The sequence below is a fragment of the Hyla sarda genome, chromosome 6 (genome assembly GCF_029499605.1).
Source record: "Hyla sarda isolate aHylSar1 chromosome 6, aHylSar1.hap1, whole genome shotgun sequence".
Lineage (NCBI taxonomy): Eukaryota > Metazoa > Chordata > Amphibia > Anura > Hylidae > Hyla > Hyla sarda.
Window position 1 is genome coordinate 303571015 of NC_079194.1, and position 51786 is coordinate 303622800.

The 51786-nt window shown below is 45.8% G+C and overlaps 1 protein-coding gene and 1 non-coding gene across 2 annotated transcripts; both read right to left on the reverse strand.

The window, feature by feature from the left end:
- Positions 1 to 1243: 1243 nt before the first annotated feature.
- Positions 1244 to 24614, reverse strand: EIF4G2 (eukaryotic translation initiation factor 4 gamma 2). The gene is made up of 20 exons (XM_056527949.1): positions 24552 to 24614; positions 22127 to 22365; positions 16795 to 16956; positions 15735 to 15837; positions 14357 to 14488; positions 13920 to 13986; positions 13677 to 13828; positions 12569 to 12679; positions 12278 to 12361; positions 12011 to 12109; positions 11750 to 11891; positions 10875 to 11038; positions 9899 to 10003; positions 9395 to 9610; positions 7900 to 8115; positions 7470 to 7728; positions 6806 to 7010; positions 4409 to 4617; positions 4199 to 4320; positions 1244 to 2190 (listed from the first exon to the last, which is right to left on the reverse strand). The coding sequence occupies exons 2-20, from the start codon at positions 22204 to 22206 to the stop codon at positions 2125 to 2127; spliced, it is 2694 nt and encodes an 897-aa protein (XP_056383924.1). The 5' UTR covers positions 22207 to 22365; positions 24552 to 24614; the 3' UTR covers positions 1244 to 2124.
- On the reverse strand, positions 9684 to 9865 carry LOC130277847 (small nucleolar RNA SNORD97). The gene has a single exon (XR_008845609.1). It is a non-coding gene; the product is annotated as a small nucleolar RNA SNORD97 (small nucleolar RNA).
- Positions 24615 to 51786: the final 27172 nt, after the last annotated feature.

Here is a 51786-nt window from a genome sequence, read left to right on the forward strand (position 1 = left end):
ACATTACATGAGGGGTGTAGTTTCCAAAATGGGGTCACATGTGGGGGGGGGTCCATTGTTCTGGCACTATGGGGGCTTTGTAAAAACACACGTGGCCTTCAATACCGGACACATTTTCTCTTCAAAATCCCAAGGACGCCCCTTCTTTCTGAGCATTGTAGTTCACCTGCAGAGCACTTTACATACACATATGGGGCATTTATATACTCAGAAGAAATGGGGGTTTCAAATTTTGGGGGGCTTTTTCCCCTATTTTCCCTTGTGAAAATAAATTTAGGGTAACATTTTAGTTTTCCCATCCAACTTTAATGAAAATTCGTCAAACACTTGTAGGGTGTTAAGGCTCACTATACCCCTTGTTAAGTTCCTTGAGGGGTGTAGTTTCCAAAATGGGGTCACATGGGGGTTTTTGAGTTTATGTCAGAACCGCTGTAACAATCAGCCACCCCTGTGCAAATCACCAGTATAGGCCTCAGATGTACATGGTGCACTCTCACTCCTGAGCCTTGTTGTGCACCCGCAGAGCATGTTACGCCCACATATGGGATATTTCCGTACTCAGGAGAAATTGTTACAATTTTTTTTTTCTTTTCATTTTAGCTCTTGTGAAAATAAAGTATGGGGCAACACCAGCATGTTGCTGTAAAAGATGTTTCTTATTTACACTAACAGGCTGGTTTAGACCACCTTTTTTTTCCCCAATACAATTTCTCCCGAGTATGGAAATACCCCATATGAGTCTCTAAACTGTTTCACTTCAGAGCCCTGTCTTATTTCAAGGAGAGTGCCATGCGCATTTGGGGACTAAAATTAGGGATTGAATAGGGGTGGACATTGGGAATCACTGGCATAGACTACCCCTAACAGGGTGCCTCCAGCTGTTGCTAAACTCCCAGCCTGCCTGGACAGTCAGTGGCTTGGGGGGGGGGGGGGGGGGGGGTGACTTAGGAACCGTGTAAGGGGGTGTATATGTGGTGTTTTACCCTTTATTATGTGTTAGTGTAGTGTTTTTAGGGTACACGGTGAGTTTCCTGCTAGGAGTTTTACGGCCATGATTAGCTATAAAATTTATATTTTTAATTTAATACATTACATTTTTACAGTTAAATATACAAGTTATAATATATATTTAGATCTCATTTACAAGGGGCATTTTCCCATTAACCCTATTGGTAGGGCACTAAAACGTCAGGGGGTCGGCCGCTCACCCCTCTCTCAGCATTCAGATACACTCAGGCACATCAAGTATCACAATGTTTATTGATAGATACAAGTATATAAAATCAGGGCATGAACAGGACTTGATAAATTATTAGACTTAATTTCAACACTATGAGGACCAATTCATATTTCTCAACGTTGTAAAGCGTTTCGCCCTCCCGCACAATGTCACTTTTGAGGGCAGCGATAGATCTCTCAAAAATGGAGCAAAATTTGTGCAAGTAAACCAGGTAAAATTCATATAGTTTTTTTACTTCCACTTTGTTTTTTTTGTTTTTTCTATTTTTTTTTTGTTTTTAAAGACTTGTGCACTTGCCCAGGCTCAAAGATATTAAAATCGAACAAAAAAAAAAAAAAACGCCCGTTATACTAGAGGTAGAAATACAGGCAATATATACTATTACGGCAACAACCATCGATTACGGTTAAAGATTCTCTGTAACAACCAAATATTGCAACGACTCAAGTATTACACTGAGCAAAGTGCATCTCTACAGTATTCAGTGTTGCTAAATCGGTTTCTCCTCGCGGCGGCAGAGTCCTCGCCATTGACCAACTTTTTCGTAATTTTCTTTTTTTTATACATAGGATGTAATTATTGCATGCTGCTAATACACGGATCTAAACATTTACAGATACTCTAAAAATATTTGCATGGCTGACTATGATTAAGACGTTTACACTTAAAAACTTTCTTCTCTCGGGCAGAAGGATCCTAGTCGACATGCCTTCTCTGCATTAGGTTTTGCGAAAAAAAAAAAAAAATTATATAAAGAAAAAAACAAAAAGTTACAGCGGAATGGTGTTTTCGCAGTGGTTAGGTCAAAAAAGAAACGCAGTTTTACATCATAGCAACAGTATGTCTGCACAACGTTTAAGGCTTTTTTTTTTTGGCTGGTTCTGTTAGTCGGCCTCTTCCTCGGATTCCTCTTCTTCTGCCGTCTCCAGCCAGGTCAGCCACTGGTTCACCTAAAATTGAGGATTATAAAAGAAAAAAGTTACCGTAGTGAAAAACCATTATGGCAGAGGGGTGCAATACTACAACTCCCAGCATGGCCGGACCGACAATGGCTGTCCGGGCATGCTGGGAGTAGTAGTTTTGCAACAGCTGGCAGTCCAGTTTGCCGACCTAGGCACTATAGCAGCGTTTCCCCCCAACTAGGGTGCCTCCAGCTGTTACAAAACCACAACTCCAAGGCATGCTGGGAGTTGTAGTTTTGCCACAGCTGAAGGTCTAGTTTGCAGACCTAGGTTGTTTCCACTAAAAGGGGTAACTCCAGTTGAGACAAAACTACAACCCAGGGCATGCTGGGAGTTGTAGTTTTGCAAAAGATTAAGGCACCCTGGTTGAGAAACAATGCACTAGTATAACTTAGCAGAAAGGCAGTCACTGACTGGAACGTTAAAGTGTAATAGATAAATAGAATATACAGTGATCCCTCAACATACGATGGCAATTCGTTCCAAATGAACCATCGTTACTTGAAGCCATCGTATGTTGAGGGATCCGTGCAATAATATAGAAATTTCTACTCGTGTCCCCACTGCCCTGGATAGTCTCCCGATCGCAGTCATGTGACGAAACAAAGGAGAGCGACGGCCATGTAGCAGAGCCTGAAGAGGACAGTCCAGAACGTCGGGGGGACAGGCGAGTGACATGCACCAGAGCACATTAAATGGCTATCTGGCTGCCGTTTATGCAATGTCCCCGACATATAAAAGAATTGTATGTTTAAACTATATGTCGGGGGGAATCACTGTATAGCATAAAGTTTTTCTAGAGTTAGCTTTATTTTTAATTTAGAGCCTAAATAAAAAATATAAAAAATTCCCTATCCAAAGAATGGGGGTGGGACAAGTTCTAAATCGTGGCACTGACCGAACGCTGGGACCCCAGCATTCTGAACAGGGCCCAGGCAGTCAGAAGCTGCTTTTCCAACACCCGCATGAAGCCGGGCGCGCGTTGGATGTAGCTCCATGCAGGGATTGGAACGTCCCCATGCAGGGAACCATTCAGGAGATCGCAGGGGTCCCAGGGGGTCAAATCCCCTGTGATCTACAACCTATCCCCTCTCCTGTGGATAAGGAATAAGTTATGTTTCCCTGCAACACTCCTTTAACGGCAGTGGCCTTGTACCCAAAGCTGTGCAAAAACTTCCCTGCTCCGCACCGATCGAGAGACCCAGCGTAAGGCTGGGTTCACACCACGTTTTGTTAAATAAGGTTCGCGTATACAGCTGGGGGGCGGGGCTTAATCTCGGCGCCCGCACTCAACCGTATTCGGGAACCGTATTTAATGTATGTCTATGAGCCGACCGGAGTGAACCGCAGCCTCCGGTTGGCTTAGTTTTCTGCCGTATGCGGTTTCCCCGACAGTAGGCAAAAACGCAGTTGGACCACGCTTTTGCCTGCGGTCGGGAAACTGCATACGGCCGAAAAGGAAGCCAACCGGAGGCTGCGGTTCACTCCGGTCGGCTCATAGACATGCATTAAATACGGTTCCCGAATACGGCTGAGTGCGGGCGCCGAGATTAAGGGCCCCCCCAGCTGTATACGGGAACCGTATTTAACAAAACGTGGTGTGAACCCAGCCTAACTATCTCTAGTGTGAGACCCAGTGCCATAGAATAGAGCAGGAAACTCCATTTCCTACACAGGAGCAGCAGGGACAATGGTGCCTACGTTTAAGGATTTTCGGGGCCAAATATCTTGCAGTGCCAAATACAGTGAATAAGTCATAGGTACACAAAAAAGGCACACCTAAAATGTAGCAGATATGCATTGCCAAGTCGCTACTCTGTATCCGTGTTTCCCAACCAGGGTGCCTCCAGCTGCTGCAAAACTACAACTCCCAGCATGCCCGGACAGCCTTTGGCAACAGCTGGAGGCACCCTGGTTGGTAAACCCCGTTCTATAAATAGGTTTGCTCTGCACTCTTATGACTCTGGATCAGCAGATTACATTAGTATTTACCCACCTGGAATAAAGCTTTTCCCTTCCCAGGAAACTCCTGTGTGATATCTTCCTTCCATGCCAAAAAGGCCTCTTCTTCTAAAATCTCCATGTCATAGAAATGGACAAAGAAGCGCAGTAACATGCCTGAAGACACAAGACCACACACGTGTTAGGGAGAATAAGTGGCATATGGAAGGGGGAGGAATCGGACGAGGTGGCGCGGCGGACGAACCTTTGGGGAAGTTTTTACTGTAGCAGTGCACCTGAAGGGCGTAGAGGGCACTGACTTGCAAGTCGACGTGGTCATGGAGGAACTTCTGCATCACCGGCTTAAAGGAGAGAAGAAGCTGCTTCTCCAGGTCCAGCTGCTCCTTCGATGGCGCCGCCGTCTGTTCAGCATCGTCCGTGGGGCAAACCTCGTGAGAAATATACTGCAAAAAGCTGGAGGGAGCGAGAAAAAGTCTAAATGATTCCTGAGAACTAGATGTATACGCCAAATCCTTATTATACTATTTTCTTCAGTGCCCATTTGACTAATTTAGATCTCTTTAAATAAAAATTTATAAACTAGTTACAATTTTTTATAATATAACATTTGTATAATCTATACATTTTCATAATACGCAAATTATTTCTAAAAATACACACAAGCTAATATCACACCCAAGGTAGACGCCAATCATGACAAGCCAAGAGAGGGTTACGATGGTCTCTTCCGCCTCTGTGGATTTAAAGGACATCTGCAGCGTCATTAACACTTATCCCCTATCCACAGCATAGGGGAAAAGTGTTTGATCGCGGGGGTCTGACTGCTGTGATCTCCTGTACGGGGCCGCGGCTGTCCCGTGCAGGGGGTGTACCAGCCGCAGCATGACGTTGCAGCCGGCACGCCTCCTCCATACATCTCTATGGGAGAGGTAGCGTTTGTGCCTCTCCGCCTGCCCCAATAGAACTGTATTGGGACGGGGGCGTCACCTTCGACCTCTATGTCGACGCTACGCGCCTTAGCGCTTATTATGAGTGCTAATGGCGGAGCCCTGTTAGAGAGATCGCAGGGGGGTCCCAGCGGTCGGACCCCCTGCACTTATCCCCTACCTTGTAGATCGGGGATAAGTGTATATTGCGCTGCAGTTGTCCTTTAAGTCTTAGACACAGGGAGAGAAGCATGCTGCTGCTAGCTTCACTCCCCGCTCATCTTCAAATGCTCAGACATGTCAGGAGTTTTAAATTCCAGGTACACTTCAGGAAACTTCTAGACTCTGCATTGGGCTTCAGTAACTTGAATACCAGCCTACGGACACATTTGACATACGTGTGAACTTTTCCTAAGAACGCGTGACAAAAGTGCACCATTTTCACAACCAGGTTGTAGTTGTATTTTTGCAACAGCTGGAGGCACTACGGTTTGGGAAAAAACTGCTGTAGAGGGACAGTTACAAGCAGAGGAAAGGGTTCACTGTATAGGCATGTGCTAGGACATGGTTTGGCTGTCTGGCCATGCTGAGAGTTGTAGTTCTGGAATAGCTAGAGGCACCCTGGTTGGAAAACACTGGCTTAAAGGGGTACTCTACTGGAAACATTTTTTCTAAATCAACTGGTGCCAGAAACAAAAGCAAATGACCAGGGAGACAGGAGTTTGTCTGGCGCAGAGAGGAACCATCAGACAGCCAAGTAAAATCAATGGATTTATTAGATGCAACGCGTTTTGCTGCGCATGCGCAGCTTCATCAGGCATGATGAAGCTGCGCATGCGCAGCGAAACGCGTTGCATCTAATAAATCCATTGATTTTACTTGGCTGTCTGATGGTTCCTCTCTGCGCCAGACAAACTCCTGTCTCCCTGGTCATTCGCTTTTGATTCTACTCTTACCCAGGAGGGCTGCAGTGGACCTTCTTCCATATCTCTTCTGCTCTTAACCTTGTTGTGTGTGGGCGCACAACCAACTTCGGTAAGCGGCTTGGGAATCACCTTCCCCTATCCCCACCTGCAAGATCTACTGATCCCGCACATGAGGCGCCTTCCCTTCCTTTCTCTAGAACTGGTGCCAGAAAGTGAAACAGATTTGTAAATTCCTTTCTATTTAAAAATCTTAATCCTTCCAGTACTAAGCTGCTGTTATGATCCACAGGAAGTTGTTTTTGAATTTCTCTCTTTATGACCACAGTGCTCTCTGCTGACACCTCTGTCCATTTTAGGAACTTTCCAGGACTAGAAGCAAATCCCATAAAAATCCTATCCTGCTCTGGACATTGCTCTCTGCTGACACCTCTGTCCATATCAAACTGTCCAGAGTAGGAGAGGTTTGTTATGTGGATTTGCTTCTACTCTGGAAAGTTCCTAAAATGGATAGAGATGTCAGCAGAGAGCACTGTGGTCAAATAAAAGGAAATGACTTCCAGTACTTATTAGCTGCTGTGATCCACAGGAAGGATTAAGACTTAAATAGAAGTAAATTTACATATCTGTAACTTTCTGAAACTAGTTGATTTTTTTTAAGAAGAAATGTTTTCCAGTGGAGTACCCCTTTAAGGTAAACATTGCCTAATGCAAGATCAGATGACTAATACTTGACCTCAAATCAACATGGAAAGGCCAAGACCCACTATTTCTCCTGCAGGGGGGACTTACCTGGTTATTAAAATATTCACAAATCCTTTATCTACATGAAGTTTAGGAGAGATGTTATCCTTGATCCACTTGTAGATGGTCTGTGGAGAAGGATCCATCTGGATTTGTTTCAGCAACTCCTTCTCCAGTTTCATCAGTGGAAACAGGAAGCTCAGACCCTTTCCTTCTAGGATCTCCAGCATTCGGTCCTTGTTCTGGTCGATTTCTAGGAGAGGAAGGAGGAACATTGGTTAATCTTCTAGAAAATGTGGGTTTGTTACACTTGCGGGCAGTTTGGCCATTGCGGCCAAACTAGGACTGTATCCACCTTTTCCAGCCCACCAGAGCACCTGAAAGATGAACTAATTTATGCAGGATAAGTCAGCGACCACCGAGCTGATAAGTTAGTGACGAATCGAATTTACTGCAAGTTTGCTCAGCTCTACTTAACAGCATTAAAAATAAATAAAAAAAATAAATGAAAAAGTGCATGTAGTTGTGAGTTGTAGTGTCCAGTGTATTCGCCCACATTGTAAGATGCTGTATCTTTGGTGTGGAGATTTAATATCAGATTTACTTTGGCTGAGACACTACTACATTCCATGAAATCCCTCTATGTAGTTGAGTGATTGGGCACGCTATAACTCCATTATACTACCATCCTAACACTAGTCACTTTTCTCACCTGGTAACATTTTCTGCATGTTCACTTTGCTCTGCTGGAACAGCTCCGTCAGCCATTCCCGATCTTTAAGCTTGGCCAGTTGCTGAAGGCAGAGGAGGAACAAAGGAAAATGGGTGCCATTTTCCATGGGCTGAGCCAGTTCTGAAATGCTCACTAGGTCAGCGATTATGGCACGAGCTGCAAATTGTGCCAGGTAAGATTTCACCAGGGGTATGTCCGCCTCCAGCTTTGGGCACTGGTCCAGAACATTTAGGAAAGCCTGTAGAGGGGGAGAAAAGTATAAAAAAAAAAAAACACTTTAGGGACAGGTTCAGACAATACGATCATATTTGAATCCATACGGAACTGAGCCCGACGGAAAGCAACATTGATCTCTGCGATTTCAGTCTGGGCAATAAGATCCACTGCCAGCAGATGGAGGACACTTTACCTGCATGAAGTTGTCACTGGTGGCCACCCCCTCCTGCCGCAAGACACCGATCAGAGAGCTGGCACGCTCCTTGTCTTCATCAGACCGATCTAGTGACTGGAGGACGATCCTACTGATCATTTCTGGGATGAAGTGTTTGGGAGCCCTCATTTCTTTCACACTGTTTATGGCATCAGCAGCATTTCCATTGTTCAAGTACTCGGTCACAAACGCTTCCTAAAATGAGAAACAGTCCATGAAGAGTTGTACCATTTCGACTTTTTTCCACCCCTAAATGGTATGCAACTTATGTTAAAAGAAGTTGTCCTATCAGTTTTGTTGCAAGCACTGCAGAGCCCCACTTTAAGACTCCCGCAGGTGTGTAAACGTAGCTTGGAAGGGATAAGACATTGGTACAATTAAAAAACCAAAGTTGATCAAAGTAAAAAAAAAAAAATAATAATAAATTGCGTTACTTTCTAACCACCTTTGGCAGCTGCAAAGAGGCCAGGAAACGGAGGTTAAAAGATGGGAACCACCATTTAATTAACATGAGGCTGCAAATGACACCTCATGAATAAGGCATTTAAAGGGTTAAGCCCAGAGAATTTAAACCAGGGTGCCTCCATCTGTTGCAAAACTCCCAGCATGCCCAGACAGCTTTTGGCTTCAGGTATGCTGGGCTTTGTAGTTTTGCAACAGCTAGAAGCATCCTGGTTGGTAAAAACTGGGTTAGGCGACCAAACAATTCATATTGGGATCGTGTTCAGATGCATCAGCGTTTGCTCTGAAGACGTAGTGCAGTTTATTCGCAGAGGAAAAATAAATAAACCAACACTGCAGGGATTTGCATCTAGTGCATGATTATTCTGCTGAACTTCTACTATGGATTTTGCTCACTTAAAATGTTTAAAATTAAAGCCTGCGGGGAAATATTTCACTGAGTATTTGCATCAAACCCATGGTTAGGAAAAATAAAATAAAATGTTATAGCTAAAGAAAATAAAAATGTATAATCTAATTCTATAAATAAAAATGTTTAATATAGTTATATATTCACAAATCATCTGAAACCGGTTGATAATTCCTGTCAAAGTTAATGGAAAAACCAGTGCGACACGATTCATCCAATCAAGACAACGCAATCCAACGGATCCTACTGTAAGTCAATAGGGGCCATAAGGCAATGTTTGGGTCACTAAATGGCTCTGGCACCGCTGTCATGTTTTATTGTGGTGTAAACAGAGCGTAAGGAGTTGTAGTTCCTACAGTCTTTTCCAAATACTGTCCCTCCAGCTGTTGCAAAAATACAACTCCCAGCATGCCCGGACAGCCAAAGGCTGTCCGGGCATGCTGGGAGTTGTTTTTTGCAACAGCTGGAGACAAACTTGGGAAAACCGTGCCCTATATGAGTTTTTATTAAATATATGAATTAATTTTTCAGCTATGTCATTTTGGACTTTGTATGAAGCTGAAGTTTCTGAACATGGCGACAGCCTTCACCCCGTACACTTACAGTAAGTTTTAGGAGCTCCTCTTTCGATGGTGGAGGCTTCTTTATGGTCTTCGCGGGCTTTTCTTGGATGGGCGGTGGATTTGTTTTCAGGCCGAGCTGAGGAGTCTGTCCCATGGGTGGCGTTTGCGTACGAGGGGGCATCATGCTCATCTGCGGCTGGAGCTTTGGCACTTGGTTCTTATTCATTAGGAAAGACTGAGCTGGTCTCAGGCTGATCTAAATAGTCAAAAGTTTGGGGAGATTTTATGACTATAGAAAGTGACAGAAGTATAAGAAAAAATGGTCAGGAATGCCCCTCATATCTCATAATCTTTCTCAAAGGACACTGGATACTCCAGAAGAAGGAGAAAGCGGTAAAGATTGGGGGAAGGGAGAGGAAGACAGGTAAAGGAGGAAGGAGGAGATGGGAGACAGGTGGAGGTGCCAGTTTCTGTCCTCGTAATAACGCGTCTTTTCTTAATCATTGGGCATTATCTCCAGTCCCATTTGTCGCTGGGTACAAACCTCATCTGCGTTAAGCTGCCCCTTTTTAATGAACCGGGGAGGCATATCCTTTGATTGGCCTTGTTGAGATAAGAGCCCCTGACTCTGGTACATCTGACCTTGGCCCTAGGAGGAAAAACAGTTTATATACATTAATTGTGAAGAGTTAAAGGGTTATTATAGGAAAAATATATATCAACTGGCTCCAGAAAGTTAAAAGATTTGTAAGTTACTTCTATTAAATCTTAATCCTTCCATTAATTATCAGCTGTTGAAGTAGAGTTCTTTTCTGTCTGGCAACAGTGCTCTCTGCTTGTCTCGGGAACTGCACAGAGTAGAAGAGGTTTGCTATGGGGATTTGCTTCTACTCTGGACAGTTCCCAAGAAAGGTATCAGAGATCACATAGACAGAAGAGAACAACTCAACCTTCAGCAGCTCATAAGTACTGAAAAGATTAAGATTTAATATAAGTAATTTACAAATCCATTTAACTTTCCTGAATAACCCATTGAAGGATAAAGCAACATATTGTTAATAGCCACGAAGCCATAAAGGGGTACTCCACTGGAAATGTATAAATTTTTTGTTTTTATCAACTGGTGCCAGAAAATTAACAGATTTGTGAATTTCTTCTATTTAAAAAATCTTAATCCTTCCAGTACTTAGCTGCTGTATGTTTCAGAGGAAGGTCTCTTTTTTGAATTTCCCTTCTGTCTGACCACAGTGCTCTCTGCTGAGAGCTCTGTTCATGTCAGGAACTGTCTGGAGTGGGAGCAAACCTCTCCTACTCCGGAAAGTTCCTAAAATGGACAGAGGTGAAAGCAGGGAGCACTGTGGTCAGACAAAGGAAATTCAAAGAGAAAAAAAGGGGAGTACCCCTTTAATCAAAATCCAATGTCCAAGTATACTTCTGGATGCACTGTATACTCTGTTACTGAGCAGCAGTAATTGTACAAATTATGGTCCCTATTTAACAATAAGATTGCAACACCTTACCTGGCTTTTCATGAACGGTTTGCCTCCGATTTCACCGAACTGGGACTGTACAGGAGGTATGATGTGCCCACCATGACCATTGAACAGCTGATTTGAGCGATGACGTCCCATGGTTGGCGAGAACCTGTCCTGTATAACCCCTGGACCAGTACCAATTCCACTGCCTGCAGGATGGACAAAGATGTCAGTAAGAATTAAGCAAGAGAAATTAGACATCACTTAAAGGGGTACTCTGCCCCTAGACATCTTATCCCCTATGCAAAGGATAGGGGATAAGATGTCTGATTACGGGGGTCCCGCCACTGCAGACGTTGCTCCGCATCAGATGACGGGCTCGTGACGTCATACCCTGCCCCTCAATACAAGTCTATGAGAGGGGGCGTTGCATAGAATTGCATTGTGGGGGTGGGGTGTAACCTCAAGAGGGGCAGGGCCGTGACATCACGAGCCTCCGGGCCCTGCATCACAAGTCAGACACGGAGCGAAGTTTGCCCCGGGCACCAGATGACATGGGTGCTGCAGGAGAGATCGCGGGGGTCCCCAGCACGATCAGACATCTTATCCCCTTATCCTTTGGATAGGGGAAAAGATGTCTAGGGGCGGAGTAACCCTTAAAACCTTATGAAAAGTCAATGACATGAGAAAAGTTTTTAATTGGCGTGCGTGTGGGGAGGGTTGTCTGGATGCTGAAAGCAGAGCTGTTTTTAGCAAGCGCTTTTTTTGCAGATTAATTGTCCATTCTGATCCTGCTAAATGGACACCTTCAAAATCAAGGTTGTTCATCCGGCAGAGTTTACTGGACTTGAACGGAGCCTCCTACACAGAAGTGAATGGGGCACCAGATTCTGTAGAACAAAATTTGAAAAGTTCCTCACCTGGCATCTGCCTAAACATGTCAGCAAGTCCTCCAAGAGGGTCCCTGTCAAGCTTCATTCTTGGTGGCATAAATGGTCCTTCCAAAAAGAAGTCAGTTCGCATCCCTTGACCCATAGGAGCAGGAATAAACACTCCTAGATCCTACAAAGAAATAAAGACACATTAAAGCTGATAAGAATCCACAAGATCCCAAAACCGTCTGCACATGATGGTCGCTGTCCAATCAAATGTTGTAGAAATAGATTGATAAGGCCACTTACTTTCACTGCATCTTGGCGGATTTGATTGATAGTCTTTGGTCCATTGTCAATGAAAGCTTTGCGAGGAACCCAACCGTTTTCTCGCAACTCCACAGTATCCTAGAGAGACAGGTATAAGGCTATAGCAGTGTTTCCCAAACAGATGTAGTAAAACTACAACTCCCAGCATGCCTGGACAGCCAGAGGCTGTCCAGGCATTCTGGGAGTTGTAGTTTTGCAAATTAATTTATTATTATTATTATTTTTTTTTAAACAAACAAAACTTACTTGCAGCAGGAAACGAATCCTTGCTGGCAAATCCTTACTACACTTCAAGGCGCACATCCGGGCAAAGTACTGATCCATTAAGGACTAGATGGGAAAGAAAATGGTAAATTAGGACTCCTAGACGTTTGATGGTAACCTTTATACACACAATGCTATTGTCGGACGTCCCATTGCAAGAGAATGGAACGGATGCCAAGCAGGCATAAATAAGACACCCCCCACACAAACATGGGTCAGAAAGGGACAATTTTATGAAGTTAATTTTCTTATGAAAAAAAGTCATGTACATACCTTGGCTTTTTCATGGTCTAATCTAGGCCCCACAGTCCTCATTATCTGACAGAGACACTCCAAATCCTCTCCCATGTCTTTAAGTTGGACCCTCTTTTTCTTTTCCAAAAGCTTAAGAAAAAAAATAAAAATGCAGGTGAACAGACTAGAACATATAAACAAATAATGTAATTTAGATTTCATCTGCATTTCTAACCTAACAGGATAAGAGTTGCCCATCACTTAAAATTCATTAAAGGTACAACGGGAACTAAACCCATAGCCCATCCTTTCCCTCTCCTTCACCCGTTTGTCTATCATTCATTAGCTATATAGAGCCGTTTCCCCTCTTTGGTTGTCACTTAATTGCATGAAGTGAGGGAATGAAATTCTCTCCACTGTCCAAATCCCTCCCTGAAAGCAGCCCCCACCCTCCCAAGAGACAGACCATGTGGTTTCCGCCCCAGAACGGATAAGGCAGGTGCTGAGAACTGGGAGGTATGTGCAGCCTTAGCCAATCAGTGCATCTTTCTGCTGCTCAGAGCAGGAGTGTGGGGGCTGCTCTCAGAGTGAGCAGGAATGATTACTGGGGGGATTTAGGCAAAGGGAAGGATGGAAGGCAAAAAACAGGGGCCTTAGGAGAAAAACTTAAAATATATATTTTCATTTGAGAAAGAGTGAAACATTTTATATAATATATATTTTTTTCTCATTACACAGTAACCCTTGGAAGACACGTTTTAGTGGGTACTAAGGGTCGCTAATGTGAAAGACACGAGCCGGCTACACACATTTCTGTAGGTCATGTTATCCTATAGACCATTGTTTCCCAACCAGGGTGCCTCCAGCTGTTGCATAACTACAACCCCCAGCATGCACGGACAGCCGTTGGCTGTCCGTGCATGCTGGGAGTTGTCGTTTTGCAACAGCTGGAGGCACCCTGGTTGGGTAAACACTACTATAGACTCCTACATTAAATTTAACTGCCCACATTATACAGCCGCAATAAGCACCAAGTGTCAAAACCTCGTGTGCTATTCTAATGGCTAAGTTGATCTAAAGACTAAACCGGAACTAACATTAGTTGACATACAACAGCTACAGACTTTGTAGTGCCCCCTGTACTTACTGTTTTGATGCACTTATGAAGGATAGATTCATGAATAAGGTCAAGCTTGCCAAGCTCCCCAATAAACTTGATGTTTCCCAGCATCTTAATCTTGGCAATAGCCCTTTGTTCCTCTTCCTCAGGGAGGAGGGGGCCGTCTCTTTTGTCATACACTGCGCAGAGAACACAAGAAGATTACATACGAGCAACATTTAAAAAAAACCAGGCCTCAGATCCACATGACAGTCCCCGCTGAACACTTACAGTCAACATTTTTCGATCTGTTCTCAAATTCATCTTGAAGTTTTGAAATTAGGAGGCGTCTAAACGTCTGAGGGGAGGAGAGAAGAAGAAGAAAAAAAAATACAAAGTTTAAAAAGAGTACCTTTGTATGGACAAACAACAATGGCTAAAAGGTTACAGCCTAAGGCATCGTTTCCCAGCCAGGGTGCCTCCAGCTGTTTCAAAACTACAACTCCCAGCATGCTGGGAGTTGTAGTTTTGAAACAGCTGGAGGCACCCTGGCTGGGAAACACTGGCCTAAGACCAGCATTTCTTGGTGTGCCTCCAGCTGTTGCAAAACTACATCTCCAGCATGCCAGGAGTTGGCTGCGTGGAAATGCTGGTAGATATAGTTTGGCAACAGCTGGAGGTACACCGGTTGGAAAACCCTGCCATTGATAACCATGTACAATACTCACTGTGCTTTGCTTCTGCCCTGGTGGACCCTCGTTTGGTAGGCCGTCAAAGTTTGGTGCATCTTCTGCTAATCGCAGACATAGCTGAGCGTAGAGTGAGCTGTACTTGGGCTCTTCGAGGGCTTTGTCTACAATCTGGAGGCGGCCAAGAAGAACTTACATTAATAAAGCAATTGGACCAAGTCACTTTAAATCAGTGGTCTCAAACTGTGGCCCTCCAGATGTTGCAAAACCAACTCCCAGCATTCCCGGACAGCCGTTGGCTAAAGCCAACGGCTGTCCGGGCATGCTGGGAGTTGATATACTATAGCGGATGTCAATTATAAGAAGTTGGAGCTGTACAGGGCCACAGCAAACAAATGGGTCAGAGGAAACTTCCACATGTTAGTTCTAAATCCAGGATCAAGACTTTAAGGGCCAGTCCACGTGTAAATATATCGATGTTGGAATTCCATTGTTTTCAATAGGATTTTGCTGCTCTACACTGCAGAATTGCCGCAGACTAATTCCATAGGTGGAATGGACGTCTGCCCATAGAATGAACATGTTCATTCTTCGGGCTGAATGCCACAGACTGCTTTGCAGTGTATGAGACAGCGCACAGTCCTTAAAGGGGTACTCCACTTTTTTTAATCAACTGGTGACAGAAAGGTAGACGGATTTGTAAGTTACTTCTATAAAAAAAAAAAAAAAATAATAATAATTAATCCTTCCATTACTTAGCTGCTGTATACTACAGAGGAAGTTCTTTTCTTTTTGAATTTCCTTTCTGTCTGACCACAGTGCCCTCTACTGACACCTCTGTCCAGAGCAGGAGAGGTTTGCTATGGGAATTTGCTCCTGCTCTGGACAGGTGTCAGTAGAGAGCACTGTGGTCAGACAAATGAAATTCAAAAAGAAAAGAACTTCCTCTGTGGTATACAGCAGCCAAGTACTGGAAGGATTAAGATTTTTTTTAATAGAAGTAATTTACAAATCTGTTTTAACATAACATTCAGGCACAAAAATAAAAAATAAAAAAAGTTTTCCAGCGGTGTACCCCTTTAAAGGACTATACAGTCAGCCGGCAGACGTTGTGTAGTGTTTACTAGTCCTTAGGATAAATTCACATGCAGATTTTGCAGAAATTTCTATGACATTAGTTAATTTTACGCATCCAGGGCTGTTTTTTTTTTTTTTTGCAGCCATATTTAGATCTATCGGAAAGTCTCCAAATTTTTTCGTCTTGTATAATAAACACTTACAGGACATATTGACATCTGTTTTCACATGTGACTTTTCCCATGATGTCTAAGTCAGGTAAAGGGTTTTAGTTCTTAGCAATGAAGTACAGGCAATGAAGTAGGGAAAAGGTATTAATGTGATTGCAGATAATACTTACAAGCAGTATGACTCCTTTGAGGATGAGTTTGGTATCTACACCCACATTAAGGAGCTCAAGGCATAGCTTGTCAAACTTCTCAGGAGCAAGCTTGTTTAAGATGCTGAGGAGAGAGATATTAAATTAGAGAGATGCAAATGTGTTAAAAATTAAAATATAACTAAAATTACTTCACATTACCAAGGCCCGGGCGACACTGCAACTTTTTGTAGCACTACTAACAAACATGCAGACTGCAGGTCACTCAGTCAAAATGAGAAGTAATGCAAAATGTCACCCTGGTCTAAGTCTGTAACCAACACAAATAAAAAAATAAATAAACTATTTAGGTTAAAGGGGAACTCTGCCCCTAGACATCTTATCCAAAATATAAATAGGGGATAAGGGGTCTGATCACGGGGGGGGGGGGGGGGGGGGGGGGGGTCCCGCTGCGATCTTGGCTGCAGCACCCCAGATATTTGGGGCACAGAGTCAAGCCCCCTCTCAGACTTTCATTGAGTGGGGTGACATCACGAGTATTTGGCGCTGCACCCGACACTAAACGATCGCCGGGTGCCGCGGGAGATCACAGGGGCACAAGAATTTTTGAATTCTTTTTTGTCTTGTCCACAGTGCTCTCTGCTGACACCTCTGTCTGTCAGGAACTGCCCAGAGCAGCATAGGTTTGCTAAGAGGATTGTCTCTTGCTCTGGACAGTTCCTGATATGGGCATCAGGTGTCAGCAGAGAGCACTGTGGAAGAGACGAAAAAGAAATTCGAAAAGAAATTTCCTCTGTAGCATACAGCTGCTAAAAAGTACTGGAATTATTTTTTTAAGAGAAGTAATTTACAAATCTATTTTAAATCAACTGGTGCCAGAAAATGTTATTTTTCCCCCCCTCTGAAGTACCCCTTAAAGTGATTACATCGCTTTAATGGATCTAACCTTTAAGATCCCGACATCTTGCAGTTTTATGCACAGTTCAGAAACATAGTAACCCCCCCCCCCCATGTCACTTTATATAAATAAGACCCCTTTAAAATTAAAGGGGTGACCTTTTTCCTGAGACCGGTGCCTTACCCTCTCACTTTCCTAAAGATTGCATCGTGCCGTTCTTTCTCACTTGCGGAGGTGTGCGCAGTGTTGTTGGCGGAGTTATTTGAGGAGTTAACATCTCGTCTAGTGCTTCGTGAAGGAATCCATCTTTGAACGCCAGGCCCTGGGGTTTTCCCCAGGTACTCGCTGAAATAAAGAAAAATTGCTAAGTCAGGATTCAGTCACCTAGAACAGCGCACAACACAAGGTCTCATTCAAAAGCTGCGAGAATCAATATGGAAGGAAACAAAACAATATATCCATTATAAGAGAAACTAGATTGATTTTTATCTTATAAAATACTATAGGAAATCCATGCACTATAAATGCACCAAATCTAAGGAAGTGATGACATCAGGAGGGGTTACAGAATTCTAAATTTCTATCAAACATTTCTGCTACAATTAAGACTTTTCATTGTGTTTAACCCCTGACATCACTGTTGGCTGTGAATTAGAATTGATGTTAAAGGGATACTCCAGAGGAACAGTTTTTTTTTTTTTTTTTTTTTAAATCAACTGGTGCCAGAAAGTTAACACAAATTAGTAAATTACTTCTATTAAAAATTCTTAATCCTTCCAGTACTTATTGTCAGCTGTATACTACAGAGGAAATTATTTTCTGTCATGACCACAGTGCTCTCTGATGACACCTCTGTCCATTTTAGGAACTATCTAGATTTGTAAACTGCTTCTATAAAAAAAAATAAAAAAATGTTTTATAATAATAATAATCCTTCCAGTACTTAGAGAACACTGGTCAGACAAAGCATATTCAAAAAAGAACTTCCTTTGGAGCATACAGCAGCTAAGTACTGGAAGGATTAAGATAGCTTCTTTATAGAAGTAATTTACACATCTGGATAGTTCCTAAAATGGACAGAGGTGTCAGCAGAGAGCACTGGTCAGAAAGGAAATTCAAAAGAGAACTTCCTATGGAGCATACAGCAGCTGACACCTCTGTCCATAGCAGTATAGGTTTGCTATGGGATTTTTCTCCTGCTTTTGACAGTTCCTAACATGGACAGAGGTGTCAGCAGAGAGCACTGATCAGACAAAGGAAATCTAAAAATAAAATAATTTCCTCTGTAGTATAGAGCCGCTAATAAGTACTGGAAGGATTAAGAATTTTTTTTTTTTTTTTTTATTAATAGAAGTAATTTACAAATCTAGTTAACTTTCTGGAACCAGTTGATTTAAAAAAAACCACACGTAAATTTCCCACCGGAGTAGCCCAGTTGTCACCCAATACTTCTCACAGTAGAGGGTTTGTGACAGAGTCTAAGCAATCCTGTGAGTAAAGGCATCAGTAGCAGAAGTCCCACTGGCCCTGATTTGGTACAATGTATTCGGGAATATTGAAAAAAAATTAATCTGCATCTGGTACACGACGTTTGCTACTGCTAAATTATGGAAATTCTCCCATATTCCTTGCAGACTGGGGACGCTGGGGGTAATTTTATGCCAAGTGAACAGGGTTTGATAAAAGGTCTAGTGGGCTGCACCTCTGTAGCGGATGTAAACGAGCCCTTGAAACAGCTGGAGACACGGTTTTAACTGCATTAAGACTACAACTCACAACATTCTAAGCAGCAGATATTGTCAGGGCCAGTGTTTCCCCCAACTAGGGTGCCTCCAGTTGTTACAAAACTACAACTTCCAGCATGCCCAGACAGCCTTTGGCTATCTGGGCATGATGGGAGTTGTAGCTTTGAAACAGCTGGAGGCACCCTAGTTGGGGAAACACTGGTCTGGGCAGTAGATTGGAAACCATCAGCAGTGCTCAGAGTAGTGTATTCCAAACAGTGTGCCATTAGCTGTTGCAAAACTACAACTCAAGGCTGTCTGCACAGCTGTTGGTCTCCCATCTACTGCCGAGACCATGATACCTGCTGCTTCGCATGCCAGGAGTTCTATTTTTGCAACAGCTGGAGACACTTGGACACTAGCCCTTTTATTCAATGTTTGTGTCTCCAGCTGTTGCAAAAATAGAACTCCTGGCATGCAAAGCAGGCATCATGGTCTCCCATCTACTGCCGAAACCAACAGCTGTGCTGACAGCCTAGAGTTTTAGGCTAGTTCCCATCTGCATTGGAGGCGCCCTTAAAAAGGGATACTCCGCTAGAATTAAAAAAAATTTAAAATCAACTGGTGCCAGAAAGTCAAACAGATTTGTAAATTACTTCTATTTAAAAATCTTAATCCTTCCAGTACTTAGCTGCTGTATGATCCACAGGAAGTTCATTTTGAATTTCCTTTCTGCTGACACCTCTGTCCATTTTAGGAACTGCCCAGATTAGGAGCAAATCCCCATAGAAAACCTATTCTGCTCCAGACAGTTCCTAAAATGGACAGAGGTGTCAGCAGAGAGCACTGGTCAGGCAGAAAGTAAATTCAAAAAGAAAAGAACTTCCTGTGGATCAGACAACATCTAAGTACTGAAAGGATTAAGATTTTTAATTAGAAATAGAAAGAAATTTACAAATCTAACTTTCTGGCACCAGTTGATTTAAGAAAAAAAAAAAAAAATAAATAAATTTGTGATCCTGAAGATGAAGGGGTTCATGCAGTACTGGGTCCATAGCAGAGGAGCCTCCCAGCATCATCTATAACCAAATCTCCTAAAAGGGGAATTCACAGGGTTAATAATCCTATATTAAAATTCCCATCCAGGCTCTCGCCCTTCTGGGACTAAATTCCCAAACTAGGGAACCCCAATTAATAAACTGCCCAAAAAAATAAAGTGAACACTAAGATAACACATCCTAGATATGAATGAACTAATCGTATGAAACACTTTCGTATGGAAATCATTAACCCCTGGAGGTCTGGATATGGAGTCACACTCAAAATCACAGTGGAAAACCCCACTACAGGCTGATCTTACTTTATGTAATGTCCTTAATACAAGTCCCAATGAGGCTCAGTAGTGTGTGTGGCCTCCACGTGCCCGTATGACCTCCCTACAACGCCTGGGCATGCTCCTGATGAGGTGGAGGATGGTCTCCCAGACAACAGGTGGACATTATAGGCAGTTAGCAAGACATCCCCAATAAAGGAGTGGTTCTGCAGGTGGTGACCACAGACCACTTAGTTCCCATGCTTCCTGGCTGTTTTGGTCACTTTTGAATGCTGGCGGTGCTTTCACTCTAGTGGTAGCATGAGACGGAGTCTACAACCCACACAAATGGCTCAGGTAGTGCAGCTCATCCAGGATGGCACATCAATGCGAGCTGTGACAAGAAGGTTTGCTGTGTCTGTCAGCGTAGTGTCCAGAGCATGGAGGCGCTACCAGGAGACAGGCCAGTACATCAGGAGACGTGGAGGAGGCCGTAGGAGGACAACAACCCAGCAGCAGGACCGCTACCTCCGCCTTTGTGCAAGGAGGAGCACTGCCAGAGCCCTGCAAAATGACCTCCAGCAGGCCACAAATGTGGATGTGTCCACTCAAACGGTCAGAAACAGACTCCATGAGGGTGGTATGAGGGCCCAACGTCCACAGGTGGGGGTTCTGCTTACAGCCCAACACCGTGCAGGACATTTGGCATTTGCCAGAGAACACCAAGATTGGCACATTCACCACTGGTGCCCTGTGCTCTTCACAGATGAAAGCAGGTTCACACCACTGAGCACATATGACAAGTCTGGAGACGCCGTGGAGAATGTTCTGCTGCCTGCAAGATCCTCCAGCATGACCAGTTTGGCGGTAGGTCAGTAATGGTGTGGGGTGGCATTTCTTTAGGGGGGGGGGGGGGGGGGCCCACACAGCCCTCCATGCGATTGCCAGTGGTAGCCTGACTGCCATTAGGTACCGAGATGAGACCCTCAGACCCCTTATGCTGGTGCGGTTGGCCCTGGGTTCCTCCTAATACAAGACAATGCTAGACCTCATGTGGCTGGAGTGTGTCAGCAGTTCCTGCAAGAGGAATGCATTGATGCTATGGACTGGCCGCTCGTTCCCCTGAATCCGATTGTGGTGGATGGAGCGAGACGTCCCAGATGTGCTCAGACTGTCCAGGAGTTGGCGGATGCTTTAGTCCAGGTCTGGGAGGACATCCCTCAGGAGAACATCCTCCACCTCATCAGGATCATGCCCAGGCGTTGTAGGGAGGTCATACGGGCATGTGGAGGACAGACACACACCTCATTGGGACTTGTATTAAGTACATTACATAAAGTTGGATCGGCCTGTAGTGGGGTTTTCCACTGTGATTTTGAGTGTGACTCCATATCCAGACCTCCATGGGTTGATACATTTGAATTCCCATTGATAATTTTTGTGTGATTTTGTTGTCAGCGCATTCAACTATGTAAAGACAAAAGTATTTCATATGATCACTTCATTCATATCTAGGACGTGTTATCTTAGTGTTCCACTTATTTTTTTTGAGCAATGTATATTATGTGTATTAAGAACACAGCATACGGATCAGTATGTTATGGAGTACATGCTCCTATTCATTGTTCAATTGGTCAATATTATAGCCCCCAGCCGGGATGCCGTTGCATATTTATCTCCTTCAGGGAGTTTTAGTTGTTCCAACTATTTAATACATTGATCCAGATATGCTGCTGAGCAAACAAAAAACACTGACACCCCCTTGACGTTTCGCCGGCCGTAACCAGCTTTATCAAGGGCTGAGGTGTTAACACCTCAGCCCTTGATAAAGCTGGTTAAAGCCGGCAAAACGTCAAGGGGGGTGTCAGTTTTGTTTAATAATTAATGAGAAGTTTTAATATTAATTGGGGTTCACTAGTTTGGGAATTTATAGTCCCAGAAGGGCAAATGCCTGTATGGGAATTTGTTAATATAGCCTCCCAGCATCATGGGCCCCACAGCCACCACCTTTCATAGTCAGGACCTACATAGGTCGGACCTCATTATAAGAGTAAAATCTTATCCTAGCAGACACCACAACAGTGTAGGATATGGACACCCCATTATTATCTTTACAGGCCTTCAACTTAATAAATGGAAGCAAAAGAATATTAGAACATTTCAGAAAACTTAATTTTTTACAAATGCAAAAGTAAAACCCTATAGTGTGCATGTCGTCTATAAGTTTAGGGATTGATGTTGTTTAACCCTTTTCTTACAAAAGGGTGAAGAAAGAAAAGGTAGTACAATATATATCATACAAATAGCTGTCAAAATGACAAATATAATGATCGCCAACTCTAGGGGCCAATGATCATTGAAGGGGCGCACTCTCTACCATGCGGCCCCCATTGAGTGTCTATAACAGAACATTGCACAGATGACAGCACTGAGAGGGGTGGGGGAAGTTAATCTCCACCGTATAGAAGTATATACACACCAGCGTTTCCGCGCGGCTGGGTCACTGTGCGTTATAGGCGCACAACCCGCGGAGTCCGCTCCAACTAACGCGCGCTGCATGCAAGTGCACGGCGCGCAGATGTATTTAAGAAATACACCAGTGGAGTTAGAGACTGGGGGAAGTGGGGGGAACTTTGGGCCTCTCGGATGATCTTCTCTCGGCGCGTAACGTAACCCAATCAAAATCCTGGCAAAACAACGCCGATCACAGCTGTCCACCTGCCAACGATCAAAACGTGGGACAAAGAGCCAAAATGAGGGACACATGGAAGAAAACAGCGAATGTGGATTACAAGACGATACAACACGACCCCACCACCACCACCACAACCCACCCACCAGTATTTCTATCGTAAGGTCGGAAACTTTAAGCAAAGTGTCCGGTAAAGCTGAGCTTAACTGAAAGGCTGGACCATTGTAACAAAATTGTATTACAGAAACAAATGTTATCGAGTACAATAAAGTGTATAGGGACATAACAGTGGCCTTTACCTGCAGATAACATGGCTGCACACAAGCTTTTGTATTATAGCCGCAATAGTCAGTGTCGTTCCAAACACCTTCCCTCCATGTGATAGGCTATATCAGTGCTTCCCAGCCTGGGAGCCTCCAGCTGTTGCAAAACTACAACTCCCAGCGTGCCCAGACAGCCAACGGCTGTCTGGGCACGCTGGGAGTTGTAGTTTTGCAACAGCTGGAGTCTTCCAGGTTGGGAAGCACTAGGCTATATGATTCCTAACATATTTGTAAGTTACTTCATTTACCAATAATGATTAGAATAGAAAAAGCTTTCCTAAAGTCTTGGCCACTAGGTGCCCCCCCTCCTTAAAGGTGTACTCCGGTGGAAATTTTTTAATTTTAATTTATTTATTTTAAATGAACTGTTGCTAGAAAGTTAAACAGATTTGTAAATGACTTCTATTAAAAAAATCTTTACCCTTCCAGTACTTTTTAGCAGCTGTATGCTACAGAGGAAATTCTCTCTCTTTTTTTATTTTTATTTCTTTTTTGTCTTGTCCACAGTGCTCTCTGCAGACACCTGATGCCCGTATCAGGAACTGTCTAGGGCAGGAGAAAATCCCCATCGCAAACCTATGCTGCTCAGGACAGTTCCTGATATGGACAGAGATGTCAGCAGAGAAAACTGTGGACAAGACAAAAAAGAAAATTCAAAAAAGAAAAGAATTTCCTTTGTAGCATACAGCTGCTAAAAAGTACTGGAAGGATGATTTTTTTAAATAGAAGTCATTTACAAATCTGTTTAACATATTTCTAGCATAAAAAAAAAATACATATATACACACACACACACACACTAAGTTTTCCACCGGAGTACCCCTTTAACAATCTGCTGTCCACTGCCTATTAGGAGATTTGTGTCCAGACCAGGAAGTGTGGGTGGGGCTTAAAGGGGTACTCCGCTGCCCTTCTTCCGGAGCTCCACTCCCCAGTGTCCGGAAGTTTATTGTTCCGAACGCTGTGTGCGGGCTTCCGTCTTCAGGGCTGCCCCTCGTGACGTCACGAGGGGCAGCCCCGAACACGAAAGCCCAAACACAGCCTTCGGAACAATAAGCTTTCGGACACTGGGGAGTGGAGCTCTGGAAGAAGGGCAGCAGAGTACCCCTTTAAGCCTTGATTTAAGAGTAAAGCAACACTCAAAGCTCTGACAGCTGAACCTTGTGTTAATACTGTTCAATGTGCAATGGTTGCAGTTTAATCTCCACCTCTTCAGTTTCGCAGTAGTTCAATGCTTAGTGTAACCTCTTCATTGCTGCTGCTGTTTCCTGCTCACCAAGAACCTTGCAAACCCAGCTGTAACCCCCTTCTGCATCCACGTACTATGCAAGTCATCCCTCATGGTATGTGTTGTGTTGACTATTGTTAAACAGCTCAGCCCCGGTCCCACCCCCTGAAATGGAGTATATGCAATAGCTGAGCAGCATGGAGGGGGCTCAATAACAGCAGTAAAGTCCTCGTCACCTAAGCAAATTAGGTTTTTGAAACGACAGCAAAACCACAAGAAATTCACGCTTTGGGACATAATACAGAAGCTGCAATACAGCCATAAAATCACCAGCAGTAAAGCAGGTAAAAGGTTTTTCCCCCAGACATAACGAATTTGCCATGTCCAATCTCACTTCCAGTACAATTATACATATTTATGGGAAAAACCCATTTACAGGCAGTTTCACCCAAGCACAATGTTGGTGCACAGGCCCAATGACCTGAAGTGACTGCATCAGGTGAAATGAGCCCAAGACAGGATGATGCAGATCAGCGCCTAACACTGGACGGTCTATTAGAGAGAAGCCAAGCAGATCGCAAATAGACCGTACAGAGCTACAGATTGACTTAGGTAGCAGACAGGCCATGTCCATAAGTTCCTTATCTAAAGAGACACCTACCTGTTGCCGACAGTTTTGGGATAGTGCTGAGAGGCACCCCTACCTCCTCCACCTGACGAAGCACTGCAATGAGAATAAAGAGAATTACACCACAAGGACTAAACATCACATACAAATATGGCTTCATGTACACCTGGAACATCTAACACCAAACACCATTACTTAAAGGGGTACTCTGCTGGAAATTCTCTCTCTTTTTTTAAATCAATCAACTGTTGCCAGAACATAAAACTGTTTTGTAAATTACAAAAAAAAAATCTTTATCCTTTCAGTACTACTTAGATGCTGTATACTACAGAGAAAGTTATTTTTGGATTTTCTCTCCACAGTGCTCTCTGCTGACATCTCTGTCCATGTCAGGAACTGTCCAGAGTAGGAGCAAATCCCCATAGCAAACCTATTCTGCTCTGGACAGTTCCTGATACAGACAGATGTGTCAGCAGAGAGCACTGTGGTCAGACTGAAAAATTTAATAAAATCCAAAAAGAAAAGAATTCTCTGGAGCACACAGTAGCTGATGAGTAATGGAAGGATAAAGATTTTTAAATCTAAGTAATTTACAAGTCTGTTTAACTTTCTGGCATCAGTTGATTTAAAAAAAAAAAAAAAAAAAAAAAAAAAGTATTCCACTGGAGTACCCCTTTTATTACATTTCCAAACTAGCGTGCCTCCATCTGTTGCAAAACTACAACTCCCAGCATGCCTGGACAGTCTTTTGCTCCCCAGGCATGCTGGGTGTTGTAGATTTGCAACACCTGGAGGCACCCTGGTTGGGAAACACTGGGACAGAGGATAAATGTCCGATTGCAGGGGGTCCGACTGGTGGGACCTCCCGCAATCTCCTTAACAGTAACCCGTGCTCTAAGAGGAGCATGTGCAGCAGACAGCATGCGCTCCATTCATTTCTATGAGAGCGTGCCAGAGTACAGGGTTTCTTCGGCGCTCGCATAGAGAATGCACCTGAGGACAACCGAGTCCTGCTCAGAAGATAGCTGGGGTACCAGCGGTCGGAGGTCCTACTAAACACTTAGAGATACTTCTCCCCCTCCCCCCCCCCCAAACCACGCATTTAAAAAAAGGAGATGCCCGGTGCGGACTATTCCTGTTCCATCACTTACCTTCCTACATTCCCCTGGAGCTCCGCAACAGCTGTTCGGCCAGGCTGTCTACTTCCTACAGCCCAGGACATCACACGGCGCTTCAGCCTATCACCGGCCACAGTGATGACCCTCCTAAGCTGGTGATAGATTGAAGCGTCATGTGACGTCCCAGGCTAAGGGAAGTAGTAAGCAGATAGCCCGACCGACCAGCTGTTGTGGAGCTCCGGGGGAACATAGGAAGGCAAGTGAAAGTTTGTTTTCTTTATTTGCAGCGCGGGCAGGATGGAATAGGAACAGTCTGCACCGGACATCTCCTTTAAGGACTTGCTCACATGGGTAAGGTCTGTGACGATTTTTATCAAGCTAAGAGTCAAGAAACACCTTGTGAACAAGTCCAAGTGGACCAAACTTCTTTCAAGATTCACAGGCAGCGCATTCTTTTTAGGGTGCGCTCCCAACTGGCGTATTTTGCTGCTGTGTATTTTATTTCCCATTGAAGTCAATGAGTAAGAAAATAAGCAGCAGCAAAATATGCCAGGTGGGTATGTACCCTTACAGGTAGATATTGTATATGTGCCATTTTTGGACCACCACATTAATTGGGTATCGTATATACGGAGATTTTTTCAGCACGATTTATCGTGCTGAAAACGCCCCCTCTGCTTATACTCGAGTGAAGTCTCCACCTGTCAATCCCTTCTCAGTGGTCTTCAACCTGCGGACCTCCAGAGGTTGCAAAACTACAACTCCTAGCAAGACCGGACAGCCAGGGACGCGCATGAACGTTCCTGTGCGGCTAGTCCAGGGCAGGCCCGGAGAAGATGATAACGCCCCCCCCCCCCCCCCCCCCGGTGAAAATGGACAGCCCGGAACGACTAACCCTCCCCACCGGACGGTCTCTGCAGCATAGATGGCGCGGACCAGCTCACCCTTCCTTCCCACCGAGTGGAGGCGAGTAGAAAATAAAAAAAGGGGGGTCTGGATGATGACAAAGGCTGCAGTGGTCTTCAACCTGCAGACCTCCAGAGGTTTCAAAACTACAACTCCCAGCATGCCCGGCTGTCCAGGCATTCTGGGAGTTGTAGTTTTGAAACCTCTGGAGGTCTGCAGGTTGAAGACCACTGATGAAGTTATTGACAGGCGGTGATGATGAGGGGGGGGGGTTTGGGAGAGGAGATGATGTATTTCCCACCCTAGGCTTATAGTCTAGTCAATAACTTTCCCTGGGTTTTTGGGGTGAAATTAGGGGCCTCGTCTTATACGAGAGTATATCTTAAAAGGAAAACTGTCCGCTTGCTCCCCCCACATTAACCAGTGGTACTGGCTGGAATTGCCGGAGATGCTGATCTTTTTGATGCTTACCGCACCCGGATCCACACGAAATCTTCTATTTTCTGTCTATGCTAATTAGGTGCTAACTGGCACAGGCGGGGTTACTGGCACTGATGTCAGCTCCACCCAGCTCATCAATATTCCTCCCCTCCCTTTGCCTCTTTGTGGAGGGAGGGGGGAGGAATATTGATGAGCTGGGCGGTGCTGCGGACGAGCGGCATTGACATCAGAGTGCCAGTAACGCCGCCTGTGCCAGTTAGCACCTAATGAGCATATACAGAAAATAGAAGAAGATTTCAGCCAAGCAGATCCGGGCACAAAGAATCAAACTGATCAGTGTCCCTCACACTGCCGGCCAGTACCGCTGGAGCAAGCTGACGGGGGGTGTCATCTCCAGCACAGGGACCAATTCCTCCCCGTAACAGTGCATCAAGAAAGTGAGATATGGGTCCCTGTTCTGGGGATCACGGGGCTCTCCGTAGTGGACCTAGAATATACAAGGCAGATTTACTGTTGGGATCTAAGGAAAATATACAATGTTATAATAAACGAGTCGGATGAGCAGCTTTCCCCAAAAGGACTAACAAGTATCCAGCAAAAGAAGAACTACAACGAACAGTGAAAATCATAACACCCCCCCCCCCCCCACACAATGAGGTTATAATTCATGACGTACCTGAAACGAGAAGCACCCCCTTCTGCAATCGCACTCTCCACTTTGGCGGCTTGATAACAAAGAATGTTCAAAAAAAAAAAGAATAAATACTCAGTGGGCAGGGCGGGGAGGGGGACACTCGCTGAAAGGCAAAAAACAAAAAGTTGGAGCGTGAGCAAAATCCAAGACTGCAAACATTAGCGCAAAACCTATTATATCTACATCACAAGATTGTATGTCTCCATAATAAAATAAAAGATATACACATATACATATCAGCCACGTATCCCAAGACATCAAGGGAAAGCAACCGATTTAGATCCACACAAGACAGAAGGTGTATCTGCAAATGTCTGATACAGTGTTTCCCTAACCAGTGTGCCTCCAGCTGTAGCAAAACTACAACTCCCAGCATGTTAGGAGTTGTAGTTTTGCTACAGCTGGAGGCACACTGGTTAGGGAAACACTGCCCTATAATGTTACTGGTGCCCATAGGCCAGTGTTACCCAGCCTGCCTCTCTCTGGACATGCTGGTAATATTAGTTTTGCATTAAATCTGTTTTTGAATTAGTGCCTGTATTTATTAACACAATGCATTCTGGAGGCTGCACAGAACAGACTACAACTCCCAACATGCCCTAAGTTTAAAGGGGTTCTCCACTATAAAGAAAATCTATCAACTGGTGCCAGAAAGTTAAACAGATTTGTCAGTTATATATATCTATATCTTTAAAAAAATTAATCCTTCCAGTAATTAGCTGCTGTATGATCCACAGGAAGTTCTTTTCTTTTTGAATTTCCTTTCCGCCTGACACCTCTGTCCATGTCAGGAACTGTCCAGATTAGGAGCAAATCCCCATAGAAAACATCTCCTGCTCTGGACAGTTCCTGACATGAACAGAGGTGTCAGCAGAGAGCACTGTGGTCAGACAGAAAGGACATTTAAGAAAATAACGTCCTCTGCAGCATACAGCAGCTGATAAGTACTGGAAGAGTTAAGATTTTTAAATAGAAGTACATTAACAAATCTGTAGCTTTCTGGAACCAGTTGATTAAAAAAATAAAATAAATTATTCCATTTGAGTACCCCTTTAAATCCATCTTCCCCATCCTGTGGTTCGGCAGCTGTAGCAAAACTACAATTCCCAGCATGCATAGAGTTTAATAGCAGCCGGAAAAGCACAGGATGGAGAAGACGGCCATAGACCATAGATCTGTTTTTTTTGCAGACAAAGGCTGCGGATCAATACTCGTCTCCTGATCAGCTGGTTACAACATGGCCGCCCTTGGTTGCATCACCCCCGGGAGGAGGATGGGGGTAGATGTGAAGCAATGAAGCTTTTGTCTCAGGCCTTGCAATAAACGCTGTGAATTTGAAGACTAAAAAAGGTTGGATTAACAACAAAGGAGCGCAGGTTCTGCTGCGGAGGAGGGGGCAGAGACCACAATGGCTGCGGAGGGAGGTGGTGCCGCCGGTGGACGGGAATCAGAGCTGCCGCCTCCTTTGTTCTCCAGGAAGAAGCGGAGATAAACCTCCTATGAGACACCGGGGCCTCCGCATCATCCCCATCTATAGGTGTTTTAGTCTGTGGGCGACCTGTACCCAGTTGGCACCGGGCGGTAGTGTGCGGCTGCCAGCTCATGTGACCCATATAAACCTCACCCAGCAGGGAGGGGGCCACAATCCTCATCTGCCCCCACAATACATTTGTGCAAGTCACCGTGTGTGCACACGTACGGGGCCCGATGTCCTATCTATACACGGGTGCGCCCAATATAAGGTGCCCCCCTCACCATCACCTCATAAACCTGTGCAGAGACTCCATGATTAGACTGGTTTCTCCAGATCAGTGTGCCTCCAGCTGTTGCAAAACTACAACTCCCAGCATGCCCGGACAGCCTTCGGCTGTCCGGGCATGCTGGGAGTTGTAGTTTTGCAACAGCTGGAGGCACCCTGCTTGGGGGAAACACGGATCTGTACAATGGTATCACCCACATGATGCCAGAACACAAGTGGGAGATTCATCAAAATCTGTGCCCAGGAAGAGAACCAGTTGCCCATAGCAACCAATCAGATCGCTGCTTTCATTTCTCTTTTCAAAAATGAAAGCAGCGATCTGATTGGTTGCTATGGGCAACTGGTGGACTTCATGAACCTCCTGAGCTGTCCAGACCGTTGCCCATCACACGGCCCCACCCCTCCGGTCTGTTCTTCCCATAATGCATCCTGGTGCCATCTCCTCCCCAGGTAAGTGACGCCCGGCCGCCCACATGGAGAACGTCACCAATTACACAGGATGCCTTCTACTGCCCATTGTAGAGACTATTGGGGTGGACAGGGGTCACATGGGCTCTGACCGGTCTGCGGGGCCCCATACACTGCTGTGATGTCCTGTGTGATCTGATCGATCTGCGGGGCCCCATACACAACTGTGATGTCCTGTGTGATCTGACTGCTCTGCAGGGCCCTATATACAGCAGTGATGTCCTATGTGATCTGACCGCTCTGCAGGGCACTATATACAGCTGTGATGTCCTATGTGATCTGACTGCTCTGCAGGGCCCTATATACAGCAGTGATGTCCTATGTGATCTGATCGCCCTGCAGGGCCCTATATACAGCAGTGATGTCCTATGTGATCTGACCGCCCTGCAGGGCACTATATACAGCTGTGATGTCCTGTGTGATCTGACCGCCATGCAGGGCACTATATACAGCTGTGATGTCCTGTGTGATCTGATCGATCTACGGGGCCCCATACACAGCTGTGATGTCCTGTGTGATCTGACTGCTCTGCAGGGCCCTATATACAGCAGTGATGTCCTATGTGATCTGATCGCCCTGCAGGGCCCTATATACAGCTGTGATGTCCTGTGTGATCTGACCGCCCTGCAGGGCCCTATATACAGCTGTGATGTCCTGTGTGATCTGACTGCTCTGCAGGGCACTATATACAGCTGTGATGTCCTATGTGATCTGACTGCTCTGCAGGGCCCTATATACAGCTGCGATGTCCTGTGTGATCTGACCGCCCTGCAGGGCACTATATACAGCTGTGATGTCCTGTGTGATCTGACCGCCCTGCAGGGCACTATATACAGCTGTGATGTCCTGTGTGATCTGACCGCCCTGCAGGGCACTATATACAGCTGTGATGTCCTGTGTGATCTGACCGGTCTGCAGGGCCCCATACAAAGCTGTGATGTCCTGTGTGATCTGATCGATCTACGGGGCACTATATACAGCTGTGATGTCCTATGTGATCTGACTGCTCTGCAGGGCCCTATATACAGCTGCGATGTCCTGTGTGATCTGACCGCCCTGCAGGGCACTATATACAGCTGTGATGTCCTGTGTGATCTGACCGCCCTGCAGGGCACTATATACAGCAGTGATGTCCTGTGTGATCTGACCGCCCTGCAGGGCCCTATATACAGCTGTGATGTCCTGTGTGATCTGACCGGTCTGCAGGGCCCCATACAAAGCTGTGATGTCCTGTGTGATCTGCGGGGCCCCATACACAGCTGTGATGTCCTGTGTGATCTGATCGATCTACGGGGCCCCATACACAGCTGTGATGTCCTATGTGATCTGACTGCTCTGCAGGGCCCTATATACAGCAGTGATGTCCTATGTGATCTGACCGCCCTGCAGGGCCCTATATACAGCTGTGATGTCCTGTGTGATCTGACCGCCCTGCAGGGCCCTATATACAGCTGTGATGTCCTGTGTGATCTGACCGCCCTGCAGGGCCCTATATACAGCTGTGATGTCCTGTGTGATCTGATCGATCTACGGGGCCCCATACACAGCTGTGATGTCCTATGTGATCTGACTGCTCTTCAGGGCCCCATACACAGCTGTGATGTCCTGTGGGGACCCATACACGTCCCCGTGTGATCTGACTACTATCATAGGCAGCAGGAAGTTTTTCAGCAATTTGCTTTATGGCAGCGCTCTTCTGAGGTATCAGATCCCTTGGACACTTTTGGTCGGTCCTTAACACCATGGACACCCAGCAGACCGGCCACTCCGGACATGATCTGACCTCAGAGCAGTGTTTCCCAACCAGTGTGCCTCCAGCTGTTGCAAAACCAACTCCCAGCAGTTGGCTGCCCGGGCATGCTGGAAGTTGTAGTTTTTCAACAGATGGAGGCCCACTGGTTGGGAAACTTCCTGCTGCCTATAATAGAAAGAAATCATGCTGTGAGTTGTAGTTTCACAACAGCTGGAGGCACCCTGGCTCACCCTACACATCCCTATTCGGCCCCAATCCTTCTGATCGCCCATTTCTTTTGCCATTCCACAGACCTGACCGGTCATTTTCTCCTAATACCACAGGGGGCACCACTGCTCTTTAGGAGGCGCCTGAACCTGTGGTCTTCATCATTACAAGACTACAACTCCCAACATTCCCTGACAGCTTTTTGTTGGGATGAGAATTAGATGTGATATAGATAGGGAGGAGGGTCTATGGGGACCCAGAGTATATAGGGGGATACAAGTAATAAATATATATATATATATATATATATATATATATATATATATATATATATGGAGATGGGTGGATTTAGTAACCTACACCTGTGTTTCCCCAAGCAGGATGCCTCCAGCTGTTGCAAAACTACAACTCCCAGCATGCCCGGACAGCCACTGGCTGTCCGGGCATGCTGGGAGTTGTAGTTTTGCAACAGCTGGAGGCACCCTGCTTGGGAAAACACTGACTTAGTGTCTATAATACATAACACCTACAGGTACCTGGTAACAAAGTGGCACCAGGGCAGAAGCAAGGGACCCCATCTATAACAATACCGGGAGGGCTGTGGCCCCTGCTTTCGTGAGCACTGTGGCCCCCACCTCTACAATAAGGGGGGGGGGGGAGGGGTGGCCCCTGCTATGGGCCCCATCTTAAACAATAAACAATAGCTGGGGCCCCTGACCGCTCCCCCCCGGATGTCTATAATTCGGCGGTATAGCAGAGCCGCATCCTCCCCGCACCCCCCGGCCACCATCCCCTCTCCAGCCGCCGCCATTTTCTCAGCGGCCGCCATTTTAGGCGGCGGTCCTCGGCGTCTCACCTCTCCGAGAGTCCCGGCAGTTTCCTGGTGCGGTGTGTCGCGTCTACCAGAGAGAAATATAACCGGGGGGCGGACAGGGATAGGGGGGGGGAATAGGGAGCGGTCGGGTCCTGTGTCCGGAGCAGCAGCACCGCGGGTCCCGACGCTTCCTCCTTCGCTCAACGACTCCCGGAGAAATACACTGGGCAAACTTTATCAGCGAACGCAGCCTAACCTGCTGGCTGACTGCGAGGGGCGGAGAAATAGCAACGGGCCGACCAGTGAGCGCGCGAGGAAGGGTGATTGACGCGGCCGCCGACGGGGAGGGCGGCCAATCAGGAGAGCCGTGGGCGTGTCCGAGCCGGTGGGTTGGGTTGAGGCGCAGCACAGCCGCAGTGCAGCAGCGCTATTCACGAAGACGGGTAGTGTGCGTAGATTGCGTAGGCAGAATGCGGGGGCTGGAGGGGTTATTGGGGGGGGCTGTGGTGAGTCTGGGGGGCTGCACAAGACATATGGGGGTCTGTGGGAGGGGCAGTGTGTTCACCGGACCGTATGGGGGCAGCTTCCTCCCATTTCCGGGCTCCTTTGTTTGCCGGTTCGCCCGTACACTGCGGGTGATTGTGTAACACACTGATTAGTCACTGACTAATGTCTGAATCACTGTCTCTGCTTATTCCTGGGGCATAACTGACTACCTGTCTGATACAAGATGGCGTCTGCCCTCCATAATCACGGATGCGGCGCAATTTCCATCGCTTCTCGCTATACTTACGTTTTCTTAATCCATTACACCCCTGACCCCCCCAAAAAAAACGAAATAAATTGTGGATAAAGTTGCAGTGTGTGAACCGGACCCGAAGAAAACACAATAAATAATCAGCACCGTGTCACGTATGGTGGCGGTACGACAAATTCGCCCCACCAGTTTATAATCTCTTATTTCTAGGCCCGAAGCCTAAGGCTGCACTACTGAGAGATTCTGATGACATCACGTCCCCCTTCAGTGTTGTCATGGCGACCGGTCCGATGTTGCTGACTCTGTTCGGTTCAGGTGGGATGTAGATGTGAATGGTGACCGGGATCAGCGCATGGTCACCATGACAACATGTCAGCAGATCAGCCTTATAGCGATACGTGATGATGTCATCCGGTGTACGAGCAGGAGACCCCTTTATATGTCCCTGTAATGTAGAGCTGTACATAGAAGTATGAGCTCCAAGTATACAGGATTAATGTTCCAAGAACATCGCTACGGCCCCTGAGTGTGATACACTAGGAAAATACCATGTGTATACTATAAGATGCCTGTACACTGACCAAAGCTGAGAGACAAATCTCTCATTTGTCGCTCATCTATTGGTTTATCCTCAATAGCACCAAAGGTATACCGTATTTTTCGCCACATAAGATGCTCCGGCATATAAGACGCACCCAATTTTAAAGGATGAAAATCTAGAAAAAAAAGATTCTGAACCTTCAACCTGCGGACCTCGAGATGTTGCAAAACTACAATTCCTAGCAAGCCCGGACAGCTGTTGGCTGTCCGGGCATGCCAGGAGTTGTAGTTTTGCAACATCTGGAGGTCCACATGTTCAAGACCACTGGTATAGGAGGTAATAATAACGTGTCCCCGCCACTTCGGACCCGTCACCGCTGCCCTGGATTTTGCCCTCCATCACTGTCGCTGCGTCCCCGGGGTGTCCCCGTCACTCCGGAATGTCTCTGCTGCCGGGTATCCACGCTCTCCGTCGCCGCCATCACGTCGCTACGACGTGATGACGATGAAGGAGAGCGCCGGCCATGCAGGGGATCCCGGCACGGAGCAGACACAGAGGAGGCAGGTAAGGTCCCTCCCGGTGTCCTGTAAGCTGTTCGGGACGCCGCGAGCAGCTGGTCCCGAACAGCCCGACTGAGCAGCCGGGTTAGTGTCACTTTTGCTTCAAACACGGCGGTCAGCTTTGATCGCCGCGTCTGAAGGGTTAATACAGGGCATCACCGCGATCGGTGATGTCCTGTATTAGCCGCGGGTCCCGGCCGTTGATGGCTGTAGGGACCATCACGATAGGACAGGTTTTAATGTGTATTTGCCGTATAAGACGCACCAACTTCCCCCCCCCCAGTTTTGGGGAAGAAAAAGTGCGTCTTATACCGCTGGATCCTGGGCTAGGCACGGAGGCAATAATGACTCTGACGCCAAGTTACGGACAACGGTAGCTTTACTGCTTGACAGATGGTAAAAGTCTATACAATATAACCGGGCCCAAGGAGGTGACAGTAACTTCAGAGACCTTGAGGGCTTGCTGGGACTTGCAGTGGTTTTGGACAGTTTAGTGCAGGCCACATTGACTAGACAATAGATGACAGTGACTTGACTGGAGACAGACTAAGCTGTGACTTACTTGTAGCTTGTGGCTGCAGACTTGACTTGAGGCTACTATGACCCCAGACTCTTAGGCTCGACTGCACCTCAGCAAAGACTCAGAAACTAAGAGAGAGAAGAGACTCCTCCCAGGGCTTTTATGGGGGAGACTCTGGTGGGGTCCCATTGACAACCCTTAAATCACTTGGTCACTGATACCTCCTGGGTGACAATCACATGACAACTCACATGACAACTGGTGATTGCATATTAACCTTTCTTAAAGATACAACATATACATAACATAGGGATAATATACAATTACAGTAGAACAGATGCAGGGGGGGGCAGGGGACAAGGCAGCAAGGGTACGGGGTAACAACTCTTGTACTGGGCCACTACAAACTCCCCCTCTTAAACACAGCCATCCTCGGCGCCCAGTCCTGGAGAGCGGACGACTGAAAGTGGCCACTGGGGCCTGGACTGACCGTTCCTGGGGCATTATTGTCGAATGTCCTTCACAGGTCTGAATAAAAAGAACTGAGACAAATCCATGTAGCATTTTTGTGAAAACGTCCATACATGTTCCTTTCAATAACTACCCTTATAACTACATCTTTATCACATTTAATATACTTGCCTTTGATCAGGCTGCCTGAAGCTCTCTACCTGATGCCTTAGCTACTGGGGCTCTCGGCACTAACCACTTCTCCCCAGAACTCTATACATGTTTTTATATCACATACCAATGTTACCTTTATATACAGCAACTCTGTCGCTCTACGTCCTTTATTTATATTTTCAGGGGAACCCTCTGGCCAGGAGAGTACCCTGTACACATGGACAGGAAAAATGTTAGACAGGTGAATTATGGACTGGAAATGTACATGTTAGATACTGTCCTAACTAGCGCATTTGACTAGCTTATAAAATACATTATGTAAGCTGACTGATTTAGACTATGTGTTATACTGAGAACTTTGTACACAGCACTATCATTATTCCTTATACCTAGCTGGTAGTTGTCCTTGCGTCGACCTTTGGGATCTGTGCAACACCACCTCTGGAGAGTCTGGAACTCCTGAGATTTCTGGAGCTCATGGGACTTCTGGATCTGTGGCAGGTTCTCCCTCAGCAACTCAGGAGCTGAGCTGGTCAGGAGCCTAGTTCAGGACTGGCTGGACTCAGAGTTGCTGGTAGATGTGCTGGAGAGGCTGGTGACAGGGTTGGCACTCTGGAGACTGGTGTATAGGCTGGAGCCAACTGTGACAAGACTGGGACTGGTGTGGAAACTAATGTGGGTTGAACCAGCCCCGGGGTTGGTGAGACACAGAAGATTGCAGGCTGATTTGGAAAAAACATGGGGAAATCCATAGATGGGTAGATTCCCCCGCCCGGGACATACTCTCTCGCAGGCCTGACAGCTGGAGGAGGAGGCGCTGTGAGCATTGGTAGATCGTCTTTGAGACATAACTTAATTTGATTCCGGTGAACGACTTGTGGCTCATACCCAGGGTTTTGCACTTTGTAGACATCAGACTCAGGATATGGTATGGCCGTCACGTGTACGGTTCTGTCTCCCAGATAGGATCTAGCTTCTTGGTCCTTGGAAACTTCCGTAGCCAGACTATCGCCTAATTGAAGTGGTTTAGCAGAGGCATGACGGTTATAGTCCTCTTGTTGTCTCTGTTGAGTCTCGCCCATCTTTTGGCTGACAATTTCTTTGGCTTCTTGGATCCTTCTCTGGGGGTCAGAGACCCATTCTAAAGAGGCTTGTGGAGAGTTGTTGAACGGGGCCTGGAGCCCAAATGTCCGGTCTTTAGGCAGCTGCCCATGTCGCCCCATCATCAAGTAGAAAGGGGTATACCCCGTAGAACAATGGACTGTGTTGTTATATATCTCAAGTAATTTGGGTATCAGTTGGGGGCCACTCTTCGTGTCTTGACACAGAGGCTGCTCGTAACATGTGCATAAAGACTTGATTGATGCGCTCAAAGAGCCCGTTCCCCTGGGAATGGTAAGCGGTAGTCCGAAGTTTCTTACAGGCATGGAATTAACATAACTCTTGGAAGAGTTGGGTCTCAAAGACCGTTCCTTGGTCCGTTAGGAAAGACTCCGGACACCCAGGGGTTTGCACCCAATTGGAGTAGAACGTCTGGGCCGCTGTCTTGGCTGTGCAATCTTTGACGGGTACAACAACAACCCATTTAGAGTAATGATCCATCATGGTGAGAGCATAAGTGTACCCGGACCGGTTAGGAGACAATTTGACGTGGTCTAGCGTGACCAACTGGTTGGGCCTTTCACTCTGGATGGAATGGAGGGGTGCTCTTGCGCACATTCTTGGTCACGTTATAGACTGCACATTCACTGCACCATTTCTCAATGTCACCACATTCGAATCCAATAGAATCTTCACCTGACAGTCGCTTCAGTCTTATGGACTCCAAAGTGTCCCGACTGGTCATCGTATGCGTTGAGGACCATCGCCGCGTCTCTTCGGGGAACCAGAATCTGATGAAGTCGATCACCAGAGACCGGATCCAAAGAAATTTGTGCACAAACAGCAGTTTCCTCTGTCACCACAGATGATTCAACTCGTAGTCACACTGGGCCCGGTGTAGACAGGTTGGCACCTTTTTCGCCAGAAGGTAGTGCAACAGATCTCCCATGACTCGACTTTTGTCTTGAAGAGCCTTCCAGGTGTATAGGTCTTTCTTAACCTTTTCGGACCTGGGTTCACTGTCCATGAGGGCGGTCACAACATTCTGGTTCACAAACCGCTGATAAAATGGGGGCATCTCCACATCTTCGACAGGTGGTTCTTCGCCGGGGGTCATCCGAGAAAGTACATCAGCAGTGAAATTTGACTTGCCGCCTCTGTACTTAATGATGAAACTGTTATAGGCTAGTCTTGAAGCCCATCGCTGTTCAATGGCACCCAACTTGGCAGTATTCAGGTGGGCCAATGGGGGTTATTGTCCGTGTAGACAGTAAATGGCATGGCAGCCAAATAGTCTTTGAATTTTTCAGTCACGGCCCACACCAGGGCGAGAAGTTCAAGCTGTAATTGGCATCGTTCTTCTTTGCTCCTCGCAGGTTGCGACTGGCATAGGCAATTACTCGCTCTTGTCCTTCCTGGACTTGGGACAAGACAGACCCTCGAAACTGCATCAGTATACAGGTGGAACGGCTGACTGTAGTCTGACATGGTGGACTTTATCTGTGATTCCCTCAGATTTGTATTAGAGCATAATGCTTTTAGGTTCGGAGAGCAATGGTACAGGCAGGTCAGTGGAACAGCGATGGGGACACCCGTCGCATGTTCCCTGGCCAACCTGTACCTTGCTATCTTCGAAAAGCGCTTCATTTTTTCGGAAAGGAACCCATTCACTCGATACATATCGTCCATATTGAGATATATTGAGCAACGGCGTCAGCTGACCGCGCACTGACATGATGTCATAACGGATGTGATGTAGTTGAGAGGGTCGCAATTGCATGACACTCCTACCCTGTTAGAATCCTGATTGGGGGGAACTATATAAGGGGAGGAGGGATAGTACGACAGCGAACCGGAGGAAGCACAGTTAGTGCGAAACGGACGTTGTTCGTGCGGTTTTGGGGTAGAGCACCTGCACTTCAAGTTTTGTAACCTGCACACGCTGGTCAATAAAGAAGCTTGCGTTGAATTCCTTGGTGAGCTGCCGGCTTTTTTCTTCTTCATTGTTTTGCGATAACGGTCACTTGAGCTTTGCACAGCCTGTGCACCACCAGTTTCTCAAGCGCCAGCAGGTGACTGTGCCTTCACGACTACGCTGGTCAGAGGAAGATTAAGGTGAGGGGTGTATCCGGGAAAGAAGCAGTGCCAGCTGACACTTCTACATTGTATACACTGTAGTCTGGATATGCCAAGATAGGTGGCTCTGTCAGCAGACGTTTAAGAGCTCGGAACACTGTCTCTTGCTCTTAGGCCCATTTATTGACTAGTCTTCCATTGTAGTTCTCCTTCGCCGTACCCCATAAGAGAGCTGTGAGGGGTACTGCAATCTGGGCAAAGTAGCTGGCAAATTCCAGGAAGCTCGTGACATCTTTCACCGTGCGCAGGGTTGGCCAGTTCTTGACAGCTTCCACCTTTTCAGGATTGGGCTGGATCCCTTCTGCACTGACAACATGACCCAAGTAATGGACCTGAGGCTTGAGCAGGTGACAGTTGGATGGTTTAATCTTTAATCCATGCTTGATTAAGACGTGGAAGATATCTGACAGATGACTGAGGTGTTCCTGGTAGGACTTGGAATACACAATGACATCGTCCAGGTACAATAGGACATTTTGAAAATGTGAAAATTCAGATGGCCCAGGCACCTTTCCATCAGAAGTAAGCAGCCGACCTGAGGGCCGTGAGTGACTCCTCGATCCTTGGCAAAGGATAAGCTTCTTTATGTGTGACATTGTTCAGTTTCCTGTAATCAACACAGAAGCGGATGGTTCTGTCTTTCTTCTTGACCAGGACAAGTGGCGCCGCCCAGGGGCTCTGACCTTCTTGAATCACGTCTGCCTCTTTCATGTCGGCCAGCATCTTCTTTACAGTCTGATACATGCATGGAGCAACCAGACGGTGTCTTTCCTTGATAGGTGGGCTATCTTGATAGGTGGGCAGGTAAAAACTAAACATCTTTAAGCAAATATAGTATCAGTTTAAATCCATGGATGAACGTTCTGTTCCTATACATCTAGTATCCATAAAGTATATTATCTCCAGTAATGTATTCAGGCCCCTCCTCCTGAACTCTGTTATTGTGCTCACATGATACTCCCTCTGGCAGAGAGTCTCACATAGTCTGACTGCTCTTACAGTAAAGAAACCTGTCTGTGCTGGCGTAGAAATCTTTTTTTTTTCCTAAACGTAGAGGATGCTCCCTTGTTATAGATTAGTGTTGAGCGGCATAGGCCATATTCGAATTCGCGAATATTCGCGAATATATGGACGAATATTCGTCATATATTCGCGAATATTCGCATATTCGTAATAGTCGCGATTTATTTTTGCATATGCGAAAATTAGCATATACATTAATTAACATATGCGACAATTCACACACCGGTCTCACACAGTAGTATTAGAGCCTTCTTTACACCACACAAGCTGGAAGCAGAAAGGGATGATCACTGTGATGTGTACTGTGAAAAAAAAAAAGAATATTCGTAATTACGAATATATAGTGCTATATTCGCGAATATTCGCGAATATGCGATATCCGCATTGCGAATATTCGCGAGCAACACTATTATAGATACAGTCCTGCGTACAAATAGGTCATGGGGGAGATCTCTGTACTGTCCCCTAATATATTTATACATAGTTATTAAGTTGGCCCTAAGATAGGACTGTACTGCTGACTCAGTATATACAGTCCCTACAACACAAGTTTTCCATGAAACACCATTGTGTCCATGTATCTATCATTGACCTAGATTCAATAAATTGTTTACATTCCATCCAACCAGGTTATTGGGTCATCATTATAAAGTTCCAACAGAAAAGAATAGAAGCTACACTGGTCCTTTCCAAGTGCTGATACAACATGAATGTCTCTAAAGCTTCAGGACAAGGACACCTTGATCCACGCCAGCCATTGCCAGAAGCTGCTGAAATGCACGGAAATATTAGTCTAAGTATCAGTGTCGGCTACTGTCTGGCCTTTTTACCCTAGGTTTGTGTATGGGTGGCTGTCCTAATCTGTTATTCAGAATACATGTGCAGTTGGCTAAAGCCGCCAATCATACCAACTGTTGGGTGTGCTCCATCCCACCCCCATAGTCAGAGCACTTCGGCCATGGTCGCCATCTATGCTGCATATAGTTTTGGGTTGTCCATGTGAAGTGGTGGGGATCTAACAATTGAACTCAACAGCACATTTCTGGAAGACAGAATGGGAAGGGGGGTCTATATAACTTCAGCCATGACCATAACTCATGCATAACCCTCAGCAAGGGTTTTCCGGAAGTCTGGGTGATCCACAGGTGTGTTTTTATTTCAGCTTTGGAGTCAATGACTTGGAAATGACAATGTGTAAGAATGGTGTTGTCAGCTTAGCAAAGCATTAGAGATTGGACCATTGGTGATTGGTTGAAGCGGGTTGGAGTATATATATTAAAACTATTCTTTTCTATCCTAATTTTATATGTACTTGCCGATGTTCCTGCGGCCTGATGGAGAGAATAGCAAGGATCAAGCAATGAACCACACCGCAATATCAAGACCAATCTACTATGATGATCAAGCCATCGTATTTCACGTTTGAAGCTGAAAGTTCCAAGCAGGAAGATCAACATCCTTTTAATTTGGACTATTTTATTACATTTTTTGGACATCCTGGTGGGAATTGCCTTTGGGTTGGCTTTCATTGGGGGAGCTGACTTGGCCTATCTAGTTCTTTTACCCTCTAGGTAATATACCACTAGGAAGGAATATGACAAAAAGGGGGGAACTGTCGTGGAAATATTAAGTTGTCAAATTGCCTTCATATTGTTTGATATGGCGTAGGTTCATGTGTTGTCGACTGGGCACTATAGCTGCAGATATGGTGATTTGTTGATGGCACATGGAGGTGTGTCATATCTTCTGTAGGCTGAATCACTTATAACCTAATGCTGACTGTATGTATGTGGGAAAGGCTTTGTAAACCCTCCCTTTTGTTAGGCATAAATAAACATAACCCACAGTAGCAGGGGGGCATTTCTCTCTAGGCTGGTGGGAGAAATCAGTTGTGGGATCACAGACTGACTCTGTCTGTGTTTTTCCAACTATTGCGAATTCGCTATCCCGGGTAGGCACCACTGACGCTGAATCTTATTACAAGTCTGGATTTTCTACAACAGACTGTGCAAGAGATGTCCTCACAATCTGAAGAGGACTGTGCACAGGAGATGTCCTCACAATCTGAAGAGGACTGTGCACAGGAGATGTCCTCACAATCTGAAGAGGACTGTACAGGAGATGTCCTCACAATCTGAAGAGGACTGTGTACAGAAGATGCCCTCACAATCTGAAGAGGACTGTGCACAGGTGATGATCTCAAAATCTGAAGAGGACTGTACAGGAGATGTCCTCACAATCTGAAGAGGACTGTACAGGAGATGTCCTCACAATCTGAAGAGGACTGTACAGGAGATGTCCTCACAATCTGAAGAGGACTGTGTACAGAAGATGCCCTCACAATCTGAAGAGGACTGTGCACAGGTGATGATCTCAAAATCTGAAGAGGACTGTACAGGAGATGTCCTCACAATCTGAAGAGGACTGTACAGGAGATGTCCTCACAATCTGAAGAGGACTGTACAGGAGATGTCCTCACAATCTGAAGAGGACTGTACAGGAGATGTCCTCACAATCTGAAGAGGACTGTGTACAGAAGATGTCCTCACAATCTGAAGAGGACTGTACAGGAAATGTCCTCACAATCTGAAGAGGACTGTGTACAGAAGATGTCCTCACAATCTGAAGAGGACTGTACAGGAGATGTCCTCACAATCTGAAGAGGACTGTGCACAGGAGATGTCCTCACAATCTGAAGAGGACTGTACAGGAGATGTCCTCACAATCTGAAGAGGACTGTGTACAGGAGATATCCTCACAATCTGAAGAGGACTGTGTACAGGAGATGTCCTCACAATCTGAAGAGGACTGTACAGGAAATGTTCTCACAATCTAAAGAGGACTGTACAGGAGATGTCCTCGCAATCTAAAGAGGACTGTACAGGAGATGTCCTCACAATCTGAAGAGGACTGTACAGGAGATGTCCTCACAATCTGAAGAGGACTGTGTACAGGAGATATCCTCACAATCTGAAGAGGACTGTGTACAGAAGATGTCCTCACAATCTGAAGAGGACTGTGTACAGGAAATGTTCTCACAATCTAAAGAGGACTGTACAGGAGATGTCCTCACAATCTGAAGAGGACTGTACAGGAGATGTCCTCACAATCTGAAGAGGACTGTGTACAGAAGATGTCCTCACAATCTGAAGAGGACTGTACAGGAGATGTCCTCACAATCTGAAGAGGACTGTGTACAGGAGATATCCTCACAATCTGAAGAGGACTGTGTACAGAAGATGTCCTCACAATCTGAAGAGGACTGTACAGGAGATGTCCTCACAATCTGAAGAGGACTGTACAGGAGATGTCCTCACAATCTGAAGAGGACTGTGCACAGGAGATGTCCTCACAATCTGAAGAGGACTGTACAGGAGATGTCCTCACAATCTGAAGAGGACTGTGTACAGGAGATATCCTCACAATCTGAAGAGGACTGTGTACAGAAGATGTCCTCACAATCTGAAGAGGACTGTGTACAGGAAATGTTCTCACAATCTAAAGAGGACTGTACAGGAGATGTCCTCACAATCTGAAGAGGACTGTACAGGAGATGTCCTCACAATCTGAAGAGGACTGTGTACAGAAGATGTCCTCACAATCTGAAGAGGACTGTACAGGAGATGTCCTCACAATCTGAAGAGGACTGTGCACAAGAGATGTCCTCACAATCTTGCCACATTAAATTGTGCCACGCTAAGGGTGTGCACACTTATGCAACCAGGTTAGGCTAAGTTGACATCTGCATTGTGCTCTGTCCTGTTTGGGGTCCGTTTATTTTTATTTTGCGCCAAACGGACCCTGAATGGGTTAGCACATTAATGTGTCCCATTGACTTTGAATGAGGTCTGTCAGGTTTCCACCAGGTGTCTGTTGTATCGCAGGAGTTTGCAGTACTGTTTGCAGTATTTTTTTCTCTGCTCAAGTTCCGTAGGTTTACCAGACTAAGCCAGTGGAGCTCATCTGATAGGAGCTCAATGCCAATGGTAACTCCGTCTTAAAGTGTTTGTTTTTTTCTTCCCCCCCCCCTCCACCAATCTGTCAGGCCACATTTTCTGATCAGCCAGGCCACGTTCACTGATCAGCCATTCTACTTCCACCAATCAGCCAGACCACCGACCAGCCAGGCCACCTCCACCAATCAGTCAGTCCACTGATCAGCCAGGCCACCTCCACTGTTCAGCCAGTGCACCGATCAGCCATTCCACCTCCACAGATCAGCCAGTGCACCTCCACCAATCAGCCAGTCCAGCTCCACAGATCAGCCAGTCCACTTCCGCCGATCAGCCAGTCCACCTCTGCCGATCAGTTAGTCCACCTCCGCTGATCAGTCTGTCCACCTCCACAGCCAGGCCACGTTCACTGATCAGTCAGTCCACCTCTGGTGATCAGCCAGTCCACCTCCGCCAATCAGCCAGTCCACCTCCGCCGATCAGCCAGTTCACCTCCACCAATCAGCCAGTCCACCTCCGCCGATCAGTCATTCCACTTCCGCTGATCAGACAGTCTACTTCCACCAATCTGCATTTATTTCTTAAACCGCCCAAATAAAATGAAACGGCAAAGGCGTGCATGACTCCTGAGCAACACAAGACAATTTGGAAGTGGTATTGGAAATTGGAGAATGAACGTGAAGTTACGAGATCGATGAGTTTGATTACAGTCACCATGTATTTGAGATAAGTTTAAAACCTTCGGCATCATGTGTAACGTGCACAAGATCCAAAAGTTCTGGTCGGTGGTCGACACCCGCTATCTGGCCAGCGAGCCAGGGTCCCGTACAGGAGATCGCGGGGGTCCCCAGTGGTCGGACCCCCCGCGACCTGAAACATCCCCTATCCTTAAGATAGGGGATAAGTTTTTCAGCACTGGACAACCCCTTTAATCCCTTGACATAATGCCCTTTGACTTCTATCTGTGAGGAACCATGTGTGATGTGCATAAGATCCAAAAGATCTGTGAGTCTTCGCATACAAACAGGTCCTGCTTCCTCAGGTTTGTGGTGGAAAAGTTTACAAGGGCAACCCCAAAAGTCAATCAAACTATTTTACTTACCTACAAGATGGCACACTAGAGGCAAAACTTATTGCCTCTGGGCCCCAATGCAGAATCTGCAACATGGCCCCTTGTTCCATTTATAATACTGGTCTCTTATGGGGCTGATTGGAGCCTTTGGGCCCCCTTAGGCACCAGAGGTAACTGCTAGATCTGCTCCCCCTATAGTTACGCGCCTGTCCGGGCATGCTGGGAGTTGTAGTTTTGCCACAGCTGGAGGCACCCTGGTTGGGAAGCACTGATTTATGTGTACAATGGCCTCTCGACTCTGTTGACTCTGGATGTCAGAGGAGAAAAGGGTCGGGCAAGTGCCCCCCTGCAGAATATATGTGCTATTGTATACGGGGATGGGGAGTGCATGCTGGGAGTCATAGTTTTGAAACAACTGGAGGGACCCTGGTTGGGAAACACTGATCTATGTGTACGTGATCTCTCGACTCTCTGTTGACACTGGATGTCAGAAGAGAGAAGGGTCGGGTAAGTGTCCCCCTGAAGAATACATGTATATAGTTGGGCAAGTGTCCCCATGTAACAGCGAGCAGAGATTATGGAAATAATGATACAACGATAAGGCTAGGTTTCCACTTCAATAAAAACGCCCATTCTGCCACATGGCGTTTTTTTCCCCGAAAAAACGCTGCGGACAGATGTTAGCTGCAAGTCAATAGGGAACTGCAAAATGCCATATCCACTTGGCGTTTTTCAGTTTGGTGTTTTTTTTAATCCTTTCAATGTTTTTGGGCTCCTTGGCAGTTTTTAAAAAACGTCCTCTTGTCGAGACTCTGGCGTTTTTTCGGGAAAATCTTGGTGTTTTCCTCCCATAGAAGTCTATGGGAGTGAAAAAACGCCATGTGGGTTTTAACTTTGGTGTTTTTTCAGGCAGTTCTTATTCTCTTTTGGACTTAAGCGATCCAAAAAAGGGATGGAAATACCTTTTTTTTTATTAAAATTTCGTAGGGTATCATTAAAAAATTATAGTAAAAAAGATACAGTAGCGATGGAAAAAATTATATTTAACGAAATTTATCTTTTTTATAACAAAATTTTAATAAATTTTTAAACAGGGATCAATTTATGTGGGCGGGTAGGGCACTAAAAATGTAGCCGACAATAATAAAAATGTAGTGTGTGTGTTTTACTTTTTTAAAAAACATTTTTTAGATAATACTACTACTCCCAGCATAGAACGCACTGTTCCATGATGGGAGTAGTAGTTACCTGTACTAATTGAAAGATCGCTGGGTCCCTTGCGATCCTCCTGTATAATGTATAGATGCGGCTCTTCTATGGTCCCCTGCACTGACGTATATATACAACTATTCATATTTCCCGCAGAGAGCTGTGATTGGCCAGATGGCTCCAGCCAATCCCAACTCTGTGGGAAATAGGAATAGGTATATATATACGTCATTGCAGGGGACCATAGAAGAGCGGACGATCGCTTTGGGTGTCAGAAGTTACACTCGCTGTGCAGAGTGTGCTCCATGTTGGGAGCAGTAGTACCTGCAGTAAGGGACAGATCACAGCGGATGTCACTTCTCCTGACACCCGCTGAGATCGTCCTGAAGAGACTGTGGGGATCAGCTGTTCTCAAGGCTACAGAATCGGGAGAACAGCTGATGCTAAGCAGTATATATACATTGTATATATACTGCCCAGCAAGAACTTACAGTGAGCCTGCAATGTGTATACAGTATACACATTGCTGACTCACTTAACCCCTTGCTGAGCTGTGTGCTAAACCAGCCCGGCAAGGAAAGAGTTAAGTTACACTGCTGGACAGTGTAGGTTAACCCTTTGGGCAGTATACAATATATACAGCTATCTATAGAAGTCCCGCGGGTTTGTGTAGCTCCGCCCCCTAGTGATGACGTCATTAGGGGGCGGAGCTACAGACGGGATCTAGGCTAGTAGCTCTGTTCACATTGTCCGTTTTGGATAATGGGAACAGACCCTTCTGCCAGTGTCTTCCCAGACAGAGAGACTCCAGCTGTTGCTAAACTACAACTCCCAGCATGCCCAGACAGCCAAAGGCTGTCTGGGCATGCTGGGAGTTGTAGTTTTTCACCAATTGGAGGCTTCCAGTTTAGGTAGACATTGCATTATGGGCGCTCTCCCCTGCAGAGAGCGCAAAAAATGTTCTAACCCAATAATTTTTCCAATGTGTTGTGTTTTTTTTAAATTAAATATTCAGGCTTAGTAATGGAAACTGTCTAATAGACGGAATCCATTACTAAGTCAGGGCTTAGCATTAGCCCCAAAAACAGCTGGCGCTAACCCCCAATTATTACCCCGGTATCACCGCCACAGGGGTGCCGGGAAGAGCTGGTACCAACAGGCCCAGAGCGTCAAAAATGGTGCTCCTGGGCCTAGGCGGTAACAGGCTGGCGTTATTTAGGATGGGGAGGGCCAGTAACATTGGTCATCGCCCACCCTGGTAACGTCAGGCTGTTGCTGCTTGGTTGGTATCTGGCTGATACTGAAAATAGGGGGAACCCTATGCGTTTTTTTTTATTTATGAAAAAAAAAAACGCATAGGGTTCCCTGTATATTCAGTAGATAAACACTTCTCTAGGGACATACTCCTCAGGGTATACCCTAAACTAGAGACTCAAACCCCCCCCCCCCCAAAAAAAAAAGAAAAAAAATCATTAAAACTTTTATTCACACTAATATTAAAATGTTATAGTGTGAATAAAAGCTAAGTTCTATTTCTTTTTTTATTTCTTGGGGGGGGGGGGGGGGGGGCGAGTCTCTAGTTTAGGGCGTTACCTGAGGGGTATATCCCTAAAGAAGTGTAGAGTTACATGTTTTTGCCCTGAGACTTGTAGGGGATTTTTTTTTGTGGGAAAATAAAAAAGTTCCAACATTTTTGCGCAAAAAATGTGGCTTTTTTAAAGGGGTACTCCCATGGAAAACTTTTTTTTTTTAAATCAACTGGTGCCAGAAAGTTAAACAGATTTGTAAATCACTTCTGTTAAAATTTTTTAATCCTTCCAGTACTTTTTCGGGGCTGTATACTAAAGAGAAATCCAAAAAAGAAATGCATTTCCTCTGATGTCATGACCACAGTGCTCTCTGCTGACCTCTGCTGTCCATTTTAGGAACTGTCCAGAACAGGAGAAAATCCCCAAACATATACTACTCTGGACAGTTCCTAAAATGGACAGCAGAGGTCAGCAGAGAGCACTGTGGTCATGACATCAGAGGAAATGCATTTCTTTTTTTGGGTTTCTCTTTAGTATACAGCCCCTAAAAAGTACTGGAAGGATTAAGATTTTTTTTAATAGAAGTGATTTACAAATCTGTTTAACTTTCTGGCACCAGTTGATTTAACCTCTTCAGGACATAGGGCGTATGGATATGCCCTGCATTCCGAGTCCTTAAGGACCGAGGGCGTATCCATACGCCCGTGGGAATTCCGGTCCCCACCACTAGCCGGTTGGGGACCGGAGCCGGATGCCTGCTGAAATCGTTCAGCAGGCATTACGGCATATCGCCCAGGGGGGTCATTATGCCCCCCCATGTCGGCAATCGCTGCAGATCGCTGGACAATTCAGTCCAGCGATCTGCGGCGATTCCGGGTCAATCGGGTCTCCAGTGACCCGGTATTACTGGCTGTCCGAACAGCCAGAGCCTGCAGGGGTGAGGTGGCACTGGTGCCACCTCACGATCGCCCTGATTCGTCGGCCAATCAGGGCGCCTGCTGCGGGTGTCACTCCCGCACCCGCTCTGCCCCTCTTCCGGAGGACGTGAGCGGGTGCGGGACGTGCACCTCGGGTGCTGGGGACCCCGATCCCCGGCGTCCCTGTTGGGATCGGGGCTCCAGGAGCAGCAGCGGCGGCGGCGACGACGAGGGACTGACTCTCCGGCGTGGATCGTTGGAGGTGAGTGACAGCCTCCTGCTGTTGCTTAGCAACAGCTCCCAGCATGCAAAGAGGGCATGCTGGGAGATGTAGTTATGCAACAGCAGGAGGCAGACCACCACAACTCCCAGCATTCCCTTATGGGCATGCTGGGACTTATGGTTTTGCAACAGCTGGAGGCACATTTTTTCTATGGAAAAGTGTACCTTCAGCTGTTGTATAACTACAACTCCCAGCTTGCACAAACAGCTAAAGTGCATGCTGGGAGTGGTGCATCTGCTGGTTGCATAACTACAACTCCCAGCATGCCCGTTGGCTGTCGGTGACTGCTGAGAGTTGTAGTTTTGCAACAGCTGAAGGCACACTGGTTGTGAAACTTAGAGTTTTTTTTTTTTACCTAACTCAGTGTTTCACGACCGGTGTGCCTCCAGCTGTTGCAAACTCCAACTCTCAGCAGTCAATGTACACCATGCACCGTACATGCTGGGAGTTGTAGTTTTGCAACAGCTGGAGGCACACTGGTTGTGAAACACTGAGTTAGGTCACAAACTCAGTGATACATAACCAGTGTGCCTACAGCTGTTGCAAAACTAAAACTCTCAGCATGTACAGTCTGTCAGCGCATGCTGGGAGTTGTAGTTTTGCAACAGCTGGATGTCCCCCCCCCCCAATGTGAACGTACAGGATACACTCACATGGGCAGAGGATTACAGTAAGTATCTGTATGCAAGTTTGAGCTGCCGCAAATTTTCTGCCGCAGCTCAAACTGCCAGCGAGAAACTACTGTGAACCCCCGCCCGTGCGACTGTACCCTAAAAACACTACACTACACTAACACAAAAAATAAAATAAAAAGTAAAAAACACTACATATACACATACCCCTACACAGCCCCCCTCCCCAATAAAAATGAAAAACGTCTGGTACGCCACTGTTTCCAGAACGGAGCCTCCAGCTGTTGCAAAACAACAACTCCCAGTATTGTCGGACAGCCGTTGACTGTCCAGGCATGCTGGGAGTTTTACAACAGCTGGAGGCACCCTGTTTGGGAATCACTGGCGTAGAATACCCCTATGTCCACCCCTATGCAAGTCCCTAATTTAGGCCTCAAATGCGCATGGCGCTCTGACTTTGGAGCCCTGTCGTATTTCAAGGCAACAGTTTAGGGTCACATATGGGGTATCGCCGTACTCGGGAGAAATTGTGTTACAAATTTTGGGGGGTATTTTCTGCTTTTACCCTTTTTAAAAATGTTAAATTTTTGGGAAAACAAGCATTTTAGGTAAAAAAAGTTTTTATTTTTTTTACATATGCAAAAGTCGTGAAACACCTGTGGGGTATAATGGTTCACTTAACCCCTTGTTACGTTCCCCGAGGGGTCTAGTTTCCAAAATGGTATTCCATATGTTTTTTTTTTTGCTGTCCTGGCACCATAAGGGCTTCCTAAATGCGGCATGCCCCCAGAGCAAAATTTGCTTTCAAAAAGCCAAATGTGACTCCTCCTCTTCTGAGACCTGTAGTGCGCCAGCAGAGCACTTTTCACCCCCATATGGGGTGTTTTCTGAATCGGGAGAAATTGGGCTTCAAATTTTTAGGGGTATTTTCTGCTATTACCCTTTTTAAAAGTTTTAAATTTTTGTGAAAACAAGCATTTTAGGTAAAAATTATTATTATTTTTTTTTACATCTGCAAAATTTGTGAAACACCTGTGGGGTATTAAGGTTCACTTTATCCCATGTTACATTCCTCGAGGGGTCTAGTTTCCAAAATGGTATGCCATGTGTTTTTTTTTTTTGCTGTTCTGGCACCATAAGGGCTTCCTAAATGCAACATGCCCCCCAAAAACCATTTCAGAAAAACGTACTCTCCAAAATCCCCTTGTTGCTCCTTCCCTTCTGAGCCCTCTACTGCGCCCGCCGAACACTTTACATAGACATATGAGGTATGTGCTTACTCGAGAGAAATTGGGCTACAAATATAAGTAAAAATTTTCTCCTTTTACCACTTACAAAAATTCAAAAATTGGGTCTACAAGAACATGTGAGTGTAAAAAATGAAGATTGTGAATTTTCTCCTTCACTTTGCTGCTATTCGTGTAAAACACCTAAAGGGTTAAAACGCTGACTGAATGTCATTTTGAATACTTTGGGGGGGTGATGTTTTTATAATGGGGTCATTTATGGGGTATTTCTAATATGAAGACCCTTCAAATCCACTTCAAACCTGAACTGGTCCCTGAAAAATACCGAGTTTGAAAATTTTGTGAAAAATCGGAAAATTGCTGCTGACCGTTGAAGCCTCTGGTGACTTCCAAAACTAAAACACGTCAATTTTATGATGCAAATATAAAGTAGACATATTGTATATGTGAATAAAAAAAAAATGTATTCGTAATATCCATTTTCCTTACAAGCAGAAAGGTTCAAAGTTAGAAAAATGCTAAATTTTCAAATTTTTCATCAAATTTACGGATTTTTCACCAAGAAAGGATGCAAGTATCGACAAAAATTTACCACTATGTTAAAGTAGAATATGTCACGAAAAAACAATCTCGGAATCAGAATGATAACTAAAAGCATCCCAGAGTTATTAATGTTTAAAGTGACAGTGGTCAGATGTGCAAAAAACGCTCCGGTCCTTAAGGCCAAAATGGGCTCCGTCCTGAAGGGGTTAAAAAAGTTTTCCACCGGAGTACCCCTTTAACACAACAAAAAAGGGATAAAACCAGTTACAAATCCAACCGCCTCCCCTACGCCAGGTGGGAACGCACCCTAAATCAGCTCTAGATGATCACCACATGGGGGGAGACTTTCTGTACAGCCACTAGATGGCAGCACCACATGTGCCGTGTGACCCGTAGCAGAGGAGACCCTGACTAGTATTGGATGTATATCGCCTACAGGGGCTGTGGTGCAGTAAGTAGCT

Bases quoted from the DNA above. Each gene is read 5' to 3' on its own strand.
- EIF4G2 (XM_056527949.1), bottom strand. From the start codon at position 22,206: ATGCAGCGCGCGTTAGTTGGAGCGGACTCCGCGGGTTGTGCGCCTATA. The intron at 15,838-16,794 runs GTAAGGCACCGG...CTCTCTCCTCAG, and splicing joins ATCTTTAGGAAAGTGAGAGG to CATCTTAAACAAGCTTGCTC. The intron at 7,729-7,899 runs GTAAAGTGTCCT...CCCCCTCTACAG, and splicing joins CCAGTGACAACTTCATGCAG to GCTTTCCTAAATGTTCTGGA.